Genomic DNA, 72089 nt, shown 5'->3' with positions numbered 1-72089 from the left:
TAAAGGCAACAAAATATGTTTAAATCTCTGAGCTTATACATTTTAATTGGTGATTTTCAGAGGTGAGAGAGAAATTGAAAAATAAGAAAATTACAGGATAGAATTGAGCATTTATTCTACCTTTCCTACATAAATGAAACCTTGTAGAAATAATAGATACAAACAGCATGTGATAAAATTATCCTAACCAATAAATGAAAACAAAATGATGTAGTTAGAATATTGCCATTTTGTACCCACCTCTGCAATGAATAAATAGGCAATGAACATCATCAGCATTTTTGCTACTTTTCTCCAAAAGCAACAAAAACAGACATATAAATGCCTCCTAATGAAGAAACATACAAACATTTAAGTTCCATCAAGTCTTTATATCTAGCTGGCAAATACATAGAACTGAGAAACACATGTAATTTCCCCTTGAGGATGCAATCAGACACATCCAGACTTCAACTGTTAAACCCCAAGAACCAAAAATACCAATGAGTTGGATTTATGTTTCTTTTCATTTCCATGGCTTGATTTTAGTTAACAATGTTTAATTTACTATAGCCTACCTACAGTACATGCTTAGTATTTAGTAGGTTAACTTCTCCCTCTTTTCTTCAGAATCATCATGACTCTTCCTTACTCTCATACATTATTAGGAAGTTAGGATTACCTTGCCAAGTTATTTGAAGACTGACATGAAATTGTGGTAGAAATTTTACTGAGTTTTTGATTATGGCATAATTCTATAAATTAATATCTTTCTCTGTATTGGTGCCTTCATTACTTTTGTTCAAAAATATTTTTTTAAATTTATAATATTGCAGACTTTCTAACAATATATTTAATTTTTATTATTTTAGTGGGATGTGAATGAAAGATTTAACACCTCAGAGGCATCCACTCTTACCAGTTTCTTATGCAATATAAAGTCTGCAGAACCAAGTCTAGAGCCCATTCTTCTATTCCTACTCATGCTTTCTTCTCGTACCATATGGTGCTTACATGCATGCAGATGATGGTGCCCACCTTTGCCTGCAAACATGTTGCTCGTTCATCTCCTTTACTCCAAACAGCTGTTTTTTGGCACTTCTCCAATCTGCATGTGTGCATGAATGTGCATAGACCATTCACGGAAGAATGGAAATGGAAAAAAAAAGGCTCATGATGTCTTTTGACTTAAGCAAGAGTATTTATGGGTAGGGATTCCTGGGGTTCTGGATCAGTAGAATTTGTTGCAGAAGGGGGATCATGGGCTCCAGGTGGTCATGCTCATTCCTCTTTCACCCATTTCTGTCATTGTGAGGAGCAGTGCACCTGGAGAAGGGCAAGAAGCTCTCAAATTGTAGAATCCTAAGCACATAACTACTTGCTTGAGTCTAAGGGTGTTATAAAGTAGAAGAAAGTTTCTCAGTTAAGCTATGGGGGAACAATGAGAATTGTAAAGGGACGCACTGAGGTATGAAAGCCAAATGGTATTTTGAAGTAGGTAAGGTAGTAAACACAGTAAACGCTGCAGGTAGATTTGACAAAATAAGGAAATAATACTATGCATTGTCTTTAATAACATGAATTGCAAAAGCAATTTCAGTGACATAGTTAGGACAGCCTGTAATAAATGTTATTGCCCTTATTATAATTACAGTATCTTTCAGTCACAGTACAAGTTTTAATCCTCTTCATGTTCCATTGTATCTCAATTCAACCATATACATCAATAAACCTTTTCCATGAGTTTTGGAATGAAGAATTCTCTACTTGTTGAAGATAGTGTCAATGTTTTCATTGGAGTTCAGATACTGTAACATAAATAATTTTATTGCCATTATCTACCCAACATTGAGCTTGGCCGTTCTTATTCAGTAAATATTTACGGAATTAGCACCACTGAATAAAGGAGCTTTTCTGTTGTCAAGTGGATTGTCTACCAGTGCTGAAGCAGTCATGTTTTCCTCCTTAACCCTGAAAAAAATGTCTGAGTTGATGTATTATTCTTCAGGCTTAAGCATTGGTGAGCCAATTTATCTCAAATAGAGGCCTCTGGAAAGTAAAATTCTCAGATGCCTGAAGAAATAAGCTTATTGAGATAATTGAAAACAATTTCAGAAACAACTACTTGAAGTAAATCCTACTCACTTCAGTGGCTGAAAATTGAGAAAGGAATCTAACTTTACTCGCGGCATGAAAGAAACAAGTGGAATATATGAATGCAGCAATTTTCTTTCTTGCTGCTGTATTTTTAACAAGAAAATGCAACCGTGAGTGTTAACTGCCAGCTTCAATCATTTTTGCCAAAAATTTCCATTATCTTCTCCCAATTAAGCTCAAAGTGATTTATTTCCACAATTCATATTTAATATTCTTGTAGCCAACATAAGTTACATAATGCTTTGTTCTCTTTTCCCCTCTTTTAACCATTTAGTGCAAAACAACATATCCCAGAGTGGTAAGAAGGAGCAAAAAATATTTTCCTAATTTCTTTAACTTTATAATCTTTTCTTTTCAGCCTGAGTCTGAGTTGGCTAACAAAACAGCTGTGTAAAGTTATAAGATTATTACAATGAGCTTGGAGAAGGTAGAAAGAACAAACAGTGGGGATTTTTTATTTTGTTTTGTTTTTACTTTCTGTTTCATCACCAGAGCCACTTGGCTTTGACTTTGAGATTTCAACAGTCTCTCTCTCTCTCTCTCTCCTTTTCTTTTTTTTTTTTTTTCTTGAGCAAAATTCTATTGAAGTAGGAAGTGGTTTTTATTTGCTTTGAACTTGAACTCTGCATCTGAGCAGAACAAGTTCTTGAGCGTAAGTTTAATAATTGTTGAACAATTGGCCATTTATCCAAAGAGTTGCAACCATGAATCTGAAACTTCTTTTAGGACACCAAAATCAACACTAAGCTTTCTAGCTCTTTTTTTTATTCTAATGCCTCTTTTGCTTCAGAAATTTATTTTTTTTATTTTTAAATTGTATTTATATACTTTTTATTTTAGAGACAGGACTTTGCTCTATTGCTAAGACTAGAGTGCGGTGGCATGATCAAAGCTCATGTAGCCTTAAAATCCTGGCTCAAGGGATCCTCCTGCCTCAGTCTCCCAAGTAGCTAGGCCTACAGACACACACGCTCTGTTGCCCAGACTCATCTCTAACTCCTGGCCTCAAGTGATTCTCCTGTCTTGGCCTCCCAAAACGCTGGGACTACAGATATGAGTCACCATGCCCAGCCTCCTTTAAAAATTTGTATGTTCCCTTCTTATTTTGCTCCACAAAGTCAGCAAATAAAAGTAAATACTGTGGTTTGTTCAGTGCCCTCAATTTCACATTAACAGAAAGTTTATATGTCTTCATAATATTGGGATTTCTTCACTGTAACTGAAAAGGCATTTTATGGAAATATTTTTAAATTAAAAGTAATTTTTCTGTTTGTATCTATAATTATTTTATTTTGTGAAATTCAGGCTTCTCAAAAGCAATTTTCTTCTAAATAATGAAGTATCTTTAAAATGTTATCAGTTAATGAAGGTGTGTACTTTTCTCTGATGCATGATAAAGGTATGCTTTATGTACATATTTAATTGTATTAGAATTTCTAACATATTTATTTACTTTATTTCTTTGGAAGAGCATTGTCCCTAGCAGCAAATACAAGTGGTTGATCCTGCACCATTTGTGGTACTATCAAAATACAACTGCCTGAAAAGCTAAATACTCCCGAGTTGTTTTTTAAAGACACTCACATAAGTTTTTTCAAGCGTATCATTCTACTTCTGCATTAGTCCAAAAAGCTTGATTATACAGTGTAGATAGTCAACAAATTCAGGGGAGTAAGGCATTGATCTCAGAGAGCTCTAATGTTCAAAAAGGAAGAATACTCCAAGGAAGGAGAGCAGAAAAGTGCTAAAGGAATAGAGTGTCCAGTACTACTGTGTTTCTGCCTGAGTAATAGTACCATTAATAGTTACACACACTAGGAAATCCTGGGTAAAATTTTATATAAAGTAACTAGACTTCAGTTACAAGCTGCACTACTTTGAAGTCAAGATATGTTTGGTGAGGTATATTTTAACAGTTTCACTTCTGTAAATATGAACATCGCTATTTAAGTTCAGCAAATATTGACTTTTGCTCCTTTATGTCAGACATTTTGTTTCTAAATAAAAGCAAAGAAATAGGGGGGCATGTGTGTTGCCAGAAGTCAGGGACCCCCGAACGGAGGGACTGGCTGAAGCCACGGAAGAAGAACATAAATTCTGAAGATTTCATGGACATTTATCACTTCCCCAATCAATACTCTTACAATTTCCTATGCCTGTCATTACTTTAATCTCAATCCTGTCATCTTCAAAAGCTGAGGATATATGTTGCCTCAGGACCCTGTGATGACTGCATTAACTGTACAAATTGTTTATAAAACATGTGTGTGTGAACAATCTGAAATCTGGGCACTCTGAAAAAGAACAGGATAACAGCGATTTTTAGGGAACAAGGGAGATAACCGTAAGGTCTGACTGCTTGCGGGGTCAGGCAGAATAGAGCCATATTTTTCTTCTTTCAGAAAGCAAGTAGGAGAAGTATCACTGAATTCTTTTCCCAGCAAGGAATACCCCTGGGGAAGGGATGCATTCCCAGGGGTGGGTCTATGAATGGCCGCTCTGGGAGTGTCTGTCTTACGCGGTTGAAGATAAGAGATGAAATACGCCCTGGTCTCCTGCAGTGCCCTCAGGCTTGCCAGGATTGGGAAATTCCAGCCTGGTGAATTCTAGTCAGACCGGTTGTCTGTTCTTGAACCCTTTTTCCTGTTAAGATGTTTATCAAGACAATGTGTGCCCAGCGGGATATGGAACCTCATCAGTAATTCAAATTTCGCCCTCTGCCCTGTGATCTCTTATTGCCCTCTGAAGCATGTGATCCCTGTGACCTACTCCCTATTTGTATACCCCTCGTCTTTTGAAATCCCAAATAAAAACTTGCTGGTTTGGGGGCTCAGGTGGGCATCATGGAAGCTGTTGATATGTGATATCACCCCTGGAGGCCCAGCTGTAAAATTTCTCTCTTTGTACTCTTTCTCTTTATTTGTCAGACTGGCTGACACTTAGGGAAAATAGAAAAGAACCTATGTTGAAATATTGGGGGCTGGTTCCCCCAATACATGTGGATATCTTTGTCTCATACAAGTAGAAATATATGTAAAGTAGTTGAAAACATGACTTTGGACTTCAGTATGTATGCAGAGAATTAAGTGAAATATTTATTTTTAGTGACTCTTAGACAGTAACTGAAGCTTCAGGAATACATAATGTAATTCAGGACAACTGTATGGAGGAAAAAGAAAGACAAAACCTGGAGATTTTTATATGGCTTCATTTCATGAACTTTTATATAGTCTCATTTCTATGGAATAGGATGTCTGTGTGTTAAACAGAAAGAGAATTTTGCTCAGTGTTCTTTATATACTCCCCAATGATACCAAAAATATAATTGCCGTGTGGTAAAATATGTGTAATATTTTTGGGTGGGTATTACTGGAAGATTCTTCCATTGTTTTATATGAGGATATGTAAGATATTCATGGTGGCATTGACTGTAGTTGTGGGTCATTGGAGGATTATTGATTAGGTAACATTTGAAGTATATACTTTCTAGAGTATTATATAAGAAATATATGCAATCGACAGAATAAACATGTAACATGAATGGATCTTGAACATATGGTCTTTAGTGATTAAAGCAGAATAGATAAGTACATACATAACATAATTCCATTTTTGTAAATTTAAAGAACATTTATATAAAATGTTTCATTTATATGAAAGGACAATATAGATTTTGTAATAACACACTGAAATGAGCTCCATCTATATCTAAAGCCTGAGAAGTAGCCTTAAGGTAGAAAAAAATCAAGCTTATAATTATGTTTTGCCACCTTAAATTTAAGAAACTATATGTATCTATATAGATAAATATACATATAGATATAGATGGTTACATACTGCAGGGAGAAAGTAATGGATATAAACATAAATTAAGAAAGGGCTTTGCAGGAGTCAGTAATGATTGTGTGACCTAAAAATTTTAGGTTCACTAAATTTACTCAGTCAATAAATTATATATATGCTAATATATGTATATATGCTAATGTGGCTTTGGGAATGAGAAAAAGATAATAGCTTGAAGGCAGAATAAGAAGAGTCCATCAATGTGTCTCACTGTCTGACAGTAAACTAAGCATCACAGTAGAGCACTGCATTATGTGAAAACAACTGTCAGTTGAAGAACTGGAAAAAGAGTTCTCCAATCAGAAGGTAAAGAAAGAATAAAGAACAGATTGTGAAGCAAAGGAAACAGAAGCAGAAGCAGTGAGGCCAGCTAAGAAGCTCCTGACATAAGCGGCATCTATAAAAATTGTTGCACAAATCCTGATGAAATGTACTCATAGGATAAATTTATATTTGAGAGACAGTTTATGGCATTTGATGAAAAGGAAGAAATAAAAAATAATTCCATGATTTTTGGGCTGAGCATATCTGTTAAAGAGTGCCACCACTAAGTGAAAGGGAGAAACTTTGGTAAGAAACAGATTGGGGTATAGGGATAGATAAATAAATTATGTTTTACCACCTTAAGTTTAAGAAACGTATTGAATACCCAGTGTAGACATGGAAGGCCTGAAAGAGGTAAGATTTGGAGGTAATGACTTCATGTCATCATCATAGTGATATGGATATTGGTTTGAATGGAATCTCCTAAGAGAATATAATTAGAAAAGCAATCACTGAGAGGAGGCAAGAACACTCACATACTTGAAGTCCTCTAGAGGGGGTATACACAGCCAAGAAGCCTGAGAAGTAGCCTAAAGGTGGGAGAAAAAATCAAACTTATAATACTGGAACGATACAAGAGGCAGTTCTCTAAAAGGAGGTAATTATCCAGTACAGGATGGGTAAGTGTAGCGGATTGACTACTGGCTTTGGCAATGTTATTAGGACCAATGGTGACCTTGCCTGGGGAGGAAGAATTTCTTTCCAGTGGTGGAGACTAAATCCTACTTGTTTAAGCAGAGTTTGTTTAAGCAGAGAATGCACAGGTCAGAAGGGAGATAAGTATAGACAATTATTTTAAGAACTTTTAATGTAAATGAGAATAAACACATAAATGATAGATTAACAGGGGTACGGAGTCAAGGGGAAATTAAACAAAATATTTACAAATAACAAATATTAATGAAACAGAAATATATTATCAGACACTACAAAATTATTTAAGGATAAACTCTCATTAAAGAAAAAATAAAAGGGAAAGCTTTGGATTAAAAGAACTAGCATTCCTTTACTCAAATGAGAAATCTACTTATTTATGTGTTTTCAGGTAAACTTGGGAGATCAAATTAACTGTTTCTTTGAAATGTTACACTTTTGAGATCCTGGAAATATATTTTTTCAAGCCACATCCTTTAGATCTTTTTCAAGCTGCAATTGATGTACATATAAGCTTTCACAAAAGTAACCAGTACTTGTCTAACCCAGCACTTACTGAATAGTAATAGCTAAACAATTGATACATCCAAATTACTATGTTGGGAGAATTATCAGACATTTCTTCTCCTATTACCTCTTTCTTTCCTAGCTTTTCTCCTGTATTCATCATGAAAGCAGAGCTACATAAGGCAACAAATTGAACATTTTTATCACCAGGGAAAATAAGAATTGCTTTCTGCATCTTTTAAACTTTATCAAAAAAGCTACATCTTTTTCTCTCTCTTTTTTTTTTTTTTTTTTTTTTTTTAAATCTGAGGACCACCACCTGTGGAAAACATTTGTCTTCAAGATTCTTTTCATATCACCTTCATTCCAGGGTTAATGAATTTTTATTAATAAATTATGAAAACATGTAATTCAACTATGATCACAATTATTTGAAAAGGAAAAAAATCTAAGGGAAAATTTGTAAGAAGAAAACATAAGGAAATTAATAGTTAATAATTAATATTAATATTAAGTAATAGCTAATAGTTATTAATAATAGTTAATAATAGTTAACTATTAATAATATTAACCTCAGCCTCCCAAGAAGCTAATATTACAGGTGCACACGACCGCACCCGGTTAATTTAATTTAATTTTTTATTTTTAGTAGAGATGGGGTTTCACCATGTTGGTCAGGCTCGTGTCGAACTCCTGACAACAAATGATCTGCCCGCCTGAACCTCCCCAAGTGCTGCAATTACAGTGGTGAGCCATCGCACCCAGCCTGACTAATTTTTAAAAGCCAAAATATTTTATTTTAGGTCCAAATGTTCTTCCATGCATCCAAGATTTATAAAATACAATTAAAAATTTTCTACAGCATCATTTGTCAACTTAAGCCTTTAAGGAAATTTCATTCTAATAACCATGCAATTTAGATATGAACATGTTCTAGGCTAAAAACTCATAGACCTGGTGTATGTACAATCTGCAATAGAAAGTGGCTCTGATACTTTTAAGAAAATGTTTTGGTCACTGTGATCTGTAGTAACCCATTATCTAGGTCCCTTCTATTTTTGATTCCACCTTCATTTGGGAATGGCAAGGGACAGGACAGTTTTGTATTTATGTATGTATAGGACAGTTTATTCTGGTGTGTCCTGGGAAAAGCTCAATCGTTGCCTTTCTGCTCTTTTCCATGAATTTCCTAGTTTTCCCAGCTCTAAGACTTAGAGTTGAAAGACTACTTCCTTTCACAGTCTATCTGCTTACAAGCTAGACTTTCAAAATCACACCATATGAGTACATATGCTGTGAGCCCTATTTTTGGTATCAGGGTTCCATCTCTTTAGCAGTAGTCTCTGAAGTTTTCACAGAAGAGCACTACTATGACATTGTCCAAAGACCTGTAAAGTTGTTGTTATTGCTTTCATCAACTTTGATCTGTACTCATCTATATTAGCTGCTACAACTATGGCAGACATCACACCAACGCCCTGCCAGGTCATGATCACCTTCTTTTTACACTGGGAAAAACATTCTGGGTTAATTTTTGAATAGCATGTCCACTTAAAGTAGCCCCAGTCTGACAGCCAACTGGTATTTGATCACATTTTTTTAGAATCCAGTGTTCCTGTGCCCAGGTGTATACTGGCAAGATATTCAACTTCAATACATAAACTTATTATTCTTCTTCAGACTTCAGTTAAATTATTTAAAGAATCACTTCCAGGCTTTGTGCTCACTAGAAAGGTTACTCTGACAATTGCCGTTTCAGCAACTTCTTAGTCACATGTCACAGCTTCCACCCAACATTGAGTAGCATCCTGAAAATAGATTGGTGTTGATGACTCCATCCTTTAGAAATATGCGGAGTAATGTTCTCCAAGGATTCTTCCTTGTGATGAAGCATACTTTCACTGCAAAAGCCTACTGACTATGAAGGGGAATTTCCTACCACCCTTGCAGGCCAGCTATGGTATATCTTTTTTCTCAAGTAATACAGGTGTCCTCTTCAAGAGGTTTGAAACTTAGTTTTAAGACTCTTTTCTCTCAGTATCATTCTTGGGATATAATTCTCATTCAGTAAATGTTAGTTTCACATGAAAACACGTAAGAGCAAATTGTTTTATGTGTAATCACAGATCTGAACTGCAGATGCTGTAGCTATCCTATTTTAGATTTTGCCCTTCCAGTCCTCTCCCCAGTTAGAAGGCTTTAGTAGCATTAGCATTTCAAGTAGTTGGTTGTTTTTCTTCTTATGCCCCATTATCATTGTCACAAAATTGCTAAATTTGCCTAGGTGACCCACAAAAATAGGAAACGTTTGAAAAGCTACTTGAACTAAAAGGTATGGAACAGTTTTTATACAGCAGGCAAGATGACTTCCAGTTCACAAGTGCAAAAAAATAAATTTCTCCAGGTTTTGTGACTTGCCCATAGTCATGCATACACAGCATGATCTGGAATGAAAATTGCCTGTGAGAGTTCTGTGACTAGTGTGTGAGTTAATACGAAAATCACCATTAGCATTCAAATCTACCTATGATAAATTTCACTATAGTCTACATAGAATAAAATGAAATAAAGAGATTCTGGCAATGAGGTGTCAAATCTCTGTGATTGAAAAGAAATTCCCTGGATGGAGAAATGTTTTGAACCTTCCTTGAAAATTCTTAGTCTTATTGTTTTCAACATTTACCAGATCATATCTTGTGTGGTACAGTAGACTTTCAATCTCTAAAGCATTATGCAATAAATATGTTATTGAGTAAATTACAGGCTCATTGTAATACACAACTGATGTGAAATTTTTTGTTTTTGTTTGTGTGCCAGTAAGGAGAATGGATTTAGATTCCTATAACTGTAGGAAAACCTTCAAGAGTTTAGCATTTAAGGGAATATCCATTCCTCCTGTTTCTTCGTACATACTCTAAAACTTTTGTATAGATGTCTTTTCTTTATTGCTTTTTTGTATGGATGTTCATCCTGTATTGCCCCAACTTTCTACCAAAAGACATATAAATATCTAGGTACCATTAATTGAAGGAGCACCATTAATATTCTAATGCCCCTAGAATATACATATATTGAAAAAGCAGACCCTTGAGTGGCCCTCCTTTCAAGTTTAGCAGAAAAGCTGATTACCAGCTTGGCTCATATGTTCCTGAGAAGTTCCAGCTTGCTTAGAAGTGCAACACAGAAATATTCTAAAGGGAAACTTTGCTAGAGCTAGCAGGGAACATGAGAGGACTCTGGTAACTGATTGTTACTCTGAAGTACACCAATCTTAGTCATATGTCACAAAATTTCAGTTTGCCATATTATGCTAAAGGAAATGAGGGGGAAAATTCACATTGTGTCTGTGGTTAGGCAAAATTGTAAACTCAATATTCTTTCTGACCCTTTTCAAGTATATGCTTTCTCAATGGAGGCAATACCATCTCTCCAGGGAAGTAAGAATACCTTATTCTTATGTGTAAAGCACAGATATACTTGTATACAGTCTATATACAGACATACTTGTATATACTTGTATATCTGTATAAATATACAGTATAAATAGATATACAGTATAAATGTATAAATAGATATACAGTACAGCTGTATATTAAAATTTAAATTTAATTATTAAAATTTAATTTAAATTATTAAAATTTCCTGGGAGGGCTTAAGATAAAATGTCTAAGAAGCCTGCTCAGGAGACTAATAATTTTTAAAAAGTTTTAGAAACATTGGTCTATAGGATTAACGGATTGGCAATACCGCACCTTCAAGCTGAAAAGCCTGAAACACACGGCCCAAAGTGAGAACTTCTATGTCTGCGTGCCCACTCTCTCCCGACTGGTTCTTTCTGAATGATGTCTTTTTAACAATTGAATGTTGCCTTTTACAGAACAATCTACGGCTCACCATGCCCCCAATCCTGTGCCTAGAAAGACCTCAGACTCAGCTGGAAGAGGAGAGAAGTGGCTGGATGTCAGGGAGAGGTTACTTGACTTCATAGATGGTGGCTGTATATAATATATATATATGATATATACATATTGCATATACATTTATCTTTATACTTACATAGGTATAGTTATGTAGGATCTAATGTGTCTGACCTTTCTTATCTAAAAATCTTCTCAATACTGTAGTCATGCAGTTTTTTTTTTTTTTTTTTTTTTCTAGCATGCCATTTTGACATAACTGGTTTAACTTAGCCATTTTTATGCATTTGACCACCTTCCCTGTGGACAGGATGAGATGAGATGCTGGAGTGGCATTCTACTGCCATTTTGTGGATATTTTGCCAATGTTGGCAAAAGTTGGATATTCAATAATTTGTATTTCATTCCATTTTAAAATGTCTTCTAATTAAAGCAGCTGCATCAATACACTGTGAACTTAAGGAGTGCAGCTCTATTTTAGTTATTATTTTCAGCGAGACCATGTAGATCAAACCAGGTATGTTTAGACACATAACAAATAAAAATCATATTATATGAAACGTGATATAATATAGTTATATACAAAGAACAGTTACAGCTCAAAAAAAGGAGAAAAAAGGCTTTCCATTGAAAGTGACATTTGCACTGAGACTCAAGAATAGAAACTTTCTTGGTGAGCAAGGGATAAAAGGGCATTTCTATGACAGGCAAAAAAACTGTGAAGTGGGGAAGACAAACCCTGCCAGGAGACAGAAAATAAAAAGCTTATTTACTCCTGAATTGCAAGAAGTTCAGAACAGTGGCAGAAGACGCACTCAGGGTCTAGTTTAGTGGCTGGAAACAGATGGTGGGGAAAGCCACATGATGAAAAACTTTGACTGTCCTGTAAGAATTTAGATGTATTTTTCCTGTAGGCTTTGGGAAATGGAAACTGGTTCTGAGTAGTGCAGGGCCTCAACACTTTTCCTTTAAGAAATTGACTACCCTGTTAGTGTTATGAGAAATGTGTTGAAAATAATGACCAATTGGAAATGGTAGAAGGACACAAAGGAAAGTTGGATAATCTCAGTTTTATGTCTAGAGTGATGTAATAGATCCTAAGGGCATCAGTGTTTTCTGTCTCAATTTTAGAGAAGAGATTTATAATTTTCAACATATAGGTAAGATTGCCAACAAAGATAATGTATACAACTACACAGGGGAAACACAGAAAGAAATGAGAAAAGGCAAAATTGCAGAGCTTATCTAAATAGGAGCTTATCTAAATTAAAACACATAGGGTTAATGGTGAGATTAGCTGGATGACATTTGTATAACCATTTATATCTACTTAAATTTGAATTACATATAATCATAAATGAAAGTTTCTCAGATGGGTCAGGTAATAGTATGGTTCTTTGCTCCTTCATTGGTTATAAATTCTGTTTTCGTGAAGGTCTAGGGAAGTCATTTGTTAATGCCACTGATCATTTTAAAATTACAAAGATGTTTACTTATGTGTGTGATCCTGTTTAAATAAAACAGCTATAGAATGCTGACCCATTGCTAGCACTGAGTTCTCTCACAGCACTTATGGTAAACTACTATAGCTTTCTCTCTACATATTCTTCATATAACTGTGCCACTGCAACTTACTTTTCCAGATCATGGAGTACTTAGTCACTTCTCCTTAGGATAATTCTCTTCAGTGCTTCAAGGATGCCTATACACTGCCTTCAGGATAAAGCAACTTTGGGGAGTCAAAGGGATCTTTCTTATGATCCATGAGACTTGCAGAATAGAGTGGAACGAAAATAAACAACACAAACAAAAATGAAAACCACAAACTGAATCTTTAGAAGACCCTAAGAGACTCATACGACACAAGTGTTCTGTGTAAACTTGGAACCCAGTATAGGTTCTGACTGTACCAACTTTCTTAAACTTTCTGAGTCACAGTTTATTCCTTTATAAATAGAGATACTAGTACCTGCTCTACTTACTCTGCAAAAATCAAGTAGCTCACGACACATTTATATGCTGGTACTTGTGAAAAATATAGATATTAAAATATTAAAAATTATTACCATTTAACAAGTAAGTTTTTATATTCTACCTGTTACAACTTAATCAGTACTTAGATAGTCATTTTTTTCATGAAAAAATTGAATAGAAGAATACTGTCTGTCTTTCATGAAACTAGAAATCTATGAATAGTTTGCCACTTTTGCTTTATTCTACAGACCTTGAATCTTTATAATAAAATCCTATTTTTAGCTTTATGATGTTATGACAGTATCTGTAACCTCAGATACTATTCATATTAATGATCAATTTGCATATCAATTTAATATTCTCTTGCTTTGCTACACTTGTTATGATATGCTATCTAAACTACCAACTCAATTTTTAAAGAGTGTTGTAAGTATGTAGTTAGAGGCAATAATATGCAGTAGCACTTACACTGAAAAATCAAAATATTTTCAGAGACACAATTGAAGCATATCATGCTGAGATTTGTAGTGTTTTCATATCTAAGTTAGTCCCCCTCCACTACTGGTGTTTTGCAAAATCAGATTACCTAACAATTTGGAAATAATACTTAGTACTTGCTCTTTCACAATGACTATTTTTAGTCATTAAGATATCAATCCCCTTTACTTTTGCTCTCATTAGCGTGAGTAAGCAGATTTTAAAATTTTCTCTTCTCATTCCATTCTAAACTGGCTTATATAGCATAGAAGATTAGTAAAGAGGGAAAGCCTATTTCAAACATACAGAATCCCTCAAATCTCTGGCAAGAGAGAGCATCTATTTATTTTTAAGTCATGTTATTTAAAAATATGTAAGTCAACAATAAAGACTGTCTTTATTGTTTGCCACTAGACGAAAGCTTTATTTGTTCCCCTGTCATAATCTTCTCTTCCCTACCATGATCATGGTCATCCAGGCATGCAAGTCAGGATTATAAAAGTTATTCCAGGTTCCACTCTTTCCCTCATTGCCTCCTATTTCTGTGATACCACTGAACCCTAAGTGACATTGATGCTAGACCTTTAATATCACCCAAATTATTCCCCTTTCCCTAATTTTATTACCTTTGTCTTCGTTTGAACTTTATTCTTTGTTATTTGCATTACTAACCTCAAGAGTCCTGTGGCTTTCAATCTTGCCAAAATTTTATTTTCTGAATCAATACACACTATTTTTCGAATTTCAGCTTCACTGAAAATTTAAGCAGAGAGTAGAGAGAGTTCCCAAATACTTCTGTCTGCTACTCAGTTTCCTGTTAGTAACATCTCACATTAACATGATATATTTGATATAACTGATGAACCAATATTGATATTGATGAACCAATATTGATATTGATTATTATTAACTGAAGTTCATAATTTAATTAGGGATCATTCTTGTGTCAAACTGTTTTAGGGCTTTGACAAATGTAAAATGTCATATATCCATTATTATAGTGTTATAAAGAATAATTTCACTGACCTAAAAATCCTTTGAGGTTCATCTCTTCATCTGTCTCTCTTCCCATCTCCCCAGATTCTGACAACCACTGATTTTTGTACTATCTCCATAATTTTGACTTCCAGAATGTCATATAGTTGGATTCATATAGTACATAGCCTTTCAGTTTGGCTTATTTCACTTAACAATACACACTTTGAATTTCTCTATTATTATGGATTAACAACTCAATATTTTTATCAGTGAATAATATTCTAGTCTACATATGTACCACAGTTTGCTTTTGGTACATACATTTTTATTTCTTCCAAGTTTTGTCAATTATGAAGAAAACTGCTGTAAACATTTATATGTGGATTTTTTGTCGAATAGTTTTTAACTCAGATGAGTAAATATCTAGAAGCATGATTATTGGATTGTATAGTAAGAGTACATTTACTTTTATAAGAAATGCCCCAGCTGTCTTCCAAAGTGACTGTTCTATTTTGCATTCTAAGCAAAATTGAATGAAAGTTTCTGTTATTCCACATGCTCACCAGCATCTGGTGTTGTCAGCATTTTGGATACTAGCCATTCCCATTGGTATCTCATCGTTCTTTCAATCTACAGTTCCCTAATGACATATGATGTTGAACATCTTGTCATATGCTCTGGCCATTTGTAAATCTTATCTGGTGAGTTTCACGTGCATCCGTGCGAAGACACCACCAAACAGGCTTTGTGTGAGCAATAAAGGTTTTTAATCACCTGGGGGCAGGCGGGCTGAGTCCGAAAAGAGAGTCAGTGAAAGGAGATGATGTGGGGCCATTTTATAGGATTTGGGTAGATAGTGGAAAATTACAGTCAAAGGGGGTTGTTTTCTGGCTGGCAGGGGGTGGGAATCACAAGGTGCTCAGTGGGGGAGCTTTTGAGCCAGGATGAGCCAGGAGAAGGAATTTCACAAGGTAATGTCATCAGCAAAGGCAGGAACAGGCCATTTTCACTTCTTTTGTGATTCTTCAGTTACTTCAGGCCATCTGGATGTATAGATGTATACGTGCAGGTCACAGGGGATAAGATGACTTAGCTTGGGCTCAGAGGGCTGATAGTGAGGTGTCTTTTAAGACCTTTTGCTTAGTTTTTAATTGGCTTTTTCTTATTGTTGGGTTTAAGAGTTCTCTTTATATTTTGCAAACAAGCAACCCCTTTATCAGATATGTGTTTTGCAAATAATTTCTCCCAGTTTGTGGCTAGCCTTTTAACTCTCTTAACAATGTCTTTCACAGAATAGGACCTTTTAATTTTAATAAAGTACAATTTACCAATTTTATTTGATGAGTCAGAGTTTGGTGTTGTATCTAAATATTCATTGCAAATTCAACGTTGCCAAAACTATTTTATCTTCTAAGAGTTTTATGGTTTTATATTTTACTTCTATAACTCATTTTAAATTAATTATTATTAAAGGCATAAAGTCAGTGTCTAGATTCATTTTTGTGGCATGTGGATGTCTCTGCAGGACCACTTGCTGAAAACATTCATTCTCTACTGGATTGCCTCTGCTTGTTGAAACACACTTGACTGTACATGTATAGATATAATTCTGGGATCTCTATTCTGTCTCATTCATTTATTTATCTATTATTTAACCACTACTACACTGACTGTCCAGAGACTGGAGCTTTCCCTTAAGGCTTAGAATCAGCATCAATTTTTTTTTTTTTACTTTGTTCTTCAATATTGTGTTGATTATTTTGGGGCTTTTTCCTTCTGTATAAACTTCAGATTCACTTTATCAGTATCCAAGTAACATGCTGAGATTGTGATTGGCATTTCATTTAATCTTTAGAATAAGTTGGGAGGACATTTAACAAATATTAAATCTTCATAACCATGAACGTGAAATACATCTCTATTTATTTATAACTACTTTGATTTCTCTGACCTACTTTCCTTTCTTTACACCAACACCATCGTGTGCCTCTGGATATTTAAACATGATGCTGGTATTTTAAGTTCCTCATTGGCTGTCCCTGACCACTCTGGCAAAGTCCAGTATTCTCTTTTGTACTCTGAAACCTGCTGATCTTTCCAGCATCAGCCTCTGATATTCTCCTATCCATTGTTTACTGTCTAGCAGTGCTGATGTATTTAATTTTCCTTAATGCACTGTTGACCAAACCTCATACATAGTCTGAATAAATTTATTCTTCCTTTCTCTGACTATCACTGATTAAGGAGGTTGGATCTTATTCCTAGAATTCTTTGAATCTAAAAAGAACAATATCATCCAGATCTGTTTGTTGACATTTCACTGGAACTTTAATGAGGCTTCTGTGAAAGATGCTTTCTTTCTGGTAGATGAAGTAAGGCTCATAGAAAGAACTGAATATGATGCCTGGGAGTGTGGTTGCCATCTTGCAGTGATACAGGAAATGTTAAAGTAGTAGGAAATATACTATTCCAACACCCTAACACTGTGGAGTTGCTGAACCAACTTTATAACCAATTATATTTCTTGTATTCAAACAAGAAATAACTTTATAATTCAAACTCATATCAGTCAGGCTTTGTTACTTGTAACTTAAAGAACTCATAAGTGAGCATGCCCCATTTTGTTTGTGAATTCCTGGGTGTGCTTCTCTCTGCTTAGAAAGGTATTCTCTTTGTCTTTCCCAAGAATTGTGATCTACACTTCAAAACAACTCAGTTGGCACCTCCTTTATGAAATTTTCTGACTTTAACACAACACTGAAAGAATGAATGATGCCATCCCATTTCTTGCCTCTTTTGTAATTATTTGCCTGCATACAAACCCATGTTAGTATAATTATTTATGGATTAGGATCAAGTTTTATTCACTTTTGACTTTTGAATTTTCTCTTCCAGGGAAACATGTAGCATGAAAATATTGTTTGTCAGTGTTTGTCTTAGAGCATATTATTGTAAAGAATGGCCTGATTTAGACTTCCAATGTTAGAGAAAAGTTAACTAGACAAATAAATTTATGTTCAATATTTTCAAACAATGATTACTTGAGTCTCAATCTATTTGTATTTCTTTGATCTTAATGAACACCAAATCTTATACATATTTTTCACATCCATATGTTTTCTAATGTTTTATCATCTGAAGTACTGATTTACTTCTACAAATCGAAACACATGAGTTGAAACAAAATTATAAAATTATTTTCAGTAATTTTTAGTTTTAGCTGAAAATATTATGCATATAAACTAATTTAATTTATTGGAACAAAATGAAAACCAAATGCTTGTACTGAATTTAAGAAAGGTATATCTTATATGTTAAAACAAATGACTTTTTGTCTCAAAACTTTTATTATAAAATAAAAATATTGTTGCAGAAAACTTAGAAAATATAGGCAAAGACATTTTTAAAAATCCCTCATATTCTTATTATAGAAAGGGAACCAATGTGAACCTACTGCTCTATTTATTTCTTGCCTTTTCATCCATTTATTTAGTTTTTAAACAAATGAAATATTCTGTACATTTTCTGTAACATGCATCCTTCACATAAAAATTTATATGCTGAGTATATTTCTATATGATTACGTATTTTTCTAAAAGATTTAAGCACTTTTTATTTTAAAATACTGTTAGACTTACTTAAAAATTGCAAAAAATAGTACAGAAACCTCCTGTATGTACTTCCACCACCTTTCTCTTACGTTAACATCTTGTATAACCACAGTAAAACTATTAATGCTAATAAATTAATATTGACAAATGCCACTAATTAAACTACAGGATTTATTTAGATTTTACCAAGGTTTTTTTTTTTTTTTTAAATTAACGTTCTTTTATTCTGTTCCAGATTCAAATACAGAATCCCACTTTTCATTATAATTTTCAGATATGGGCTTGTTTTTAACTCATTGTTTTCTACTTCCTCACATCATAGGGTAAGGAATGAGAGATGAGAGACTGCTATTATTGAACATTTCCTATAATGCTTTCCTATAACTTTTCAAATAAAAAGATTGTATAGTATTAAAAAAAAAAAAACCACTTATTTTCTTTCACACAATTGAGAACTCTGAGGCAAGAAAGATCACATATGTGGCCCCAAATCATTCAGCTTGCAATTTGCAGAACTGATACAGAAGCCCAAGTGGTCCAATGTTTAAACCTGTGTTCTTTATTACTTACTAATATTAAATATGAATATGTTTGCAAATTGTCCAGTATAAAGAATACAGTCATTCATAATCCTGCAAATGAACCATTTCTATCAACAGTTGCTTTCATTTTTAATTTTTTAATTGTACATTAATTGACACATAATTGTACATAATTATGGTGTACAATGTGATATTTCAATGTATGTATACATGGTATAATGATTAAATTGTAATTACTATATTCATCACTTTAAATATTTATCAATGTTTGTGGTGACATTTAGAACCTTGTAGCTATCTTTATATGTGTATCATTACTTGTTATAATCACACCACTGTGTAATAGAACACCAAAACTTTCTTCAAAGAGTTTCTAAGTCAATTTTTGTCAGTGTAACAAAGTTTCAGAGATTAACGTTTTATTCTGTCTTTTTGGCAAAAGAAATAACTGAGAAAAAAAAATCTCCTGAAGTGCTTATTTGAACTATACATCAATTAAACTTAGTAGGATCATAGTAAATTCAAAAACAAGAATTACCATTAGTCTGACCTAGTTTCTTTGAAGGTATATGAGCCTACCTATTTACATTCTCTTTTTAACCAATACCTTGACCATTTATTAGCATTAGTTTTAGTGATTACAGCTTATTATCTCTATATTCACATGTTAGGGTGAGAGCCAAAACTTGCCTACAAAAGATGCAGTTCCATGGTGGTTTAATAAGTCATTTCACAGGTAGTTACAGTATGAGTATGATAATGCACTAATCTTCCTGTGGAATTTTATTAACATCTTAGTGTATTAATAAAACATTATATTAAATAACATATCTAAAATGTCCATATAATTTTGTACCTCAAAGTTTTGTACCTCATAATTTTGTACCTGCTACCACTAGTTCTATTATAATCATTATTATGACTTTAACATGCTTTATAATGGAGGGATGAAGTTTAATTTCTAGGTTAAGTTTATATACTCTCTGTATTCAGAAGAAAGTTTTGTACAATTGACAAAATATCCTCTCATCCAGCATCCTGTATATTACTAGAAGCCCTATTTTATAAGTGAAAAAAAAATCACTGCTCAGAGAGATTAATTTGCCTCGAGTCTTGGTTGATTTAAACTGCAGGTTTTCATAGTCCATGGCCTGACGCTTTTAACTAAAGCACCCATGTAATCCCTGTTTTATGGAAATCATGATTGAGGGGCAGGATAAGTAAATTCATCTCAGAGTAAAATATGTTAGAGTAGATTTTATGGCATTTTATAAAGGTAAATATAATTCCGAATATTCCAAATACCATGAAATCTTTTTTTTTGTTTGTTTGTTTTTTGTTTGTTTTTTTTTTGAGGGAGAATCTGGCTCTGGTAGCCCAGGCTGGAGTGCAGTGGCATGATCCTAGCTCACTACAACCTCTGCCTCCCGGGTTCAAGTGATTCTCCTGCCTCAGCTTCCTGTGTTGCTGGGATTACAGGCATTAACAACCATGCTCAGCTAATTTGTATATTTTCAGAGGAGATGGGGTTTCTCCATGTTGGCCAGGTTGTTCTCAAACTCCTGGTCTCAAGAGATCTGCCTGCCTCAGCCTCCCAAAGTGCTGGGATTACAGGCGTGAGTCACTGCACCCAGCCCAAAATGGATATTATTATCATTTTTGAAAAGATAATTTTCTTTGTCTCTTCCTCCCATTTTGGCTACAAAGCCACCCCATTGTATTCTGATTCCAATACAAAATTTGTTTTAAAAATTGTTTGTTCTCCACATTCTGTCTTTCAACTCACTGTAGTGCAGCTTTTATCCCTGCCATTCCATTATATTCACTCACAGGATATTGGTGGCCTCCTGCTGGATTGGTTTGTTGCTTCTTTTTATTATTCATCCTTGGTATCCCTCCTGCTTCTGAAAATTTACGGCTTCTTTGTGTGCAGAACTTCTCCCATTCAATTTATTTGCTTGTTATGTTTAAGAATTGCTTCTGCTGATTTTAGTCTTCCACACCACCGCATTTCTACTCTATTTTTCCCAACCACTTCCCTGACTCACTCTCACTCTTAATTCTAGGCAGTATTGTGTGCAGTTTTTGCAATCTCTGTGCTTAGGAAAAGACTTAAGATGTAAACTTATACTTGAGATGCTGGCAACTGAAACAAGTTTTCTTGCTAATATTATTAACAATAAGATTACTACACAGAGTTCATAATTTCTTTCCAATTACATTTATCCTTAATGTATTTCTATGATGGATAGTAGGATTGTTTCCATTCTTTGTTTCCATTATTTCCATTCTTCCGATATTATTAACAGTAAGATAACTAAATAGAGTTCATAATTTCTTTATAATTATATTTACCTTAATGTATTTCTATGATGGATAGTAGGATTATTTCCATTCTTTGATTAACAAATCATGCCACAATGAATAATCTTGTGTAAAATATTTTCATATTTTTGCTATATGATTGGGGCTAGTTTTCTAGAAGTGGAATTGTTGGATCAATGCATAAATGCTTACATAATTTTGTTACCTAATTTGCCATGTCCCTTTCACTTCTTTTATTTTGCATATCTAGAGCAAATAGTAGCCATTTCTCCACAATCTCACGAACAGAAAATGCTGTCACAGTTTGGACCAATCTAATAAGTGGGAAATGATAAGCATTTCTGCTTTTATTAACTTCTCATATTTCCAAGGATAATTTTTTGTAATCTATCTCAATATATTCTTGGCTATTTTTCCATTGGGTTATTAGTCTTTTATTTTGATTTTTTAATGCTAATTTTTTGCATTAGTGACACTGATTGTCATTTATGTATGGTATCACTTCTCTGCCATATGCAGAATTATTATACTTTTATGTAGTTCTAATTTACTATGCATTTTTATTTTGTATTTTTTGTTATTCTTCGGAGTTGTTATGGCTTGAATTTTTTCCCACTCTCAAAAAAAAAAAAAAAGATATGTAGGAGTTTTAACCATAATCAAATTAAAATTAGGTCATTAAAGTGGGCTCCAATTCAATCACTGGTGTCCTTAGAAAAAGGGAAAATTTAAACACAGAGATACACAGAGGAAAGATGTGGAGAGATACAGGGAGAAAATCACTGTGGGTAAGCCAAGAAGAGAAGCCTGAAACAGGTTTTCCCCTCCCAACCCTCAGAGCAAATCCTGCTAACCCCTTGATTTAATATTTCTAGCCTTCAAAAATGTAAGATATTAAATTCTTGTTGTTTAAGCCACTTGGCTTGTGGTACTTTGTTGTGGCAACTCTACAAGGAAATGTTTCCCTACTCTTAGGTTTTAACCAAATTTGCCACTATTTTCTTTTAGTGTTTTAGTGCTTGTATAGTGTTGTGTCCTTTTCTATCATTTAGATTATTGCTATTTTTGGCATTTATAGTAGAATATGTTTCATAAGAGCAGATCTAATTTTATCTTTGTACTTCAAATATCTAGCCGGTTGTTCCTGGATAGGATTATTTATTAACAAGTTTGTTTGTTTGTTTGTTTGTTTGTTTAGAGAAGGAGTCTCACTCTGTCGCCCAGCCTGGAGTACAGTGGCGCGATCTCAGCTCACTGCAAGCTCCGCCTCCCGGGTTCATGCCATTCTACTGATTCAGCCTCCTGAGTAGCTGGGACTACAGGAGCCCGCCACCACGCCCGGCTAATTTTTTGTATTTTTAGTAGAGACGGGGTTTCACCGGGTTAGCCAGGATAGTCTCCATCTCCTGTCCTTGTTATCCGTCCGCTGCGGCCTCCCAAAGTGCTGGGATTGTAGGCATGAGCCACCACGCCCAGCCACAAGTCTATTTTTTTTCTGTACATGTTTGAGATGCCATTTTTATCCTATACAAAATTTCACCATACACTTGGATCTATTCCTGTAATTTCCATTCAGTTTTATTGGTCTGTGTTGTCTACTTATGCATAAGTACCATACTCATTTAATTATGTATCCTTTATAGTATGCTTTAACATCCTACAGACTAGCTCTACCCGCTTTTACCTCCCAAACTCTGTCTCTCACACACTCATGCAAACAAACACACATTTTGCTTTTTTTAAATCTAAGTGTTTACTTAGCTATTCTGGCATTTTTCTTTCTTTTTTTCTAGAAACTTTTAAATAAAAATTTCAAGCTATGAAATAAAAAACTTTTATGTTATATTTATATTAAATTTATAATTAATTTAGAAACTATTAGCAGCTTTTTGATGCTGAATTTTCTATTCATGAGTATGGTATGTCTTTCCATTTGTTTAAGTCTATGTTTTTGCTTTTCAGGAATTGTATTTTTTGATAAGTTTATGTTTAGATATTTTATTTTTTGTTATTTTGAATGTCATGTTTTAATCCGTCATGTTATCTAGTTGGCTATTACTTGCACATATAAAGGCTATTAATTTCGGAGTTAATTTATCATCTTATTTCATTAAATGGGAGAACATTTTATATCTTTTCTGATTTTTAATGCCTCTATTTGCTTTGATTACATTGAAGATATGTTCAATATATTACTAGTCATAGTAGCCAACCTTGTATTTTTCCTGACATCACTAGAATTGACTTTAGCATTCCTTTCTTATGTAATATGCTGGATTTGTGCCTGATGTGTAAACAAGTGCATGTATTTATTTTGCATGTTAAGTATTCATTAATGTGTATTTTACTAGTGTTCTTTAGACTTATTAATATGAATTGTTATAATAACGAATTTCTTAATATTCAACTGCATGCTTCATGGAATAAATCTGGATTATGATGTGTAATTTTAATAAATATTTATAAATAAGATTTATCTGTATTTTTTGTGTGTAATCTTTACAATGTTTTGATATCAATGCTAAATTTATTTTCATACAATGAATTTGTAAGCTGTGTTTCTCCTGAAGTTTTACTTCAATGAGGATAATTATGCCTTATAACAAACTTTCTGGAAAGTGAATAGAAAATATTGTTACTAATTGTTATCTTGCCTGAATTACTCAATTATCTACTCCAAATATTAGAGAAGATTGTTGATGATAAAGTTATCAATTAACATCTGCTCAAGATTATGGTATTTCAGAAGTGATAAATAAATGAAACACTGTGTTCAAGATTCAAATGCTTATTTTTTTTTTTTTCTGTCGTATTTTGAAAGCCACAGGATAAACTGGAAGAATGAGAATGGAAAGTGAAAAGCGCCAAATCTATGTTTTTTGACTTCAAGATTCAAGAAGATGAAGTCTACAATATAGATTCAGTCATTAGGTCTCTCGTTTTAAAGATTTAGTCCAAGGACAAAGTCATCTGTAAACCGGCCTAGGCATTATTTACTGATCTTCTCAAATCTGTCATCATAGTTATGCTCAGAGGTGGCATCCAAGAAGCACATAAACAATTCCACATCTCATTTCATCTTTGAGAAATACTGTGTAAGTGTGCATTCATACCAAATACTGGGGTTGATGATGCTCTTTGGAAGATTCCTCCTGGTAATACAAATATGCAACAAATTTATATTTTCCATGAACCTGAACATTTTGAGGTTTTGCTTCAATTGAAGATGTGAACGAATGAACAACAAAATGAAAACGACCTCCACCCTTGTCTTAATTTAAAAAATAAATTTACCCATCATTTGGAACTTCCATGACTGCTAGCTAACAAGAAGTACGAAGTTGACAACCATTTTCTCTTAAAAATATCTTTTCTAAAAAAATAAAAGTCTTCCATAAAATCCCTAATCACATTGCCTTGTAAGGCAAAGCTCCTAGTTCATTCTTATAATAAGGAGGAAATAATTAATATGTATATAAGTCCTCACATTCATAAATAAAATTGTAAAAATACTGAAGGATTGATTCATTTTGAAATAAAGATAACTCCCTCCTGCAATGCATGGAAAAGGTTTCTCTCTAGAGCCATGCCAGTTTCCTATCGCATTAATTAATGAGGGAGAAAGCCTCAGATGAAACTTTTATATCAGCAAGGTAACAGGTATTCATCATTATATGCAGCTTGACTTGAGGGTGACAGATGGAGAGCTTGTGATCTTTTGAACCATTAACTTGAAAATTTTAAAGTAGTATTAGCCTGTAGTAGCAGCAGCCAAGAATTTAAAGTTACTGTTTTTTTTTTTTTTTCATTCTCTCTCTCTTTTTTTTTTTTTTTTTTTCCCCACATTGGAATTAGTCTCTTGTGAAAAACTCTTTTAAAAATTTATCTTTACTTCGTTTTCTGGCTGTATCATAAAATGGTACCTGATTTCTCACTTAAGATTTTATTTTGGGGGGAAAACATAACTTTCTCTGATACATTTATTTGGCTTCTGTTATTTAGATTTTAGCTTTTCAATGATTGCAGAACAAAAAGGTATTAAATTTTTTTTATTTGTAATTTTTGTGGGTACTTAGGTATATGTATTAATGGCATACATGAGATATTTAAAAATAGTATTTCTTTAATCGGTACCACAAACTCCAATGTCACATGTTTACTTATGTAACAAACATGTACATCCTGCACGTGTACCCCTGAACTTAAAATACAAGTTAAAAATAAAAATAAAAATGATATTTCTTAAATCAAATTAATTTGGATATGAATATAATGAAATATCAAGAAAGCTTAATAGTTAATAGCTCTTATTTTTATTGTTTTTCATGAAGCTAATGCTTATATTTTGTTGGTTAAGGCTTTGTATGTAAAGGAAATATTTTAAAAATTGTAGTATAAAATAAAACATTTGCTCATGAATCCTTTACTTCTATGTCAGGATATATAAAATTGTATTCATTTAGTTCATTTTCTCTGTTGATCCCAATGAAAAGACTCTGTGAGGTTGCCACTATAGTCAAACATTTTAAATTTCCTGCATTTTCTCTGCTATTATGTTGACTTAATCTGTGATTTAAATGATTATGCTGTGCAACACTTTCTGCTTTTCCTCTCTCCAAGTTTGTCTCCAGCTGCTCCTTGTTGAGGGTTTTGTTCTCTTTTCAACAGGAAAGAACATCCACCCACATCAGCTTGAAGTGCTTTATTAATGTCAACCAAAGATGTAAAACAGAAAGTTTCAGTATCGGTTCCAGATGTAACATTCTCAATATCAAACACTTTTCTTTTCTTTTTTGTAAAGGCAAAGAAAAGTGAAAGTAGATTGTGGATGTTAATTAACGTGTATTAGGTAACCTCTATTAGTCTCACAATTTTAGATAAATTATTTATTTTAGTCCTCACAACAGGCTTTCACATGTTTTCTAATATTTTACATGTGATCTACATTTGGAAAAGTCATAGTCTTAAGGTTTTGTGTGTGTGTGTGTGTTTTTTTTTTTTTTTAACATTGTGAAATAACACACAATTACTAATTCCCGATTTGGATGCAAGCTTAGCCTGTCTTTCTTGAGAATGCATGCTCTTCAATTACCTCATCTTGATAAATGTAATAAATGTACGTTTTTTGGTTTTGATCACCCAGCAATTTAAACTTATGTTACCAGACTAATACATTGTTCCCTGCTTTGCACAGTGAATGGTGGAAAGTTCAAATACTTGTTCTCTTTACTCTGTGACAGCTAGATTATGGCCCATAATTTAGATTTGGCCCATCAGCTATACATGCCTTTGAATCTGTAGAGAGTGTCACAAGGAAGCAAAGCCAGTTTAGAATTTACTTTCATGGTAGCAGCACTACCACACTGTCCATGGTGACCCACCAGAATAGCAGTAGTAGTTATGAGCTAGGCTTCTGGCCTTTGCTTCTGTAGTTATTCAGTGTTTGGTCCTCTAAGGTAGTCCTGTAGTCATTTATCCATTAATTTTGAGGAATACTCAAAACAGGCACTCCAAATTCCTGTTCTGCTTGTTAACCAGAGTTAATTTCCCAAGAAATGGGATTAACGTGGAAGATAATAAATCAGATTTCTAGTGGTTAATATCAATACTAAAGGAAATAGGTATAATAAATATAAGTGACATTATTACTTAGGTTCCTAAAGGTTATAACATTTAATATAGTGTCCCAGGGAGTTGGGGAAAAAATAAAGCTTTGTAACTTAGCTATTCATGTAAATGATCATTTTCCTGAATATATTTATGCCTAGAAATTCAACATCTATGTCTATAACATAACACTAGTGTACATGTATTCATGGTAATTCTTACAACTTTCTTCTATGAGCTAGCTCTAGTCCTCATTTTGTAATTTTAAAATAAACTAATTTATTTTCCATTTTTAAAGGTTGCTCACTTGCATTTATTTAGGAATAGAAAGAAACACCTTTCTCCTAATGGGATTTATTCTTTTTCTGAAACACTAGCATACAAAAATCAGTCTTAATTTTCTTTATCCTGGTTCCTTATCACATTTTAAGAATTTTAATGTGATTAATTTAAATGGAATTCAACAAATCCAACCCTCTCATTTAATAGGCATGCACATCACTGGAAAAAAAAAATATGGTTATATATAGCCACTGCTGAGCACGAGTTCAAGTCTCTTTTTATTTGTTAAGTACTTACTATGTAAGAATTGTTCTCATGTTAAGAATTGCTACTGTATAAAGTCCATATAAATGCTTTAATTATTAACGTATTTAATCCTTTTAACAACAAAATGAGACATTATGTCCATTGGTAGATGAGAAAATTGAGACACATAAAGGTTACATAAATTTTCTCAGATCATAGAGCTAGTTAGTGTCAGAGCCAGCACACAAATACAGGTAGTCTGGCCCCTCACATGTTGCTCTCTCAGCCGTTGGACTCTACTGCCTCCCAGTTCTTCGGGTGCTTTCCAAAAGAGAAGCCCAAATTATTTGGCTGCATACATATTAGACTTATCATTTTACTCCCCAAAGATATGTCTTATTTTTGTTTTATTTTATCTTCCAAAATATTATCTCTAAGATTCATAAGTAAGATGGCATTTTTTTTCTTTTTACATTTTTATTATACTTTAAGTTCTGGGATACATGTGCAGAACATGCAGGTTTGTTACATAGGTATACACATGCCATGGTGGTTTGCTGCACCCATTAACCTGTCATCTACATTAGGTATTTCTCCTAATGCTATCCCTCTCCTACCCCCTATCCTCTGATAGGCCGTGGTGTGTGATGTTCCCCTCCCTGTGTCCATGTGTTCTCACTGTTCAACAGCCACTTATGAGTGAGAACATGTGGTGTTTGGTTTTCTGTTCTTGTGTTAGTTTGCTGAGAATGAAGGTTTCCAGCTTTATCCATGTCCCTGCAAAATACATGAACTCATTCTTTCTTATGACTGCATAGTATTCCACGGTATATATGTGCCACATTTTCTTTGTCCAGTCTATCATTGATGGGCATTTGGGTTGGTTCCAAGACTTTACTATTGTGAACAGTGCTGTAATAAACATATGTGTACAACTTACAAGGGATGTGAAGAACCTCTTCAAGAGAACTACAAAGCACTGCTCAAGGAAATAAGAGAGGACACAAACAAATGGAAAAACATTCCATGCTCATGGATAGGAGGAATCAGTATTATGAAAATGGCCATACTGCCCAAAGTAGTTTATAGATTCAATGCTATCCCTATCAAGCTACCATTGAACTTCTTCAAATAATTAGAAAAAACTAATTTAAATTTTACATGGAACCAAAAAAGAACCTGTAGAGCTAAAACAATCCTAGGCAAAAAGAACAAAGCTGGAGGCATCATGCTGCCTGACTTCAAACTATACTACAAGGCTACAATAACCAAAACAGTATGGTACTGTTACCAAAACAGATATCTAGATCAATGGAACAGAATAGAGGCCTCAGAAATAACACCACACATATACAACAATCTGATCTTTGACAAACCTGACAAAAACAAGCAACGGGGAAAGGATTCCCTATTTTATAAATGGTGTAGGTTTTTACTCTTCTAGCTTAGAAGAGGCAATAAAGTGGTTGAATATAAAATTATGCCATTTTTACTATCATTCTTATACTAAAAAAAAGGTTGAATTTGTGTTTGGAAACTCATTTTTAAAGCTTTTGGAGAACATGTTTACCTTTGCACTGGTAATTTTTAAATACAAGCAAAATTTTAAAATCGGTTATAAGTAATTTTTTTCTGAATAAAAGAAATTTTAAAAATTACTGAAGTAAAAAAATTACAAAATCTCTATGCAAATAGTGCAATTTGTTAAAACAATTCTAAATACTAGTAACTATTTATGAAACAGTTAAACATTGGGACAAGAATGTGTTTTCCATGTCTTCTCAACTGATCCTTTCAATGAGTCCTTTTATTACCTTCAGTATGTGGTTAGGTTAAGTACCAGTGGTCAGACTGGAAAATCTTGTAATTTACAGTAAAAGAAAGATTATTTGAAATATCCAGGTACACTTGATCATACAGAAAATTAAATTATTTTTATGACTAGGTCTAACAAAGGCCAAACATATTGAAATAACTTCCCTTAAATTATACAAACAATACTTAACAAAGCTCTACTGAGAATTCATTTTCTTGTAAAATTCTTATTTCATTTCCTATTTCTTTTCCTCAGAAAATTTGGCAAATCTCATCCAGTGAAGTCATCCTGTACATGCTTACTTATGGTCATATATTTCACTGACTGTTTCTGAAGGAAGAATGTAAAAGAGATAACTTATTTACTGCTGCATGAATTCATGTTTCCCAAGTCACGTAACAGTTTGCTAACTTGGTTGGAATTTATAGACTGGTATGTAGTGGGTAACATTAGTTCTACCCTAAGAATGTCTTTTTTGTAGTACTCTATAGACTATGCTTAATAAACCATGGTTTAGTGTTTTGAATAATTTCAACAAAGGAATAATTTTAGAGTGATGAACTTCACTGACAGGACAGTGTGTTGTTTCTTTACAGCTGTATTCACACACTGATTTTGCATCTATTAGATTCCCAGAGGTTTTTTTTTTTTTTTTTTGGAACATGTTCATATTGAGAAGACTGATAAGAAGCCCCAGTTTCTGTAATTACCAGAAATGTAACTACATGCCAAAGGCATTGCTGAAAGTATTTTTCATTTATTGACACTACTTTTTTAACGTAAGTAATTTCAGCAGCTATTTCATAATATATCTTTCAAGATCTGCCCCTTTACATATTTCTTCCTCAATTATTTAATCATTATTCAAATGAAGCCTTTTTATTATGTAACTTAGAGTGATGAATTTCACTTTTAAATTTTGATAGATGATGAAAGGCAAGAGAAAGTGATAAATAAAATAAATGAATACACCTGCTCCCTTCACATAAGGACAGGGTCTAAAATCTCCAAAAGCTCTTAGAACAAAGACAATTCGCATGCCTGAAATTATTCTCTACAAAATTCTATGTTGCTGTGTTTGAACTCTCATTTCTGTTACGTTTTATTACATACATACTTATCTTTATCCATATAATATCAGCAACTTGAGTTTTCCATTTTAACCCAAAATACACTATAAGACATATATGAGCAGATAATAGCCTAAGCTGCCATGACGGGGCAATAACTTGTGCATTTTTTTTTGGCAGGGAAGCTTTCACTGTCCTCCTGCTACACACTGTTACATCTCATTCAAGTCCACATTATCCTTCTGTTATTTACTTCTCAACATTAATATTTTCAGATAACTTCCTGTCAGCTAGTTGACAAAGGTTCATTTATTCATTCAAACAATTCAGTGCATGCTTTGCTTTACTCATATTCCTAGATTAAAAGAAATGTCAGGGAATGTACAGTTATTAGATGACATCAGCAGATAAGCTAACAGAGATAGACGTTATATTCATGAGAAACAAATTCTCTCAGCCATTATACGTATTTCTAAAGAGAAAGATGTTGAACTAAATGAATGGATTCCCAGTGATGTAATGCAGTGAAGAAAAGAGAAATGGGTCTTCATTCTTTCTAATATTCTCAATCTGTTTCCACAAACATTTCTCCTGAGCTGAAAAACTCGACCCAGACCGCAGCTTTCCAAATAACTTACTGATTCAAACAAAACAAAGATACCTCAAAAGAGAAACTTTTCAGTGCATGTTCTGTGAACGTGAAAACCATCTTAGCATAATTTATAGTAACCATAACTGAAAGATATTTGAATATATTTAATACTTTATGCAACATTTTGGAAGGGGGCATGAACTATATCATTAATTTTTGAAATGAATTTCATAATAAAGTATTTAAATATGTGTGTTAAAATACTGAGTGCTACAACAATAAAGCTAAATTGATATGGCACTTTCTTTTTTTTTTTTTTTTTTTTTTGAGATGGAGTCTGGCTTTGTCACCCAGGCTGGAGTGCAGTGGCGTGATCTCGGCTCACTGCAAGCTCCGCCTCCCGGGTTCATGCCATTCTCCTGCCTTAGCCTCCGAGTAGCTGGGACTACAGGCGCCCGCCACCACACGCGGCTAATCTTTTTGGTTTTTTTTTTTTTTTTTTTTTTGTTTTGAGACGGAGTCTCGCTCTGTCACCCAGGCTGGAGTGCAGTGGCCGGATCTCAGCTCACTGCAAGCTCCGCCTCCCGGGTTTACGCCATTCTCCGGCCTCAGCCTCCCGAGTAGCTGGGACTACAGGCGCCCGCCACCTCGCCCGGCTAGTTTTTTTTTTTGTATTTCTTAATAGAGACGGGGTTTCACCGTGTTAGCCAGGATGGTCTCTATCTCCTGACCTCGTGATCCGCCCGTCTCGGCCTCCCAAAGTGCTGGGATTACAGGCTTGAGCCACCGCGCCCGGCCTCTTTTTGTATTTTTAGTAGAGACGGGGTTTCACCATGTTAGCCAGGATGGTCTCTATCTCCAGACCTCGTGGTCCGCCCGCCTCGGCCTCCCAAAGTGCTGGGATTACAGGGTGGGCCACCGCGTCCGGCTGACATGGCACTTTCTAGGAGCTCAGACTTTCATAGTAGAAACTCTGATGCTGAACGACAATCAAAGAAACATTCCACTTAATAGTTAATTTTACCTAATTTCTTTATACCTCATCTCTTTATCAGAGATTACCAGATCTTAGACTAGTTCAGTGCTTTGCACAGCATGTCACAGTAATATTATTTTTATAAGATGAAAAAAAGATTTCAATTTCAAATTAGTTTTAGAAATGTTGTGTAGCCATGCCCTTCTTTAATAGTCACAATGCACATTAATATTTGCAAGAATCTAATAGGTAGTAGTTAAGAAAAGTTTTAACTTTGCTGAACTAGAAACCAGAAAATCACTTAATGTTTACTAATATTTTCTTGAGCTCTGAGAATACACTTTGTGAATGCTGGGACTGGTTGGTTCCATTTCTGGCACCCATGGATGGATTTGAAAGGAACTATCAGCTCCTCAAATTGTATACAGTCAGTTGGGTTTATTTAAATGCTTTCATGTGGAGAGAAATTATTATTCTTTATTAGATGCCTGTGACTAAAAATATTGAAAACCCATTGACTTGAAAAGATTCTTAAGGAATTAACAAAACAATCTTATAAAAGTGTCACTTACATAATAATATTTCAATACTTCAACTATTATTCTTAATGTTACTTAGCAAAATTTTACATCATTATTCTGAATTATTTTATAGCACAATCTATATATCTGAAGATAATTATATTAATCTATAGATATCTCTAGTTAAATATACGTGATCCAAGATTTTCTATAAAGTGAGTTTATGTTTAGCAAATACTATTTTCCCCTAAAACCATTATTTTTTACTTAACAAATAAAATAAGGTACTTTCTTACATAATTATATAATAATGCACACAATATTTAAAAATAATTACAAAAGAAAACAACAATTTTGCATACCAATATACAATAATGCTATACTCATAAAAAAATAAATAAATAAAGTAAAAAAAAATACTGACAATTAAAACTATGTTACTAGCCAAAGAATTTAGCCCAGGAATAGAAACACATAGATCTGGTCAGCTGATCTTCTACAAATGAGTAAAAGACATTTAATGGAGAAAATATAGTGATTTCCACAAATAGTGCTGAACTACACATATATATGCAAAAAATAAATCTAAATACATATCTTGCACTTTTCACTAAAATTAATTCTCAATGGATGGTAGACCTAAGTATAAAACACAAATAACAACCTCCAATGCAGAATTTTGCTGAAATTTTTCTAAAAGTAGGTGTGATATGAATCTCTCTTTTGTCTCAGGAGACAGCAATATCCTTTAAGAATCCATATCAGTAGTGAACATCCAATTTCCTTTATTTTCTTAGTTCTTGTAAAATAATAATCTTATTTTTTCCCCTTTACAGGTTCTCTAACTTTGTACTTCTTCAGTCCAATTTTTGAAATTTGAGTACATAAAAATGACTGCAAAAAAAATTTAAATTTAAAATTCTGGAAGATAACACAGAAAAATCTAGGTGAACTTGGGTTTGGCAACTTTTTCTAAGAATAAAAAATAAAAGCACCATTATAAAACAAAATCAAGTTGGGCATTATTTAAACTAAAAACTTCAATTTTTATAAGGACGCTGTTAAGAGAGAAAAACCAAGACAAATCACAAAGTGGGAGAAAAAATAAAAATTGAAAAATGCATAGCTAACCCAAAAGTCTTTGTATATCTAAAATGTAAAAAGAATTTCTGAAACTAAATAATAAGAAATCAACAACTCAATTGAGAAATGGACCAAAGATCCAAACACACATCTCACCAAAGGAGATATATCTATATATATAGATATAGACAGAGAGATATTAGAATAGAAAATTAAATAGAATAAATAACAAATAGAATATGTCTTCTTCCATCATTTATATGCATGTATATCGAAGAATATATATGCATACAAATAGAAGCTCTATTTCATATGTCATTGGGGAATTGCAAATTAAAACAATGAACAGATGCCATCACACACCTACTAGCATGGTTAAAATGCAAAACCTAGACATTGCTAAATGCTGGCAAGGATGTTGAGTAACAGAAACTATAATTCATTGCTTGTGGAAATGCAAAATGGAACAGACACTTTAGAAAGCAGTTTGGCAGTTTCTTACAAAATTAAAAACAGTCTTACTATAAAGTCTAGCAATTGTGTTCCTGGTATTCATTCAAAGGTATTGATAACTTATGTCCACATAAACACCTGCTCGCAAATGTTTATATCAGCTTTATTAACAATTATCAAAAGTTAAAAGTAACCAAGATGTCCTTCACTAGGTGAAAGAAAAAAGAAACTTGTATATCCAAATGGTGGAATGTTATTCAGTGATAAAATGAAATAAGCTATTAAGCCCTATAAGGTTATGAACTTAAATGCATATTGGTAAGTGAAAGAAGTCAATCCAAAAAAGCTACATACTGTATAATTCTAACTCTATGACATTCTGGAAAAGACAAAAATACAGAAAGATAAAAAGTTCAGTAGTTGCCAAGGGCTTGGTGGGTAGAGGGGAAAGATGAATAGATGGAGAACAGGGTAATTTTAGGACAGCGAAACTATTATGGATGATAATATAACAACAAATACTAACGAATACATATCATACATTTCTCTAAATCAATAAAACGTGTAGCACAAGTGAATGCAAATGTAAACTATGGATTTTAGCTACAAATATTGTGCCAGTGTTGGCTCATCTGTTGTAACAAATGCACCACACTAATGCAAAATATTAATCATAGGGAAAATCAGGTTTGGGGATGGGGGCCACGGGGGTTTAAGGAAGCTCTCTGCACTCTGCTCAATTTTACTATAAACTTAAATGACTCTGAAAAATGAAGTATACTAAGTAAAAAATTAAAAACATGCTGGCAGTGCAAATAATCCTAATAATTTAATTGCTTTACATGGTAGGCACCAAATACGACAAGCTATTCTTAAAATAGAAAAATTGCTTTAAACAAATTAACCTCATTTATTCAGTCTTTTTTTTTTTTAATCTTCAAAACTAGTTTGTTTTGTTTTGTTTTGTTTTTGCATATTTCCAGGCACTTTTACCTGGAGAAAGTGTGTGATATTTGGCTGTGTGTAGGCAGCAATGCATTAAATCACAAATTATGGTTTTTATTTGCATCTAGCCAATGAAATTCACACATTAGTAAACTCTTCTCAGAATGAAACAGTTGGCTGATTTAAATTATGGTTATTATCCTAAGGGCTTGATGCAATGCTACTCACGGCACAGATTGGTTTATTTGTTACATATAAGCTGCAACAAATTTAGGGTTAAAAGGGAAAACTGCTGACTAGGGTACTTCTGATACATCAGTAATGCTTAACTGGAAATTTTGTCATCCTCTGTTATTACACTGGCCCAGCAAAACAGAGCCTCTGTCCCCTGTACTGACATCACCAAAGTGAGGCAATATACTTTTGGTGCTGGATGTCCATAAGACTCACATAAGCAGATGTGGTCTAAGGAATATTTCAAATGCCAAAGTTGATTTTAGTTAATATCTATCAAAGATCCCCATTTTATGGGTCAGTGTAGTCTCTGTTTTTTAAATTGTATATTGACAAATTATAGTTGTATATATTTACAAGGTACTAGGTATTGCTATAATTTTTGAATACAATGTGGAATGATTAAATTAAGCTAATTAGCATACCTATCATCTCAACTATTTAACAGCTTTTGTGATGAGAACATTAGAAATTAATTGTCAGTAATATCGAAATGAACAGTATGCAATTATTAGCTATATTTTACATGCTATGCTTTTGGAAAGAAATCAAACTTATTCCTGCCAGCTAACTGAGGTTTTGTACCCTTTAGCTATCATCTTCCCATTGCCTCCAACCTTCAGCCTCTCGAAAATTCCATTCTACTTGGGTCTTCTGTGAGTTCAATTGTTTTAGATTTCACATGTAAATGAGAACATGCAGTATTTGTCTTTTTGTGTCTGGCTTTTTTCACGCATACAATCTCCTCTACTTCCATCCATGTTGTTGCAAATGACAGAAATTCTCCCTTTGATAAGGCTGAATTGTTGTCTGCTAAGTATACATCCCACATTTTCTTTATTCATCTATCCCATGATGGAAACTTAAGTTGAATTAACATGTTGGCTATTGTGAATAGTGCTGCAATGAACATGGGAGTGCAATACATACTGATTTCAAATCTTTTGTTTGTTTGTTTGTTTTATTTTGTTTTTTAGACAGAGTCTCACCCCATCCCCCAGGCTGGAGTGCAATGGCGCAATCTTGACTCACCGCAACTTCCACCTCCCGGATTCTAGCAATTCTCCCACCTCAGCCTCCTGAGTAGCTGGGATTACAGGCACCCGCTACCACGTCCAGCTAATTTTTGTATTTTTAGTAGAGACAGGGTTTCACTATATTGGTTAGGCTGGTCTTGAACTCCTGACTTCAGGTGATCCACCCACCTTGGCCACCTAAAGTTGGGATTACAGGTGTGAGCCACGGTGCCCGGGCAATTTCAGGTCTTTTGGGTCAATACTCAGAAGTGGGATTGCTGGACCATATGGTAATTCTATTTCAGTTTTTCAATGATACTTCATGCTGTTTTCTATAATGGTTGTATCAATTTACATTTCTACCAAGACTGTACAAGTGTTCCCTTTTCTTTACATTCTTTACAACCATTGTTATTTCTTGTCTTTTTTATAAAAGCCGTTCTAAAAGATATAAGATTATATCTCACTGTGTTTAAATTTACATCTCCCTAATGATTAACAATGTTGAGCATTTTTTATGTATCTGTTAGCCATTCTTATGTCTTGTTTTGAGAAGTGTTTAGTCATGCCCCTTGCTTGCTTTTTAATCAAATGATTTTTTTTTCTTGTATAGAGTTGAGTTTCTTCTATGTTTTGGATATTAGTTCTCTATAAGATGTATGGCTTGCAAATATTTTCTCTCAATCCAAAGATTGTCTCTTCACTGTTATTAATTATTTCCTTTAATAGGCAAATTTTAAAACATTTTGATATAATCCAATTTTTCTATCTTTGGTGTTGTTGCCTGCGCTTTGGGGGTCAAATCTAAAAAATCATTGCCCAGCCCAACGTCATGTGGTTTTTCTTCTTTGTTTTTTTGTTTTTTTTTGTTTTTTTCTAGTAGCGTTTTAGTTTCATGTCTTAAGTCCTTTTTTTATTTTAACTTTTATGTTCAGGGGTATATGTAAGGGTTTGTTACACGGGTAAGCTTACGTAACGAGGGTTTGTTGTAAAGATTATTTAATTGTTGAGTTATTATGCTCAGTACCCAAGATTTGTCTTTTCTGCTCCTCTCCATTCTCCCACCTTCTACCCTCAAGTAGACCACAGTGTCTATTGTTTTCTTTTTTGTGTCCATGGGTTCTCATCATTTAGCTCCCACTTATAAGTGAGAACATGTGCAGTATTTGGTTTTCTGTTCCTGCGTTAGTTTGCTAATGATAATAGCCTCTAGCTCCATCCATGTTCTGGAAAAACACATATTATTCTTTTTATGACTGCATAATATTCCATGGTATATATGTACCATATTTTCTTTTTCCAGTCTGCAATTGATGGTCATTTAGGTTGAATCCATGTCTTTGTTATCGTGAATAGTGCTACAATGAACATTTGCATTCATGTGTCTTAATGGTAGAATGATCTTCCTTACACCATATGCAAAAATCAGCTCAAAGTAGATTAAAGACTTAAATGTAAAGTCCAAAACTATAAAACTTCTGGAAGACAACCTAGGCAATATCATTCTGAACACAGGAATGGGCAAAGGTTTCATGACAAAGACACAAAAGATAATTGTAACAAAAGCAAAAATTGACAATTGGAATCAAGTTAAACTTAAGAACTCTGCAGAGCAACATAAATATCAACAGATTAAACAGACAATCTACAGAATAGAAGAAAATATTTGCAAACTCTGCATCTGACAAAGGTCTAATATCTATTTTCTATAAAAAACTTAAGCAAATTTACAAGACAAAAACAAACAACCCCATAAAAAAGTGGGCAAAAGATATGAACAGACACTTTATAAAAGAAGACATACATGCAGCCACCACATGAAAAAAAGTTCAATATGACTAATCATTAGAGAAATGCAAATCAAAACCACAATGAGATATCATCTCAAACCAGTCAGATGGGATATTATTAAAAAATCAAACAATAACAGATGCTAGCAAAGTTGCAGAGAAAAGAGAACACTTATACACTGTTGGTGGGAGTGTAAATTAGTTCAACCATTGTGGAAAGCAGTGTGGGATTCCTCAAAGAGCTAAAAGGAGAACTACCATTCAACCCAGCAATCCCATTACTGGGTATATACCCAGAAAAATGTTTAAGTTTTTCACCCATTTTTTAGTTGATTTTTGTATACAATGTGAGATAAGGGGCCAATTTCATTCTTTTGCATGTGGCTATCAAATTTTCTGTATACATTTATTGAAGACACTGACCTTTTCCCATTGTATATTCTTGACACCTTTGTCAAAGATCAATTGACCACCAAAGTATGGATTCTTTTCTGAGCTTCCTATTCAACATACGCAAATCAATAAATGTGAAATACCACATTAACGGAATTAACCAAAATCATATGACAATCTCACTAGACAACGAATAAAAGCTTTTGGCAAAATCCAATGTCCTTTCATGATACAAACTCTCAACAAATTTAGGGTTAAGGGCAGGGTTAAGATTGGGGTCAGAAGGAAAAAAAGAAAAAGAACTCAAATTCTGTATAGAAGAAATATATCTTAACACAATAAGAGCCATATTTGAAAAACCCACAGCTAACATCATACTCAATGTGGAAAAGTTGAAGTTTTCCTCTAAGATCCTGAATAAGACAAGAATGCCCACTCCCACTACATACTAGAGGTCTTAGCCAGAGCAGTGAGGTCAGAGAAAAAAAATAAAAGATATTCAAATTATAAAGAAAGAAGTTAAATTCTCCCTCTTTGCAGATAACATGACTTTATATATAGAAAACCCCAAATATTCCACTAAAAACACTTTTTACACTGATAAATTCAGTAAAGTTGTAGGATATAAAATCAACATGCAAAAATCAGTAACTTTTCTCTACTTTAACAATGAACTTTACCAAAACAAAATCAGGAGAATAATTCTACTTACAGTAGCTATGAAATAATTACAAATAAATTTAACCAAGAAGGTGAAAGAGCTGTGCACTGAAAATATAAATTGAAGAAAATATAAATAAATGGAGACATATCTTATGTTCTTAGATTGGAATAATAAATGTTAAAATGTTTGCACTTCTAAAATGATCTATAAATTCAATGTAATTCTGAAAAAAACCCTATGTGTTTTTTCATAGGAATAGAAAAGTTAATCCTAAAATTCAGATGAAAATGCAAAGAAAACCCTGAATAGCCAAGACAATCGTGAGCAAAAATAAAAATATAAATAAAAAACACAAACAACAACAACAACAACAACAACAAAAAGCTGGAAGCATTGTACTACCTGATTTTCAACTATGCTACAATGTGATAGTAGTTGAAACGACATGGTACTAGCATGAAAATTGACACGTTGACCAATGGAACAGTTTACTTTCTTTTACTAGTGACTTTAAGGTGCTTTATTAGGTGTCAGTATCAGAGAGTAGTTATATCGAGAAATTGAGAAATGCATAGTACTTCATGCATAGAGAATGAGAAGTTGTCCTGAAATGTTTAAGAAATAAAAAGTCCAAAATAAGCATAAAGAAAAACACGTGAAAGATCTAAGTCAGCCATTATTATTTTCTATAATATGAAATTGCATTAGCATCATGGATATAGTTAGTTAGCAAGTATGTACAGGAAGGCACACACGTACATGCTTTTGAAGGCAAGATAACACTTGAGAGACCCAAACTGGCACCTAGAAAAAGAGTTACCTTAGGACATGTTCTATTTTTCTGTATCTTTTTTTCTTAATAAAGCTTCTAGGTTAAGACATCACTGCATTTCAGCATATATTTATGATAACCTCTTTATGCCAGTCAGCTTAATATTCTGCACTTTCAATTTAGTTCCCATTTCTGTAACTCAGATAGTAACCTCCAATGTGGAATTTTGCTGAAATTTTTCTAAAAGTAGATGTAATGTCAGCATCTCCTTCTTCTCAGATGACAGCAATATCCTTTGAGAATCTGAATGAGTAGTGAACAGCCAACTTACTTGTCTGTCATTTAGTTCTTATAAAATAATACTCTTATTTTGGCCCTTTTCCAGTTTCTCTTTATATTTCTTTAGTCTAATTATTAAACAGTGTGAGTATATAAAAGTAATTGCAAATATACTACTTATTTCAAGTCTTAGCTTGCTTAAACCAATCTTGATTATAGTTTGCTTTGTCGTAAATCTCTCAATTTGAAAATTGATATTTTCAAATGCCAATCCTGCAGAAACTGGTGGAAATTATTATTTTAAACCAACAAACGTTTAAATAAGGTTTACATTGTTTCAAAATATTCTTATCAGTTAAAAATCAGGATTTTATACAGGTTGGGAATTCACCCAGAGTCTGATTTCATTTATTGTTCAACATAACCCCGGGGTATTTTAGGACCCAGATATTAGCAGAAATTGCTGGAATTTATGATAGAATGCAAGGTGGAAAGAGTGACATTAGCTCAGGACAAGAACTCAGGTGGTGTTGCACATTGTTGCCTCCAGAAGAGTTGATTCCTTCATCTCACTTGACCTCACTGTTGTGCTTACCCTGACTTTACAGAATCAATATGATCTCAAATTTTGAAAAAGGAATGGATTATTAAACTAATTTAATTCAATTTAAAATGTTTAAGTTTAAATATGCTCTAAACCATATCTTACATAATAATCTTTTGTTAAATCTGTATCTTATTTTTCCAATTTCTTATTTTTCTGGATAAAATTGCTGAATTATAGGCACTGAAAAATTATAACTGAGGGTATTGATTCTCAAAATGTCTAATTTCTTAATATTTGAAGTGCTATCGATTCATTAGATTGATATGTTTACAATTGCCCAGAAATTACCTAGCAAAGGGAGTTCAGTACTCAACATTTTAAAATTTATATTTTCTTTTAACAAACTGTAAAAATCTCCTTTGTTTTCCTACCCTCAATTTAAAAATGTTGGACTATACCCTTTAAAATCTCTCCCATTTGAGTATCAATGTTCCATCTATGATATTATCTAAATAACTCAAGAGAATTCTGGAGAAATGTATTATGCCTATTATGTAAATAGTTGTTGCTCATATCCAATTATATAAATTGCAACCTGGAATTCATGATACCTTTCCTACAACAGGAAGCTTATTTCTCTGAATGAGAATCTTTAGATTAGATGTTTTTAGGATTACCAGAAACTCACTGGGTATTATTTTCAACACAAGGAAATCAGATTATTCTGCCCCTACTTGTAGTATGTCAAAAAGCTCAACATGCAGTGTCCTATCTTTGTCCCTGCAGAGTTCAGACTCTAGTATGACTTTTGAAGCAATTTGCAAAGCTAAGGACAAAGTAAGTTGTAAGCATGTATTACAACATCCTTACATTGAATCAGATATTCTTCAGAATATAGTAGAGGGGCTTTTTCTTTAATAGCAATTCAGGCCTAATCAGGTTATCTTTTTTCCTAAATAAATTGTCTTTTTTTTTTTTTTGTCCTTATTTTCTTTATCTCCACCTACAAAAATCTAACCCAAAGATTATTCTATTTACACCTTGGTGGAAGTGTTTTTTTGTTTGTTTGTTTTTGTTTTTATAGCAGTTTTAGGTTCCCAGCAAAATTAAGAGGAAGATACAGAGATTACCCATGAAAATCCTCCCCTTTTTTTTCCCATTCCCCCACCAGTGTGGTATATTGTTATCACAATTGTTGAAACTACACTGATGCATCTTATTGTCCAAAGTCCATAGTTTACATATGGGTCTACTCTTGGTACTTTACATTCTATATGTTTTGACTAATGTGTAATAACATGTATATACCATCATGAAATCATACTGGTTTTTACTGCCCTGAAAATCCTCTGTGCTCTGACTAGTCATCACTCCCTCCTTCATAACCCCCGGCAATCACTGATCTTTTCACTGTTTCATAGTTTCACCATTTCCAGAATGTCATAAATGAAATTAGACAGTATTTAGCCTTTTTAGATTGGCTTCTTTCACTTAACAGTATTTAATAAGTTAGTTTTATAACTTTTTCATGGCTTGATAACATTTCTTTTTAGTACTAAATAGTATTTCATCCTTTGGATGTTCCACATTTTGTTTGTCCATCAACTTATTTTAGGAAATCTTAGTTGCTTCCACATTTTGTCAATTATTAATAAAACTGCTTTAAATGTTCATATGCTGATGTTTCAGTGGACATATCTTTTTCAGTTCCTTTAGGTACATGTCAAAAAGCTCAACTGTTAAATCTTATAAGTGTATGCATAGTTTTGTAAAATGCTGCCAAACTAACTTCAAAAATCGTTGTCCCATTTTGCAATGAATGAGAGTCTCTGTTGCTCCACATCTTCCCAGCATGTGGTAGCTTCAATGTTCTTCTTGGATTTGGGCCATTTCAATAGGTGTGTTATGATATCTCATTGTTATTTTAACATGCCTATTTCTGATGATATACGGTTTTGGGCATCTTTTCATATGCTTATTTGCAATATTTATGTATATTTTAGGTGAGGTTTCTGTTAAGGTCCTTAGCCCATTTTTGAAAATTGGAGTTTGTTTTCTTTAACAGTCCTTTATCAGATATGTGGATTGCAAATATTTCTGCTCAGTCTGTGGCTTTTCTTTTTATTCTCTTGACCGTGTTTTTTTTTTTTTTTTTTTTTTTTTTTTAGAGAAGAACCTTTTTTAAGTTTAATTTATTCCTGTTTATTAATTGTTTGTTTCATAGATCATGTCTTTGGTGTCCTCTCTAAAAAGCAATTACCATATTCAAGGTCATCTATGTTCTCTTCTATGTTATCTTCCAGAATTTTTATAGTTATATGTTTCACATTTAGGTTGTGATCCATTTTGAATTAATTTTTGAAAAGGGTGTAAAGTCTATCCCTGGATTCACTCATTTGCATAGATATGTTCAGTTATTCCAGCACTGCTTGTTGAAAAGATTATCCTTTTCCCAAGCTACTGCCTTTGCTCTTGTCAGAGACCTGTTTGCTATATTTATATAAGTCTATTTCTGAGATCTCTATTTTATTCCACTGAAACATTTGTTTATTTTTCCTGAATACAATACTGTTTTGAACACCGTAGTTTTATAGGGAGTCTTGAAGTCAGGTAGTACCAGTCTTCTGACTTTGTTATTCTCCTTTAGTATTAAGTTGGCTATTCTGCGTCTTTTACCTTTCCATGTAAACATATGTTTAAATTTATTTACATTTGTTGATATTCCCAAAATATCTTGCTGAATTGTAGGGCATTGTTGTTGTTGCTGTTGCTTTTAATGTTGCTAAATTAATCCAGTCAAGAACTCAAGCTTGATTTAATTGGAGGAATTATGTAATTAATCAAGGTACTTCCTTCATTTAACTAGTTACGAAATTATCACTGGATCCACTGAACAAAAGGTTATTGAGTGCTTATAACTATGCAAAACATTATATACAATGTTCCTATTCTTATTACACTCAGCCTAAAGTATTCTGTCATGTACCCAATTGTAATCATATCATTTGATTTGGGTACAAAATAGGGTAAGTTGAAAAGGTAGAAGGCTGTTTTTTCAGGGTACTAAAAAACTGCAGTGAATTTTAAACCAAGCAAACTTAGGTTTGTTGTTGTTTCTCCTGTCCTCTATAGGAAAAAATAATGGTTACATAAGTAAAACAAAAACATTGATTATGTGTTAGACTGGTGGTCAGGGTGAACATTTACATCAACACGAAACCATACAACCTGTGTCACTGTAATAATTACATACGTACGGGCAATATCATGGAGCTGAGGTTAAGGGAGAAGAAAGAACAACGTACAAGCTAGTGAAGAGGCATAACACAAGCATTTACGTGTGCATTTGTTACTCTGTAGGCACTTAGAAGAGTAGAGGAGAGGAAATAAAGCCAATATAATGAAAACAAACGAACAACAACAACAAAAAAGTAACAACAACAAAAAAAACAGCAACAACAACAAAAAAAACTTGTGATTGAAAAGAGGTGCCAGCTGGGCTTCCTGGGTCGCGTAGAGGCTCAGAAAGCTGTGAAACTCACTCATTTCCTGCATCAGGACTTACTTCGGTCCTGGATAAATAATATTGTAGATATGTGCTTAAAATATTCCTAACACCAGGATTTGTGCATGTGTTTTCTTCCTCAAGAAAGCTATAAACAGCAAAAATTTTGCTGTAAGTCTTCCTGTGTCCTCTCTCTCTCTCCCCCTTCTCCCTCCCGAGAAACTAAAGTAAAAGGAAAGTTAACTGCCCGTTTTTCTGTGACCAGAGGACCTTATCTATCCTCCCAATTCCAATTCCTTGAAAACATACTTTGTAAAGTCCTGTAAGATCCTGTCTCCTTTGCCATGCCACTACAAGGTTGTAAAGTAGATAAAATCGAAGTTGCAATTCCAGTTTTCCTCAAGATCTAAGACATGTTACAAATAGTTAATTGCCTTTGGTTCTTGCTCTGGCAACATCTTCTTGCCACGTGTATTTCCTGCCTCAAAGAGTTTAAAAGGCAATCACATAATCTAACTCTGGCTACCCATTAGGGACACCTTCCACGCTCTCTCCGTCTATTTCTCTCTCTCTCCGTCTCTCTCTCTTAGCCATTACAAACTTGGGGCCCTGGCAAGGGTGATGGGGAACGGTTCTCACATAACTGTCCATGTCGAGAGCTGTATACCTAAATCGGGAGGGACACCAGGGATAAGACTCCTTAGGTTATAGCCTAGGTGCCTGAGGACGCAGAGTAAAGCTTCCTTAGATCCCTTTGGAGATACAACTTGCTGGAGGAAATGAAAGTCTGAACCGTTAGTACCTAGGAGGCAGGGATAAGAGGAAGTAGATTCAGAGGTAAGGAGAATTTTGGGGCTACACTTTCAAGAAAGTCGTGGTAGGGACCTAGGAGGTATGGGTCAGAAGGAAAAGTAGGGGAGCACGCATGGGCGACTGTTGAGTAGAGACTTCTGGCTGCACCACGATCTCAACCAGCTACTGCCGGGAGTTCGGGACGACAGCTTTCTGCCTCTAGTTGGCCCTTGGCTTCCCCAAGAAAATCCAAAGTGGCAGTTGGCTCCAGGCAGACCAACCCCAGAAGGGTTGGGCATTGTTAGAAAGCCCTTCCCCAGAGAGCCTCACACCTGAGTCTTAGGTCCAGCAGCCACGCTAATCATTTCTAATTGGCGAACAGGTGCCCGGTATTTTCCTCCAATTCTAAGGAAGGATAGGACAGAATAGCAAACAAAAGTGGTCCAATATTACTCACCGCTTTGGAGGTCCCTTCGTGGTCACCAAAATGTTACGTGAGGGTCCTTGCTCCTAGCGCTCCTAAGATGGTGGCGGCCGCCTCCAAGATGGTGGCGGGCTGCTTCCAAGATGGTGGTGGGCCGCTTCCAAGATGGTGGCAAGTCTCGTGTTCTCTGACCCAGGGTTCTTGGCCTCACAGATTCCAAGGAATTGAATCTTGGGCCATGCAGTGAGTGTTATAGCTCTATTAGAAGCCGTGGGTCACAGAAGAGAACCATGGAACCTAGTGACTAGTGTTCAGCTCTATTAAGACAAACCTGGGCACTTAGCCGTGCAGAAACAATGGGAAGCCTTTAGCCCCATTGGGAGCTGCAATGGGCGCCTTGCTGGATCAGGAGCACAGCAGACACCCTGCTGGATTCGGAGGGATGGAAGTCAGCAGCGGGTCTGGGATCGTGGCAAAATAGCAGTGGTGAAGGGTGAGCGAAAGCTCAGCTTCAGCCGTAACAAACATGGACCAGCAGAGTGCAGCTGGAAGATTTAACAGAGTGAAATAGAATGAAAACAGAGCTCCCATACAAAGGGAGGGGACCCAAAGGGCATTCCCTTTGCCGGGTGAATGCCTGGGTTTATATCCCGATCCTTGTCCCTCCTGCTGTGCTCTCAGGCAACAGATGATTGCCTATTTCTTTACCTCCTGTTTTGCCTAATTAGCATTTTAGTGAGCTCTCTTTACTATCTGATTGATAGGGTGTGAGCTAAGTTGCAAGTCCCACGTTTAAAGGTGGAAGCGATCACCTTCCCAGCTAGGCTTAGGGATCCTTAGTCGGCCTAGGAAATCCAGCTAGTCCTGACTCTCATGCTCAATAAAGCCTACAGCTTTTTTTCTCTCTCAGTCCATGTCTCTATCACTCACCACAGTCAGCCACCACACCAATTCTTTGGCATGGCTAGGCAAGAATCTTAGGCATTACATGATGATAAGTGAATAGTAGCATTTTTGTTCAAATCGTGCCCAAATGTTTTTTTATTATAATTTAACTTATTGCATAACCCCCCCCCCCCAACGTCCTCACCACATCATTTCTGGGTTCAGAAAATATCCATCTACACATGCATGTTAATAAAACAATTTACAACCATCCAGTCTTCTAAATGTTTATGTTTATCCTATTCTAATTTATTAGGGAATACCTTTAAATCAATGTGAGAACAGACTAATACAGAGAATTGATACTGGCAGTGGAGCACTGCTGTAAAGATAACCTGAAAAGGTTTGAAAAATTTGCAGCCTGACCATGTGGTAGAAATGAAAAACCCATTTTCTGGGGAGGAATTCAAGCTTCCTGCAGAAATCTGCATCATAAGTAAAGAGGAGCTGAATGTTAATAGCCAAGACAATAAGGAAAATGACTGGAACTGGGTAACAGGCAGAGGCTGAAATAGTTTGGAGGGCTCAGAAAAAGACAGAAACATGTGGAAAAGTTTGGAACTTCCTAGAGACTTGTGGAGTGGTTGTGACCACAATGTTGATAGTGATATGGACCATAAAGTACAGGCTGAGGTGGTCTCAGATGGAGATGAGGAACTTTATTGGAAAACAGAGCAAATATCACTCTTGCTATGATTTAGCAAAGAGATTGGTGGCAAATCGTCCCTGCTTTGGAGATCTGTGAAACTTTAAATTTGAGAGAAATGATTTCGAGTATCTGACAGAAGAAATTTCTAAGCAGCAAAGTATTCAAGATGTGACCTGGCTTATTCCAAAAGTGCTCAGTTATATGCATTCCCAAAAAGATGATTTGAAATGTGAACATGTTTAAAAGGGAAGCAGAGAGAAAGGTTTGAAAAATTTGCAGCCTGACCATGTGGTAGAAATGAAAAGCCCATTTTCTGGGGAGGAATTCAAGCCTGCTGCAGAAATCTGCATCATAAGTAAAGAGGAGCTGAATGTTAATAGCCCAGACAAAAAGGAAAATGTCTCCAGGTCATGTCAGAGACCTTCATGGCAGCTCCTCCCATCACAGGCTCAGAAGCTTACGAGAGAAAAATGTCTTTGTGTGCTGGACCCAGGGCCCTGCTGCTCTGTGCAGATTCCAGACTTTGTACTCTGTGTCTCAGTCATTCCAGCTCCAGCCATGGCTAAAAGGTGTCAATGTACAGCTCAGGCTGTTGCTTCAGAGGGTGCAAGCCCCAAACCTTGGCAGCTTCCACTTGGTGTTTTGCCTGGGGGTGCACAGAAGACAAGAGTTGAGTTTGGGGAGCCTATGCCTAGATTTCAGAGGATGCATGGAAATACCTGTATGTCCAGGCAAAAGTCTACTACAGCAGTGGAGCTCTGACAGAAAACCTCTACTGGAGCAATGCAGAGGGAAAATGTGCAGTTGGAGCCCCCATACAGAGTCACCACTGGGGCACTGCCTAGTGGAACTATGAGAAAAAGGCCGCCATCTTCCAGACTCCAGAAAGATAGATCCACCAACAGCTCGCACCGTGCAACTGCAAAAGCCACAGGCACTCAACACCAGCCTATGAAAACAGCTTCAGGTGCTGCACCACTGCAGAGACAGAGGGGCAGAGCTGCCCAAGGGTGTGGGAGCCCACCCCTTGCATGAGTGTGACCTGGAAGTGAGACAAGGAGTCAAAGGAGATTTTGGAGCTCCAAGATTTAATGACTGCATAGGTGGGTTTCAGACTTTCATGGGGCCTGTGTGCCCTTTGTTTTGTAGAAACATTTACCAAATGCCTTTACCCACATTGTGTCTTGGAAGTAACTAACTTGTTTTTGATTTCTCAAGTTTATAGGCAGAAAGGACTTGCCTTGTCTCAGATGAGCCTTTGGACTTGGAGTTGTGAGTCAATGCTGGAATGAGTTAAGACATTAGGGGAGTGTTGGGAACACATGATTGGTTTTGAAACATGAAAAGGACGTGAGATTTTGGAGGGACCAGGAGCAGAATGATATAGTTTGGCTCTGTATCCACACCCAAATCTTATCTCAAATAAGAGATCCCTACATGTCAAGTGAAGACCCTGTTGGGAGGTGATTAGATCATGGGGACAGTTTTCCTCATCCTGTTATGATGATAGTGAGGGAGCTCTCATGAGATCTAATGGTTTTAAAAGTGGCAGTTTTCACCTGTGTGTGTTCTCTCTCTCTCCTGCCACCACATAAGACGTGCCTTATTTCTTTTCAACTTCAGCCATGATTGTAAGTTTTCTGAGGCTTCCCCCGCCATGGGGAGCTGTGAGTCAATTAAAGCTCTTTCCTTTATAAATTACCCGTTCACAGGTAGTATCATCATATTAGTGTGGAAATGGACTAATTAATATACCATATCAGCACACTTTCTATAGTAAGCCACATAACAAATATTCTAGCCTTTGCAAGTCAGATAGATTCTATCCTTACTATTCAAATAGCCACTGTAGAACAGCTGTGGGCACTATGCAAATAAATGAGTATGGCTGTGTTCCAATAAAACTTGATTTACAATAATTAGTAGCAGACTAGGTTTGATCCTTGGGCCTTGGTTTGCTTTTCTTGTATATGCTGTCATGGAGAGAGTTGAATACCCTTTTTGGAAAAAACCATTGCAATGATTCTTAATGATATGTTGTTTGGAAATGATCTTGCTCAATCTAGCATGATTATTTAGAATAATGTGTAACCCAGAGTTAAGATTTGCCCTTCTTAAAGAAATTACAAAGAAAAAAATCCTACCTCCTTGGATTCAGAAATTGAAATAAATATCCTGAAAGTCATAATTGGATACACATATTTTGCAAAGAAAAAGAATGTATATGAACAGTAACCTATGAACTTTAGAAATACATTATGTTGTTTAATCACGTGGTGTTTAACTTAGAATAATAAAATAATAAAAATAATGCTTGCACTTCAGTAAGCGGAAAGATGGGTTCAGGTAGGTTAAGTGACTTTTATGGTCATAGCTAGTGTTTCTATTTAGCTGAATTATCAACTTACTTGTTTCTAGTTAAAAAACAATCCTATTCACACTCATTTACCCTAACCCTTCTGGAGATACTCATACTTGTCATTAAGTCTTGGTTTCTATTTGTTGATACAGTAAAGCCAAACCTATTAACATTTGTAAAACTACTTTAGGTTACTTTCGGCAGTTTAAAAGTAAACAGACTTCCAAATTAACCTGTCTTGGGAGGTGGTGTGATTCATAATGACATCCTTTCCTTAGGGTGAAAAAAAGCCTTAGGATAAAAAATATTTTCTACGCACCTGTAGTCCCAGCTACCGGGAGGCTGAGGCACGAGAATCACTTGAACCCAGGAGATGGAGGTTGCAAGGTTGCAGTGAGCTGGGATCGTGCCACTGCACTCCAACCTAGGCTACAGAGTGAGACTCCATCTCAAAAAAAGAAAAAAAAAATATTTCTGAGTTCCTCAAATTGTTGATATACTCATTAATGGATAACCAGCTAATATTGAGAAAGATGCTGATTTTTTTCTGAATCATGAAGTTTTACTGATTGTCTTACCTGTAGACATTTTAGCCTATATGTTACAATCTGTAGCCAATGATTATAACCTCCACATTGTGCCCTCCAGTGAAAAAAGGGAACTCCAATATGAAGAACACTCCTCCCTTCTTCTAAACATTCTTAAAAAAAAAAGAAAAAAAAAAAAGGAAAAAGAAAGCTCAGCTTCTATTTTAGGTTCAGAAAGTACATATGGAGGTTTGTTACATGGTAAGATTGGGTGACACTGAGGTTTAGGCTACTAATGATCCAGTCACTCAAGTAGCAAGCATAGTACCCAATAGGTAGTTTTTCATCTCTTATCCCCCCTCTCTTTCCCCTCTCTACTAGTCTCCAGTGTCTATTATTCCTACTTTTATTACCGTTTGTTCCCAATATTTAGCTCCTACTCTAAGTGAGAACATGTGGTATTTGGTTTTCTGTTCCTGAATTAATTTGCTTAGGATAATAGACAGCTGCATCCATGTTGCTGCAGAGCATATGATTTCATTTTTCTGTATGGCTGTGTAGTATTCCACGGTGTTTATGTACCGCATATTATTTATCTAATTCACCATTTATGGGCACCTAAGTTGATTCCATGTCTTTGCTACTGTGAATAGTGCTGCAATAAACATACAAGTGTATATGTCTTTTTGACAGAATGATTTATTTTCCATTGGGTTTGTACCTAGTAATGGGATTTTTGGAGTTGAACGGTAGTTCTAAGTACTTTTTGAGCTTTGTATATATGGCATCAATTTAATTGTTTCACTGTATTGTTCTCTAAGCTTCATTCATGGTGATACACAAAGCTGTTCTTCATTCTTGTTTACTGATGTATAAAGCTTTCTATTATAAATGACATTTTTTTTCATTCTCCGGTTCGTAGATTGTTATATTATCTTTGGACTCATTATGAACAATAAATATTTGTATAACCTATGACTACGTATTATTTTCTGGGGCTTCTTATACACTTGTTTAAAAGTATCTAGTAAAAATATCTACCTATTAGTGGAAGAGTTGTTGGAATGTGCCTATTTAGCTTTACATAATACTTATCAACTTGCTGTCTATAGTAGTTGTATCAGTTGATTTTTCATTAGTAATGTATTAGGGTCTATGCTGTTACATTTCTTCACAGATGCTATTATTATCTGACAAAAATATCGCTGCCAGCTGTGGTGGTTTGAATTTTTTTCACTAAGATTTTATTTAACAAATCCCTAATTACTGGCTAGGTTGACATTTGTAATGTATTTATTAAATATTATTGCATCTTTTTCAGGGAAATGTCCATATTTTTGCCATTGTCTATCTTATGTCAATTGTCTTTCTGCTTTTCATGTATGTTTTAGTCCATTTGTGCTGCTGTAACAAAATACAGTAGACTGAGTAATTTATAAAGAACAGAAATTATATTTCATCACAGTTCTGGGGGCTGAAAAGTCCAAGATCAAGGCACCAGCAGGGTAGGTTGTCTGGTGAGCCCTGCTTTCTTTTTCCAAGATGGGGCTTTGATGTGGCATCAGGCATCAAGACACAGGAATCCTGCGTCTTCACATGGAGGAAGGGAGAAGACCAAGACATAGGAATCTTGTGTCTTCACATGGCAGAAGGCAGAAGAATGACTACTGTGTGAAGAAGGCTCTTTATAGGAGCCTTGATCCCAGTCATCAGGGAAGAGCACTCAAGACCTTATCACCTCTTAAATGCTCTACCTCTTAATACTATCATATTGGCAATATTTGAATTTTCTATGAGGCACATTCAAACCAAAGTAGTGTACACAATGTTATTGTAGAATATATACTACAATTCTTTTTCAGTTATATACATTGAAATATCTTCTCCTAAGTCGTGTATATTTTTGCCCACTATTTAATGGGGTTTTTAATATACAGAAGCTTATAATGTTAATATGGTAAAATATATATACATGTACATGCACATATATGTATGTGTATGTAATTTAACCCAGTAACATTTTTGGGAAAAAAAAAATCAATATTGAAGCAGAAAGAAGAAAAGTAAGAAGAAATTTTAAAATTTATTTTTAGAATTTTAAAATGTGCAGCAAATCTGAATTTTATAATAGTTAAGAAAAATGTATACAGTCAATTAAGTTTCCAAATCCTGAAGGCTTCTCAAAAACTAAATTTACATTTCTAGCCACAAAATCAAATAATTTAATTAATACTTAAATAATGATCTACCAATACCTATTAATATGCATTTCCATTATTTTTAAAGGAAATTGATAATTCCACTTTCAGTTTTCAAGGTTTATTTCCTGTTTCTCAGTCCAAGAAGTATCTTCTACTTCATTTCAGCTCCTGTATATTTGATACGTGGGTTATTAGTCAGAATTTTTTTGTGATTAAAAAATATATATTTCTAATGAAAATATATATATATGTTTTAACTATTTGAACATTTTTATTTTTCACATAAAACTGATGCTCACGTGGAGGTATTCTTTACATGCTTCGAGAATGTTTGAATACTACTTATCTTAGTAGATTGTACTACTTGGAGTCTGAGGCAAGAAAAAGTTCTCTATCTTTCATGTTTTCTCATTCTTTATTCTTCTCTTTTTTCCTCTCCTGCCCTCCATTCTTTCTTAGAATTGAAAGCCTTGTTTTTGTTTTCTCTTATTCTCTTACACTTTCTTTTCTTTCCTTAAAGTATTCACAATCCCCCAGAATAGAGCTTACTTTCTCAAAAGGAAAGGTTTTATCTTGCAGAAACATGATATGAACATGCAGGTAGAAAGATTTAAAATATACATTCAAATTCAAATTAGTCTCAAAAATCTCTTTCTTTTTAACATTTCGAGTATCCTAAGTTTAAAATTTCTGGGTCTATTAAATCAAATGTTGATAGTATGAAAAATTTCTTTATGATTAATGAGATAGCAAAAGTAAACATTTAATATGTATAGAGTTAATTCACTTAGGTGTGTCAAGAAAATATGCTATGAAATATTTCTATATATGCCAATTAGTTATTGACTTGTACTATACTGAAACTTATGCCAATCTTAACATTGTATTTCGGAAAGGTAATTTTTTTATGTGAATTAACTGCATCGATAAACCCATTATCTATAAGGAACAGAAAAGGGAATCTTTTATATTGAGTTCCTATAAAAACCTTGCTTATAGTTTGAATGTTTATAGAATGTTTTTAAGCTAGCAACTATTTTGACATATTTTACTGGAAAGAAAGGACCTGTACAAAATATCATGAGGGTCAAGGGAGGACTATACTGAATCATCTTTGTCCTATAAAAATTAAAATTTCAGTGATTATGGTAGTGATCACTAACATTAACACATGTAGTGGTTTTAAAATTTTGAGTTTTGTATTTTTCAGTTATGTCTAGAAATGAAGAAATCTGTCATGTGGGGTCCCTTAAAATTACCCTTTCAGCCATAAGGTTCCAGCTTTCCTCTGTATTATACATTGGTCATAAAATTGAGTTATTTTATTAAAGAAATGATTCTGTACATATTAATAAATTATTTCCAATACAATAAAAATAAAATTGATATGAATTCATTAAAGCATAATTAATAATTAGTTTATAAAATAAATGAGTGGAAGAAATATTTGAAACTTCCACTTTAGTGAAGGCTACATCTCATAAGAATCAACTCACAATTTTGTTTTCTCTGTAGTTGTTATTTTCTAGTTAGATCAATCCATCTTTCATTTACTTTTTAAAATTGTTATAGAAATAACCATTACATTCCAGTTCATCTACTGAATTTATTATGTAATATGATATCAGACTGCATAATACCACCATAAAAATTGTTTTACCAAGCTATCTCAACAGTTGCACATTTCAATAATCTCACTAGCCAATTTTTATAAAGACAGTTTAAAAGCCAGTTAGTGGAATTGAACAATTGTTTATTTTGATATATGAGTGAAAGTAATCCACTTAAACGAGTAGCATGTGCAGACACAGTTAAAAAGTCAGTTTTAGTACGTCAGTTTCATTACTACTGCCAAATAAAAAGACAATAACTCTTATTTTATAGGGATTTGGCATTTTGCATACATTTAACTATGCTTGTATAATTATTCCACCCTGAAATGTAGAGAGTAGAAGACAGGACCTTTAAACACGTCCCTTTCCTAAGTAAGAAATAATAATCAGTAAAGCAAAACTACCTATTTACTAAACAGTGACCAATGATTAAGTCTTTTCCTTCTCTTTTCTTTTCTTTTCTTTTTTTTTCTTTGAGGGGAGGTGTCTCTCTGTAGCCCAGGCTGGAGTGCAGTGGTGGATCTAGGCTCACTGCAACCTCCACCTCCCAAGTTCAAATGATTCCCTGCCTCCACCTCCTGAGTAGCTGGGATTACAGGCATGCACCATCATGCCTGTCTAATTTTTGTGTTTTTAGTAGAGATGGGTTTTCACTATGTTGGCCAGTCTGGTCTCGATCTCCTGACCTCAAGTGATCTGCCCACCTTGGCCTCCCAAAGTGTTGGGATTACAGGCACGAGCCACTGCACCTGGTTTGATTAAGTCTTTTCTAAAGTAAGAGCATGCACACATACATGGAGAAAAAAAAAAAAACATACTTTTTATGTTTCATTAACTTTTACATAATTCCTATTTATGCCTTCGTAAAGTTTCTTATAACATGTCAGTTAACTGACACCTACAGATGTTAAAATAAGTCATTTCTAAATTATCTAATCCTTTTCTAACAAATTTACACATAAACCATGATAAGAATCATAAACCAATAGAAACAGATTTTCTTTCTTTACTCTTCTCAAATTTTGGAGCAAAAGAATCACTCTTCATTTGTTCGTTTTCATTTTCTAATTGTCAGCAGTTCCTGCCACAGCAGCAATGATAGGAGTAATGTTAGTCTTGAATTCTGAAGGATTCCCAAAGCCATGAAATTGCTGTGGATTGTGCAAATTAAATTATGTATTCTAAAATCACTGAAAGATAAAACTGTTGGGATATAAGAACTATAAGACTGGAGAAAGAGAGACAGAGGTCATTGTGATGCTAGAGTTTAATTTTCTTCTTTCCTGGAAGCACAAACTTACTTGCAATATTGATGGGGTGGGGGGGAGGGGGAAGGCTCAAGAGCCATTGCAAAGCACCAAGGAGGAAATTATGGGGCTGATTTGCTGCTCTAGGAAGAGTCTTAAAGTTAATATGAATCCACATAAAAAAGGGCGGTAAGATATAAAATCCACACTAAATGCTAGTATCATTTTTAAGTCACTGTAATGCAAGAAATTTTAGTTATTTCTAGTGAGTATAGTCATGGAACTCAGCAAAGGTTATTACCATATACTTCTGTATCCACTGTCATATGTCAGCAGCCCATATGTCACTATCTAAACAGATTCAAATACTCTATGTGATCTTAGAGCAAAAATGTTAATGGCATTTTTACATATATACACATTACATAAAATATTACAAATAAATGTATAGGTGTGCGTAGGAAAAGTATTAGGTGTACCACTCTGAAATGCTTGTAAAAGTAAACAATAAATATGTAGAAAATAATACACTTAATTTTAGTAAATCAGATGTTTTATATTGCAAAATATAAAGGAAAATCTAAATTAACTTCTAAAAGTTGCAGTAGAAAATATGTGATTTTGAAGAATAAACTAAGAATCCTAGAAGAATCAAAGAAATGTCTTGAAAATAAAAATCAGACTTATTCAATACCATTCATTAAGCGACTCTATAATAAATGATTTTGGGGAACAAAAGTATATGAATGAACCATCTCTACATACTAATTTGAGGAGATATTTCTTTTGTAATGTGTTTGTAGAATATAAAGACTTTCCTTATGTATATGAGAAAATAGAAATGGCACTGTCATGCATTTCATTCTAAAACTTCTCCCTACTCCCTACTACTAGTGTATCATCTGATGATTTTTCTAAGATAAACGGATATATGTTAGAATTGCATCTTCTCTTTTTAAATATTTTCTTCTATCTAGACCTAAAGTTTTGCAGATAGACAACAAACGAAACATGAAGAATGGTGTAAATATATTTTCTTCATGTGTAGAATGAGAATGATTGTAGAGTTATAAGGTGAAAGGCCATGCTTTGTCCATAGGGTTACTGTAAGTCAAAAATGGAAAAACAACAACAACAACAACATGTATGATGTTCTTAGCAGAGTGCTGGGTGCAGAACAAACATTTAATAAATGCCAGTATTATTTTTCAAATCAGTATTTCCAAGTAACATCTCATTTTCTGTTTAACATGCAGTGTTTTGTGCGTATGTGTGTGAGTGTGTGTGCGTGCGCACACACGCGTTTATTTTGTAGCAAAAATTTCTAAGGCCAATCTTCAGCAGCCACTTGGAATACTGAAATTATAATTAGATTGAGAGTCAGGTTTAGTAAAGCAACTACTAAATATCAAGCAGAGCAGCTAGCTCCTAGAAAGAGAGATTCTGAGAAAAACAAAAAAAGACAAAATTCCTGGCCTAGATAGCAAAACACAGCACAGATAGCAAAGTCCAGCACAGTGCTGCCCAGGAGAGGGGCACCTTGCCTGGCTGGGAAGAGGCAAGAGCAAAACTAGAAAAAAGTTCCTGGATGAGGTGAAATCTCATCCTAAAGCATTGTGAAGATTGGCTGGGGGAAAAGGGAGGAATACTTTAGGCCGAGAGAGCACATGGATGAAGGGTGAAGACAGAAGAGTGTGTTACAGTTAATTTGCATACTAACTCCCAATTCTCTCAATTTCTGTGCAAGTCATTTAATGCTTTGAATGAGCTCTCTCACTATGAATAGAAAATACTCTAATGTATGAGCTAGTTCTCCTTAGCGGTTTTCTTGAGGGAGTGATCAGTTGAAATATGTGCACAGGTGTTTTATCTCGGCGTCCAGTGGGAATATTAGTTATAATATTTATATGATTAATTGTTTTGGTAGAAAAGTTATTTATTCAGTGAATTGTTATTGAATTCCTGCTGAAGTATTTAAGGTTTACTGAGTTCTTACATTGTGCTTATTATTTTGGTACTAACTCATTTGATTTACATAACCATTCTACAGGCAGACTATTTAATTGGTCAAGGACACCCAGCTGAAATTTGGAAAACCCCAAATTTAAATTCATTAATCTGCACCACAGCCCATAAACTCAACTCCTAAACTAACACTCTCACAATATATTATCTATTATTTCGTATACTCTGTGTCTAGTTCCAGGGATAGAAGCTCTTTGCCTTCAAGGAGTACACATACAGTAGTATGGGCCACCAGATAAGCAAATGGTGATTATGGTAAAAGAAGTGATTGATATTATCAGGTATGAATGAAGGATGTCTGATGTGAATCAGAGATCTGAAAAGGTCTATTTAAGGATGTGATGTAGAGGCTGAAAACATGAAAGATGTTTTGACAATATCAGGCAAAGAAATTGGGAAGGACATTTCAGGCAGAAAGCCTGAGGGTAACGTAGCTGACCATTCATCCCTGTTTGTCTGAGAATGTCCTACTTTATGCCTGGTATTCTGGTGCAATTATTAATAACACCCACTGTAACTCTCAGAGGTGTTCTGGTTTAGACAATAAATTATATAGCCACCCTACCTAAGGGCAGGGACAGAGAGTTGTGAGAAAACATAGCATATTTGGCAAAACGCGAGCAATTTATCACGGCTAGAATTCAGAACGGGAGATGGGAATTGTGAAAGATTAGAGAGCTTGGGAATAAAGTGTGAAGGGCCTTGCTCCTCAGGCTAGGGGAGTTAGTTTCACTTTAAAGGTGGTGGGATGTCACTAAAAGGTTTTAAATAAAGGAGACAGTGTCATTCCATGATGCTTTGAAAGATCAGTGGCATTACTAAGAAGAATATATCCGTATGATACAAGATTAGAAGGAGGGGGAAAGAGACCTTCATGTAGCACATATTACTCAGAGTCCAACTATGTTCTGGTGTTTTTCTAGGTTCTTAGGACACATCAGTGAACAAATACGTGAGATCCCTCTCCTCCTGGTGCCTTCATTCTAGTAGGGAGAGGCACAGTAACAATAAACATAATAAATTAGCAAACGTAGATCAGGGTGAGAGGGATCAGGGTCATGTTGTAATATTAGAAAAGGTAATGAGGGAAGAATTTAGATTTTATATTTCAGCAAAGATCTGAAGATATTGAGGGAATCAGCTATTCAGATATGTGAGAGGTGTGCTAACTAAAGGGCATAGCTAGTGTAAATTCCCTGAGGTGAGAATGTGACTGGGAATCCCAAAGATTGGTAAGGTCACTGATGTAGTTGGATCAGGAACAGTAAGGAGTAGATGAGCATCCCAGAGAGGCAGTGAGAGACCAGAACACTTAGGACATTTCAATCCATGTTTAAGGAATTTGAGTTTTACTGCAAGTGACGCAAGAAGCTGTTGCAAACCTTTAAGGAGGGGAGTGGAATATTATGATTTAGCTTTTACAAAGATTGTTCCAGCTGATGCTTTAAAAACAAAATTTAGGGGACAATGGGTAGTTCACAAAAGACCAGTCAGGATACTATTACAGAAATTCAGATCAGAGATATTCTGTAGGCAAGAATGTGCATGGCAAATGGAGACAGTAAAAAGGCATCGATTGTGAACCTAGTCGCATACAAGATTGAATTGAAGACAAAAGAAATGAAAGAAGAGAAAGATGCTTTACAAAGTAAAGTTCAGATTTCTCGGGGGGTATAAAATGATTTTGAAGATCTTTTGGCCAAATTAAAAATATATATATATATATTTCTTACAATCAGATGCTACAGAAAATACAGAGAGAGATTGACAAAATGTATTAAAAATAGATTTCAATGCTCTTAGTTTAAGACATGTCAAACACACAAGTACTAATAAGCATCCTGGGAAAAACTTAACTGTGCTTCAAAATTCAAATCCAAAATCAAATTACATTACCTTTAAAAAAAAAAGTTTGTATGGTAGCAACAAACACCATAAATAATATTAAAGGAGAGGTGTCAACTGAGAGACTATTTGCAATACAGATTATGTGCAAAAGGATAATCTCTCAAATATACAAATAATTCTTATTTATTTATTTATTTATTTATTTATTTATTTATTTGAGACAGGGTCTTGCTTTGTCACCCAGGCTGGAGTGCAGTGGCACTATTATGGATCACTGAAGCTTCAACTTCCTGGGCTCAATCAGTCCTCTCACCTCAGCCTTCTGAATAGCTGGGCGTACAGGCATGCACCATCATGCCCATCTAGTTTTTATATTCTTTTGTAGACACAGGGTTTTATCATGTTGCCTAGACTGGTCTCAAACTCCCGGACCTAAGCAGTCTCCTCCCCAGATCCACTCAAATTTCTAGGATTACAGGAATGAGCCATTCACACGGCCTAAAAAATAATTCTTATACTTTGACAGCAAAAATAACTCTCAAAGCCTGATAGAAAAATGGGCAAAAGCCATGAACAAACAATTCATGAAACAGATATACAACTAGCTATTAAACGTATGAAAATATTCTGGATTCTCCTCATAAGAGAAAAAAATAATAAATTAATACCATTATTACTTATGATCTATCATATAGACAAAAATTAATTGATGTCACATACCATAGTGTCAATATTGTGATTTCCCCACCAGTTCCAATTCTGAGCCTCTTTTTAGATCAAGGTCTTGCCAATCTAAAAGGAGATTCTCGAAGGAGGACCTGACAAAGACACCTCAAGAACAGTTAATAATAATGTAAAATAATTGAAACTTGCTAGGAAAGTCAACCTGGATTGTATCATCACAGACAGACATACAAAATAGAAACTATATGAGGTGATAGATTAATTAGCTTGGTTTTGTTAATTATTTCAATATGTACATATATCCAAACGTCACATTGTACACCTTAAATATATACAATTTTTCTATATCAATTATACCTCAATAAATTTGATCAGGGAAAAAGGAATGTACAGTAAGTGTTTCCCCATTTGTAAATTTGATCTGTGTAACAAGAGATGATAGCAGTCTTTATTTTCTTTATTTCCTTTGCTTCACCTCTTATTTCAGTAGCAGCAATGCTGAACTGCTCTATGTTAGTCAGGCTTATCTCAAACTTACAGCACGACACCTGAGGCACAGATATACTTTTCTGTCTCTCATCCTTCTCTAATGCTATAGGAGCCTACTTGACTCACATGCACTTCAGCCTGGAAGTACTAGAGTGAATGTTCTTGCGGGTCCCCTCAAGGAACAGGAGGTAGGAGCTAAAGGATTAATTAGCCTTTCAAGCAGAGAATTCTGTAAAGCAACTATACATTTCAGGATGTCTGAGAGAGTCCCTTCTGTTGCAAACAGCAGTGAAAATAAAAATGCACTCTTGAATTGTGTTTTCATCCTCCCCCGACTCACTCTTCTAGTTCTCTTACTTTAGCTTCTTGGGATTAATTCCCAAAGGAACTACTCAACCTCCACAGTAGGATTTTAATGGGAGCTCCCCAAAACACTCTTCATAGTCTACCTTCATGTTGTCCTTTTAGAAAACTGTCTTTTTCACTATAACAAAACTGAAAACTTTTAATATCTGGACCTAAACAGAAAAAGTATGCTGGTCCTTGTTCTAGACAAATTTTCCTAATTTGTTGTACATCCCCATATAAGCTTAAAGAATGAATTTTATTACCTTTATTGTACCATTTTCTCTCTCTGGAAGAGAGAGAGAGATATAGAGAGAGGCTCAAATAGGCATTTCTTAAAAATAAAAATCAAATGGTCAACAGTTATATGAAATAAATGTTCAATGTCATTATCATCAGAATTATATATATATATACACATATATATTTATTTATATTTATCATGTTAGAAACATTTAATATGAGACCAACCTTCTTCACGAATTTTTAAGTGTACAATACCTAATTGTTGACTATGAGTACAATGACACATAGCAGATCTGTAAAGTTTATTTATTTTGATTCATAGAAATTTTATGCTCATTGATTAGTGATCCTCATTTCCCCCTCCTCTCAGCTTCTGGTTACTACCATTCTGCTCATTGATTCTATCCATTTGACTATTTTAGAGACCTTGTATGACAGGACTTATGCAGTATTTGTCTTTCCACAGCTGGCTTTCAACATCCTTTCATGCTAAAAACTCTCAATAAACTAGGTATTGATGGAACATATCTCAAAATAATAAGAGCTATTTATGAAAAACAGATAGACTATATCATGCTGAATGGACAAAAACTGGAAGCATTTCCTTTGAAAACCCTCACAAGACAAAGATGCCGTCTCTCACCACTCCTATTCAACATACTATTGGAAGTTCTGGCCACGGCAATGAGGTGAGAGAAAGAAATAAAGGGTATTCAGTTAGGAAAAGAGGAAGTCAAATTGTCTCTGTTTGCAGATGACATGTTTGCTTATTAGAAAACCCTGCAGTCTCAGCCCAAAATCTTCGTAAGCAGATAAACAACTTCAGCAAAGTCTCAGGACATAAAATCAATATGTAAAAATCACAAGCATTCCTATACACCAATAACAGACAAACAGTCAAATCATGAGTGAACTCCAATTCACAACTGCTACAAAGAGAATAAAATACCTAGGAATACAACAAGGGATGTGAAGGACCTCTTCAAGGAGAACTACGAACCACTGCTCAAGGAAGTAAGAGAGGTTACAAACAAATGGAAAAACACCCCATGCTCATGGATAGGAAGAAACAATATCATGAAAATGACCATACTGCCCAAAGTAACTTATAGTTTCAACGCTATCCCAATCAAACTACCATTGACTTTCTTCACAGAATTGAAAAAAAAAAAAAAAAAAAAAACACTTTAAATTTTTATGGAACTAAAAGAAAGCCTGCATAGCCAAGACAATCCTAAGCAAAAAGCACAAAGCTGGAGGCCTCACCCCACCTGACTTCAAACTATATTACAAGGCTACAGTAACCAAAACAGCATGATACTTGTATCAAAACAGATATATAGAACAATGGAACAGAACAGAGGCCTCAGAAATAACACCACACATCTATAACCATGTGATCTTTGAAAAACCTGACAAAAACAAGCAATGGGGAAATAATTCCCTTTTTAATAAATGGTGTTGGGAAAACTGGTTAGCCATATGCAGAAAACTGAAACTGGACCCCTTCCTTATACAAAAATTAACTCAAGATGGATTAAAGACTTAAATATAAGAAGAAAAGCTAGGCAATAAGGACATATGCATGGTCAAAGGCTTCGTAAGTAAAACACTAAAATCAATGGCAATAAAAGCCAAAATTGACACATGGGATCTCATTAAACTAAAGAGCTGTTGCACAGCAAAATAGCCTATCATCAGAGTGAACAGGCAACATACAAAATGGGAGAAAATTTTTGCAATGTATATATCTAAAAAAGGGCTAATACACAGAATTGACAAAGAACTTAAGCATATTTACAAGAAAAAAAAAAACCATCAAAAAGTGGGCAAAGGATATGAACAGACACTTCTCAAAAGAAGACATTTATGCAGTCTACAAACATATGCAAAAAAGTTCATCATCACTGTTCATTAGAGAAATTCAAATCAAAACCACAATTAGATACCATCTCATGCCAGTTAGAATGGTGATCATTAAAAAATCAAGAAACAACAGATGCTGGAGAGGATGTGGAGAAATAGGGTGCAGCAAACCACCGTAGCATGTGTATACTTATGTAACAAAACTGCATGCTCTAAACATGTATCCCAAAACTTAAAGTATAAGAATAATAATAAATTTAAAAAGCATTTTCATGGAGAATTGTAGGCCAGAAGATAGGAAGCGTTGAAAGTATAGTTTGAGGAAGGCCTAATACATGTAATAATGAAATCAATATTTGCTGAGTGCTTCAGAAGTGCTACACCTTGCCCTAGACCACTTTACAAGCATTAAGTCATGTAATTCTTACCTCACTCTGACATACTCGCTAAGGTCTCTTTGGCTAGTAAGTTGCCAAATTCTTCAGTGTAACTATTGCTGATTGTTAAAATATTTGCTATGATACAAAACGTATTTTATGATATTTTATTTTACTCCGTAGTAGTTTATATCATTTTATACTGACATCAGAAAATAAAATTTAATTACCACTGTTAGTCATGCTGCTGGTATCATGTACATTCTCTGTGTAGCCATTGGTGGCTCAAACTGACACTATCATAACATTTCTAAAACGGCAGACTCATTGTGATCCCATACAACAGTTGCAGGAGTGTATGCATTTCCTATCCTGCCATGGCCTTGGCTAGTTGCCTCCTCTGACTAGGATCCACTCGTTATCCACATGCTGATGTGTGAGATGATAAGTGCATGTACCTAATTAGAGAATTTCCAGCAATCTGGAGAAAAAGAATCAGGAGCTCTATATCATTTCTCAGATTCTGGCTATATGTGGTGGACAGGATATAATTTTTCTATGCTGATAAAAAATGCAACATCTTTTCCTTGAAAGTAGAAGACCAATTTTTACATATGACACCTGAGACCATTTGAAATAAAATTTTTGAAAACCAGAGAACAATTTGGCTGTCTCAATTTCTTGGCTAGAAAGCACTCTCATAAAATTTAGATTCTTCCCTTGGGGGCATATCTATAGATTTGGAGAAACTTGGATAGCAAGGAATTAGAGTGATACCACAGCTTTAAATACCAGCATGAACATGCAAGTTTTTCTAATCTTATCAACTTCTCAATACCTGAAGACACTAGTGATACAGCTTGAAAATGGGGGCAAATAAATCCCCAACTTTGTAACTCTCAAGATAGTGACCTTATATAAAACAAATATGAGTATAATTACTTTGAAGAAATGTTTCTATGCATATCAAATGATTTTGGATAATTGAATCAATGAGTTAATGATATGACCAAATCTAAATCTTCGGAAACTGTAGTTGCAGGGAGTCCTTTTCAGAAAACTAATAAAAACTGAGTAAAATATTTGTAGAAAAAATGTACTCACGTCAATAGGAAAACATATTCTCTGGAAGTCCTTTGACCATTTCTACTGAAGCTTTTAGAGATATCTTTAATTTCCTGAACAAACAGAGGGTTGCGATACATAAGTTAAATTACAAAACTTGTTTTTATTACCCAACAGCATTATTTTTCAGACGAACTTAGTTTTATGTTCATGAAAGGCATAGAAATTCTTCTCATTTGGCAAGATTATCAAATTACCAATACAAAGGCCATAAGCCCTAACCATGTTTGTGTAACAGTTGAAACAGAGAGGCTGCTAATGATTGGAACTCCTTATATTATTCTACCAACTAATTTCTCAAAACTGCTATGCATAATATTTTTTCAACTCCTGTTGAGAAAATGCACACTTGATTTGCTCTTCTTAAAATCATGCACAGCATAGGAAAAATGTCAAAATTACAAAGATACATTTCATTTGATTGGATATACATTCGTTCATCTTAATTATTTTTGACACCTTCTGCATTATGCTACAAGTGTATCAAAATAAAAGAGAGAGCTTATCTCCTGTAAGAGCAGTTTATTGAGAATGACATACTATTGTCATTATCTGAAAATCCTAAAAACCTACTTTAAAAATACAGAAAAATAATGAAAAATATAACGTAAATGAAATACAGCTATGCAAAGTAACATACCATATCATATGTTAGTTGCTAATAAATATTTCTTATAAATGCCCATGAAATACAAAGTTGCATTCAACAATTTTCTTAAATATATGTGAAGTACACCTTGCAAATTGTTAAATTCCAAAATAGTGAGAATTTCTCAAACAATCATTTCTGAGTCAAATGATTGTATATATGTTATGGTTAAGCATTACATCAGTTTATCTTAGCTTAGGAAAAGGTTCAGCTTTCTCATATGTTGTTATCATCATTCGAAGGTCTGAAATTACAGAGCTGTAGAGTTACAAATAATAAATAGGCAGAACTACAATCAGAACTATTTATTCTAGGATCTCTGTCAAAGGAGATATAGAGGAAAACATAGTTACTAGAAGGCAATTGTGAATTCACAGGGGGTTAACATTCTCTTCAACGACCAGGATGGGCTAAGTTTGAAAAATATCTGAAGATGAATGAGGAAGACTGAATAATAGGTAAAATTAGCTGTGAAAGTAGCCTTTTGAAATGTGAACAGTGATCTGAAACAAAGGGTGGGGTAGTGGGGCATGAACAATTAATCCATGTTAGATGTTTCATCTGAGTTAGACAAAAGATATCATAAATATAAATTAAGACAAACATCACTTATATATTAAGCACACATATGTGTGTGTGTATATATATGGTAATGTAAATTGAAGAAAATCCAAAAGGCAATAGTATTAGTATACAGAGAAAGGATTCTGAGGATAACTTCGAGGCACTCTTTCACGTAGATGAAACCTAGAGACCTTATACTTCTTCTTCTTCTTCCTTCTGCTTAATCCCTTTCTGCATGATCTTTCTAGCCCAGATTCTAATTGTCTAGTACCTTGATCCTTTCTCATCAATGCCCTTGTTTTGGACACTTTCCTTTTCTCGATTCAGCTTGCTCTCACTAGGATTAATAATCCCCAAATACTCTGCATTTTACTATAGGCTGCTTTTGAAGCTGTAGTATCTGTTCATCACCATCTCAAGGCCAACCACCGTATTAACATTTTTTGTTTGATCTTGGGACCCCTCAGCCTTGCTTTCAAACTTTTTATAAATAATGTGACTGCACTAGCCAACAATATCACCTCAACAATACCACCTCTGCTCCAACAAAAACATAGTGATTAAGTTACATGTACCTTTTTCCTGTGTATTCTTGCTGCTGAGCTTGAATTCCTTCTTTCTTTCAAACCTCTTTTAAATGTTATGGATTTCCCTCCGCCAGTCCCCAGAATTCCCATTCTTCAAGAATTAGGTTGGGTCTTGCTTATTTCAGAAATACCACTCCAATAAATCTAGTCACATGAAGACCATAGAATTATAGAATTATTAAATTCTAGAGATGGAAGGAAAATTTAGGAACACGCAGCAACAATTGAGTCTTCAGAAAGATAAGAAAAGGAGACCTCAGTTTTAAGATGAATTGAATTCATCTAGCTTCTAGAAGACTGTCCTTTCCTCTTCCATAATTTCTTATGCTTTTTATTACTTAATTAGTAGGGGAGACGGCATAGTCTTCTATGGAAAGCTTAAGTGTCGACTCAAATCTGTGCTTTCAACCCAAATCGGCTAATTATTCATTGTATAATCTTATAAAAGTCAGCCTTTCTCCCTTTTATCTTCAATATATCAGCAATAGTAAATATCTCAAAATGTCATTGTAAGGATTTAGTAAGAGAATGAAAGTGATTTCTTCATTATACTATCTTGCACATAGTAGGTCCTCACTACATATTTTGTAACTAATTGCTTAATTTGTGTATGCTTTATTTTTCAACCTTACACACAGTCTTCTAAGGACAAGAACAGTATTTTTACTTTTTCCTTCATTTTCCTCTTATTAACTAATATCATAATTATATATTAGACATTTGATACATAATTTTTCAATACATGTAACTCTCCCTTTATATTTCTCCCTTTATATTTCTTCTTGTTAATCTCTTACTGAAGGTGTGTTCACAAAGGACATGACGAAGCCCTATCTTGAAGGCTTACAAGAGAGCTGTGCTCACTAGCTGGATACTTGTACCAAAAAGCACAAATAAGGAACAAGTGAGTATGCCACTTTAAAAAATATATAATGCTACCAAGTTTCCATTTACCAGTGTTTGCCAATAATTTGAAGAACTCTTATTTGCTATAGTCAGAAAGTGTCAGTTTTCACTGAGCAAAAGGACTTTGTAATATTGGGGAAAATTCTTCTTGAATCTGACATTGTTAAACATTGGAGATTTTATAAAATCACATTTTATACGCATTTTTATAAAATATTTAAAATGGAGCAAATTTTTACTTTGTTCTGAATAATTAGTGTCAGGGCTCTTGTGGAACTAGACTAACATTCTGAATGGATTAATGCCAGCTTTGCTACATGGTGGTAATATTGGCAGAGGTACAACTAACAAATGCCGATAATATCGTCAAACAGAATTTCTGTGACTAATTTTGCATAGTGCTTCCTTCAGTCTTGTTCTGTCACTTTGAATGCTGTAAAAGTGTATTTGAGCATGGAATAAATTGCATGAACACTCAATATTCAGGTAATCTCTGATTCTATATCCTGGTATCATAAAATTAGTATAATATCCCCACAGGAATACTTTTTAAAGAAAATAAATATATTAATTGGGCTGTTAAAAACATTTGCAAATAGGAATAATTCCATATTGGGATATAGTGTCAATATATCATTAATGTTAATAAAGAGGCCAAAAACTGTTAAATAAAATATGTAATATTATTCATTGCTTCAGCATGCAGAATTGACTGCTTAGGTATTTTTATATGAGGCACTAAGATTGCACTTTGGATTATAAACACATTGATATGCTTTCTTTAAATGTGGACACTGAATGTCCACATTTCAAACCAAGGGCTAAAACAGAAAATAAATTGCATGAATATTGTTTTATAATATTTTAAAGGGAAAAAGATACTTTTTTTTTTTTTTTTACATTTAACGTATTTTTTATTGCCTCCTCCCAAACATTTTGCCATTTAATACCAAATAAATTCTTTCCTAAAGTCAGAAATACATGAGAGACATTTTAAAAGTCTTGAAGTTTATGGCATTTGTAGTCCAGTAATAACTCCAAGATAATTGGAAGTCCAGGATATTTAAATCAAAACAGTTAAACATTATATTTTCTTGAGAGATATTTTTCCATCCCTTACTAGTTGTCAAACCACATATATTCAATTAAATATTATGGATATTTATAGGGATTCCAAATATTCTAGATATCCTTCTGTGCCTTTAGTTACACAGCTGTAGGCTAACTGTCAATATAGATGTATGCCTGTAATGAGAAAAATAATATAGTCCCACTAGGAAACTAGAACATATACCTAACCCTTAGAATTCATTAAATCAAGAAGGCTCTTCTCAAGCTAAAGAACTTACTGTAATCTCTATACCTACGGTTACTTCTTGGAAAGAACACTTGCTCTCTATCACTAGGAAGAGTCTTTTCACTATTTATAGTGCTTAAGTTGGCCCTCTAGCTCTAACATTTATTTCTCCAGGCTTTACAAACCTGGTTCCTTTAGCCTTTTCTCCTAGGACACATTTCTCAAATTGTTAATCATTTTTATTACTCCTCTTTGGTTTCTTTCCAAATTCTCTTTATCATGACTCAGTTAAGGATGTCTAAATGCAACCAACTATGCTAATACATATTTGACCACTAGTGGAGTTAAGAAGAAAATGTCCTTTGTGATTTATATAGACACTATTTGCCTGAAGTCTCCCTTGTTAAGGATTAGGGATAGTGGATACTTTGAATTCTTAAGATATGGTTCTGAATGTTAAAAGCAGGGTATTTTAACAGAGCCAGAATTGGAAACTGATTCACATTATGCAATTTGAATATATTCAAATGGGAAAATATTCAATTTATGCTATATAAAGGAATAAAAGCATCAGAGAGTAAAAGACAGAGAAAGCAAATGCCAACACCATAGGATCTGAAAGAAGTTGAAGTATTTCTGGTTCACCATTATTGGTTAGCTGACTATTTGTGTATGATCAGGGCAGATTGAATTCAGTGTATATTTAAGGCAGGTATAATTTTTGTTTTAGCTTCAGAATATTTGGCCCTTTTTCAGTTATTAAAACATATTTAAAGCTGATTTGCTTGCAATTATTCCAAATAAAATGGCATGGTAAAACATTGAACTGTGTAAGGGAAATTTTCAATTTCCAAAACTTCTCCCAAAGAGCCATTCATTTTGAGATATTAACAAAGTAGGGACGTTATCTGGCCAATTTGAGATCAATAAAATGGAACTTCTTTTCTTGCCTGTCATATGAAAATATCATGTGTTTAGTAATTTTTAATATTTTATTCACTGTTGCATCTCATTGCCTTGAACACTGTGGCAGCTCCATAAACATTTGCTGAATGAAGAAATCAGTGAATTTTATGATCTCTGATTCTCAGTGCTGGTGAGTAGTAATGCTATATTCTAGTCTAGCACCAAGTTTTAAAACCAAGACTAATTTTTGACATTCCTGCCTACCATTAGTCATTCTTCTCATCTGATCTTTCACTAAATTCAAGTGTCAACTCTCCAATCTGCCCCTCCTCTTACTTTCTTACATGCTTTGACTTATTTTGTGTCCCTCTAACTACTCATCTGATTTATTAAAAATGGTTCAGACACCCCTTTTGCTCACTCCAGACAAAATCTTCCAAATTTTTTTCAGATTAATTAGAGTAATTTTTTTTTTTTTTAAATACAAGTATAATTGTGACCCATCCCAACTTTAACATATCCATCATATTTGAAGTTAAGAAAAGTCACTGTGTTAGCAAATAAGTTCCAGGCTATATCCCTAGCTTATTTCCCTGTTCTTTCCTCTGTCCTCGCTATTTCACTACCCTACATACAAAGAAAACTTTTAACACTCCCTCTCTTTCACCCTGCTCTTCTGTTGACTGAACTCATGGCTACTAGCCCACTCCAGAGCCTCAGCATCCCACTTTCACACAATTTCATAACACTCCCCATAGCCAAGATTTATAGTTATTTAAAAAAACATATACTTTTGTACATACTATTTTTAAATTTCAAATTCCAATACTTTATTTTCCCTGATTTTCGCTAATTGAAGATACCAATTTCAATTAATATCTTTAATTTTTTTAAAACAACACTTAACAGTTGACTACATATTTCTGATTACAAATTTTTCTTTGGTTTCTAAGAACTTATGCTCTCTGGCATATCTCATACTGTAATAATAGTGTCTTTTTTGAGGTCCCAGCTATTCTAATACTTCATCTATCAAACATTACATACTGATGAATCATGGAGACTTGATCTACAATCTAGTTTCACTGAACTCCTTTTGTAGCAGAACTAATCCAAAATATGCCTTCAACTTTCTTTTTTTCCCAGTGTTGATGGCTTACAAATTATATCTGCTACTCAGACATCCTCCTGAGCTGTAGGCATGTGAGACATCCTTCTGGATAGCTCTCAGGAACCTTAAACATACACACACACACACACACACACACACACACACACACACACACACACATTTAAACAGGTACTCATTTAACCTGTTGTTCCTCTACATTTCCACCTTTTAGAAACACAGCAACATCCTTTTAGTTCCTCAGTCAGAAACACTTTGACAGTCCTTTTTCAATCTGCTCTTCTGTTGACCGAATCCAAGTCACCACCCCACTCCACAGCATCAGCATTTCTATGTATTTATTTATTTATTTATTGAGATGAAGTCTTGTTCTGTCACCAGGCTGGAGTGCAGTGGTGTGCTCTCGGCTCACTGCCACTTCTGCCTCCCGGGTTCAAGAGATTCTTCTGCCTCAACCTCTGGAGTAGCTGGGATTACTGGTGTGCGCCACCACAACAGGCTAATTGTTGTATTTTTAGTAGAAATGGGTTTTCACCTTGTTGGCCAGGCTGATCTAGAACTCCTGACCTCAAGTGATCTGCCCTCCTCAGCCTCCTAAAGTGCTGGGGTTATAGGTGCGAGCCACCATGCCCAGCCCTCTTACTTTCTTTCTTGCATTTTTAATACTGCCCCCTTAAAGACAAATGTATCTTTTGAAAATAGAAATCTAATTTTGTCACGCCACTATTTAAGTCCAATTTAATGTCTTTCTATTTCCCTTAGGTTATAAAAATGTGACCATGACTTACAAGACCTATCTTTAACATTTCACCACTCACATCCTTCCTTTTTTTGCTATTTCTCCTCTCTTCATATGGAATGTCTTTAAGTTTTTTTATGATAGTAACAATGCTATTGATTTGAGCTCTTTAGGCCAATGTTACAGTAGTTATTCATGATTAACTTTCTTTCCCAAATTTTAAGTTTCTTAAAGACAGGGCATATCTAACATACTATCTGGCATTTACTAAATGTTTGGTAAGTATTTATTGAGTGACTGAAAGATCAAAACCTGAATGCTCTTAAAGGTGATGCATAAATATATTTATCAATTTATTTATTTTGTCATTTTCCCTTCTTTTCCTGTGATAGTGAACAATTCAGTGCATATTGCCTAATTTCTGTATTTCTATCTCAATTTAACTTTACTAAGTTTTGGTTGTTGCTGTTACTTTGTTTTTACCAGTTTGTGCTCAGAGGAACTCCACTTTGTTCTTTCTCCTTCCTCCCTCCTTCCTCCCTCCTTCCTCCCTCCCTCCCTCCCTTCCTTCCTTCTTTCCTTCTTTCCTTTTTACTTTACTTCATTAACCTTATAATTTTTAATACATTTTGCTAGGTACTTCACTATGCACTGACATTTAAAACATTAAAAAATAGTTTATAAGACACCTTTACTTTCTACCACCACATCTTAAGTTCCACATTGAGTAATCACAACTCCTATGAATTTTAATTAGAATCTCATTTTTAGAAGTGAAGGCTGTGCCTGAAAACTGTCCATTAGTTTCCATTGAACTTTGAATAAATACTAGTTTATTTGCATTTTTACAGTGCCTCTCATGAACTCATCTATACCTACTCTTTGGTCTTTCATCATATCACTTTTACCTTTTCTCACTATGTTCTTTTTCACACAGATTTTTTTTTTTAAACCTAAGTCCCTTCTTCTTTAGGCCTTTGAAAATGCTAGCTCTTCTTCCCGGTATCTTTCCAGGCATCTTGACATTACTTGTTTCCTCTTTCCCTAATGGGTCCCAATTTTAATGTCTTTCTCTCAGAATAGTCCTTTCTACCATGCAAGCTAAATTAGGTTTCTCTTCCTATATTCTCTCCTAGCAATCTGCTCAATTATTTTCCTCAATGATAACTATGTATTTATCCATTCTACTGTTTATTAACTTTCTACCCAACCAGACTGTAAACTATAGAGCATCAAGAATCTTGTCTGTTTTGTTTATTATACTGTAAAGTCATGTCTCATCAGGTCTGGCCAAGAAATGTGCAGTGATTAAGTAAATAAATAGAATCTTTCAGTTTCCAGATGTATCAACGAAATTGATACACTTTGGTTTTTTTTTTTTTTTTTGCATCTCTGGAATGAATATGATTCAAGTCCTGCCAAGAAATTCCTTTGGTCTCTTTCTCCTGATCGTATGTTGACAAACCAACAC

This window comes from Theropithecus gelada, chromosome 4, assembly GCF_003255815.1.
Source record: "Theropithecus gelada isolate Dixy chromosome 4, Tgel_1.0, whole genome shotgun sequence".
Taxonomy (NCBI): Eukaryota; Metazoa; Chordata; class Mammalia; order Primates; family Cercopithecidae; genus Theropithecus; species Theropithecus gelada.
The sequence above is the reverse complement of the archived record's forward strand: the minus strand, read 5'-3'. Positions refer to the sequence as shown.